The sequence below is a fragment of the Callorhinus ursinus genome, unplaced genomic scaffold (genome assembly GCF_003265705.2).
Source record: "Callorhinus ursinus isolate GAN/ISIS: 27379988/994484 unplaced genomic scaffold, GSC_fseal_2.0 scaffold10, whole genome shotgun sequence".
NCBI classification, from domain to species: domain Eukaryota; kingdom Metazoa; phylum Chordata; class Mammalia; order Carnivora; family Otariidae; genus Callorhinus; species Callorhinus ursinus.
Genome location: NW_027397072.1, coordinates 83,922,136 through 83,986,029, shown reverse-complemented (window position 1 = coordinate 83,986,029; position 63,894 = coordinate 83,922,136). Strand labels below are relative to the sequence as shown.

The 63,894-nt window shown below is 40.9% G+C and overlaps 1 long non-coding RNA gene across 1 annotated transcript; it reads right to left on the bottom strand.

Moving 5' to 3' along the window:
- Positions 1–21,213: 21,213 nt before the first annotated feature.
- LOC141373532 (uncharacterized) lies at positions 21,214–26,028 on the bottom strand. Its single transcript, XR_012379603.1, has 3 exons — positions 25,868–26,028; positions 22,847–23,085; positions 21,214–21,413 (listed from the first exon to the last, which is right to left on the bottom strand). It is a non-coding gene; the product is annotated as an uncharacterized lncRNA (long non-coding RNA).
- Positions 26,029–63,894: the final 37,866 nt, after the last annotated feature.

The following is a 63,894-nucleotide window of genomic DNA, read 5'->3' as shown; positions in this document are numbered from 1 at the left end:
ACTCCATGCTAGGTTCACCTCTGGGACTCCATGCTGGGCTCACCCCTAGGACTCCATGCTAGGTTCACCTCTGGGACTCCGTGTTAGGCTCACCGCTGGGACTCCATGCTAGGTTCACCTCTGGGACTCCATGCTGGGCTCACCCCTGGGACTCCATGCTAGGTTCACCTCTGGGACTCCATGCTGGGCTCACCCCTGGGACTCCATGCTAAGTTCACCTCTGGGACTCCATGCTGGGCTCACTCCTGGGGCTCCATACTAGGTTCATGCCTGGGGCTCCCAACTAGGTCATCCCTGGGCCCTCCAAGCTAGGTTCATGTTTTCTCACAGGCATTTTGTCCCATGGATGATGTTCCCATTCATCATCTTGGATCAGATACCACTTCACACACATGACCCCTCCATTGGCAGGCTCCCCTAAAATCCTCCACATTTAGTGTTTCATAACTGATTTTAGAATGTTGGTCTTGCATCTGTGGTCCTTATGCTTGTAAAGCAACAACTTTTATTCTATTCTTTGTGTCTGGAATTAAGTCAGACTTTTTCAGGACAGAAATCAAGAATACATTCTGGAATTTATATTTCTTAGTGTCTGATATGGTCAGATAGTGGCTCATTGACTCTCTTTTGTAGATTGGTTCCTTTTTAGTATTCTGGAAAATGATTTTTAATTGAAGATATAGTCGGGAGTCTCAAGATTATATGGCTTGGGGCTGGAAGGTACCTGATTATCTCTTAGGGTCCCAGAGTTTCATTGAGCGGCCCAGAGGCTGCACCTTGAGGGTCAGAGGGAGGCTGATTGGGTAGTTCTAGCAATTCCTCTGCATTTATTTTCTGTTTTAATATCATATACAATTTCATCAGAGGAGAGACTCTTGCCGGCAAGGGAACAAGTGAATTGCTAGAGCTACATGCTGACGAGCGGAGGGGCCAGGACTAGAGCTTTGATTCTTTTTTTTTTTTTTTAAAGATTTTATTTATTTATTTGAGAGAGAGAATGAGAGAGAGTACGAGAGGGAAGAGGGTCAGAGGGAGAAGCAGACTCCCCGCTGAGCAGGGAGCCCGATGCGGGACCCGATCCCAGGACTCCAGGATCATGACCTGAGCCGAAGGCAGTCGCTTAACCAACTGAGCCACCCAGGCGCCCCTAGAGCTTTGATTCTAATCCCAGGTTGTTCAAGTGGGGGCTTGAGAATAGCCCCGACTCTACATAGATTCATATATACATACATACATATGTACATACACACATGTACACACACACATACACATACATACACACATACAACTCTATAACTGAAATTCATTTTGAGTTTGGGACATTAAGCTTTCATTTCTCTCTTTAGCATTTCTAATTTTAAGGAACATGTATGCTTGGTCTCACAGGTTTGTAATGGCCTTCAAACAAACACGAAATCACTTGGGCACACTGGATCAGCATCGCGGCTCTTCAATGGGTATGGCATCTAGGGCCCCGGAACTTACACAAGGGTCAAGATAGTTCAAAATTCTTTTGCCAACAGTGGACCCGAGGGCTGAGATGATCTACTGTTCTACCAGAGGCTTGGCGGGTAAAGCCTAGGTGCTTTGAAAGGGACACGGCTATACTTACAGATCCTCAAATCTTTTGAAATGCTTTGTTGATCATCAGGACCACGTTCCCAAGAAATGTATTTCCTGAGTTTGTTTTCTGTTGAAGCAAAATTGCCTTCACATTTTCTAAAATCCAGAAGGTGAGGCAGTGCTGGTCAACAGGAAGACGTGGAAGTTGGACACAGACAGGAATCCTGACTTGGGGCATTTAGCTATGTCATTGGTCCGTGTTGCTTTATTTCTTCTGGAATATGCAGAATTGAATGCCCTTCATATGTTTATGCTATGAATGAACATATTCAAAAATATTAAGTGAAATACAAAGCATGATGGGTATGCAACAAATGGGAAATATACAAATATCAGTTTGTCAATGATCAAAAGATGAATATTTTTCTATCTCCCCACCCACATATATACTTATATAATTTTCCATATTATATCAGCTTGAGGGATGCTCACACTATTTGGCATAGACATTTTGAGAAAAAATAGTTTTAAATCATGATATAACTGTTTTTTTATTTATTTGTCTATTTATTTATTTATTCAATAAATATTGAGCGAGTATGTGGTCTACAGACACCATATTCAGCATACCAAGATAAATGAGTCTTTATACTTTGCTTCTAATCTAGTAACAACACAACAACACTTTTTTGTAGTCACACGACTTTTTTATTTATCCTGAAAATTTCAAATGTCAGAAGCAAATTTCGCAGCAAACTACAAGACAGTTTCTGATGAGTGTTCAAGCATTTTGTCTTGAATTCATATTATCAACTTGATATCTCTGCTGTGTTAAGAGATACTCATGAGATAGTGAAAGGGATAATATTAAAATAGATTAGGTGATTGTAATTCAGTGTCTATAAAAAGCTATAATCTAAAGGCCTAGAAAGTTTATTTCTATAACTACTAAAATGTAAATGGACATTCAAATGTAGCATTCATATTTTTAGCCAAACATAGCTTTTATCACATATAAACAAACAAGTAATCCAAGATTGTCAAAGAAGTTGTTAGAAGTATAAAATGACTAATTAAAATAAGAAATACCGGTCTTATTACCCTGCAGTGGTCTGGAACTGAATTGAATGCTGTTTGATTTAGGAATTATAGCAATTCATATCTTAAGGGCTCTGGAGTCTTCATCAAACCATGGAAAATATGGTACATTAACTCTGGAGACCATACACAGAGATGCTAAGCTAAGGAACATTCTAGCCAATGGAAATTTCTAGAGGGGGAGCCATGCTTTTCTTTCTGCATCCCACGTTTGATCTGCTTAGTTTTGGGTAACCATTGTTCAACAACCAACATTTTAGTCAAGTTTTTTTTTTTTTTCCTGAATTGGTAGCAAATTCTCCTATTTTAGAAAATCACCTGTTCAACAGGCATATTTCCTTGTTCCTCAATATGGGATTTTTGTGGGTCTAAAATGGACATGGTGAATAAAAACCTATAAAACTTAATAACAGGGCAACCTACGAAGCCCAACCCCACTTTTGGGAATTAGGAGTATCAAGGTACGAATTTTGTTAGAAAGCAAAGGTGAGTTAGGAAAAATACTTAGTCTGAAATCAACCAATGAAAACGTACTGGAGTGTACTTCTTCTGCAAATTCAAGATTTATAGTGGGGTCTTGGAAGTGATTTCTCTCTGCTAGTCCCCACTCTCGAATGTGATTTTTAAGGTGTAATTTCAATTTTAAGTGACCCATCTTGCATTGATAATGAAGTTCTGAGAGTCTTTTTGTGGACTTGAATTAACACCAGATGAAATTTTGCCATGTGTATTCCACTGAAGTGGGAAGACAAGTGAAAAATGAAAACAAAGTTCAGCACACATCGGCAAAATCAATGCTCTCATGAAACCTCCTTCCTTCTTTGCTGCTTCCCTGTCTCTGTTGCTACTCTGTCCCCCCCCCCACACCTTTTTAAAAAGATTTTATTTATTTATTTGAGAGACAGAGAGAGGGCGAACACAAATAGGGCGAGTGGCCGGCAGAGGGGGCAGGCAGAGGGAGAAGCAGGCTTCCCACCGAGCAGGGAGCCCGATGCGGGGCTCGATCCCAGGACCCTGAGATCATGACCTGAGCTGAAGGCAGATACTTAACTGACTGAGCCACCCAGGCAGCTCTCTGTTTCCCTTTTACATGCCTCCTTGTCTCCTTCCCTTCTTTCTTTCCTTCTTTCTTTTGTACTGACATTAATGAATGAATATTTCATTTGTAATATTCTTTTTAATTTTTAATTTTAATTTAAATTCAATTTCGTTAACATATAGTGTATTATTAGTTTCAGATGTAAAGTTCAGTGATTCACCAGTTGCATATAACACCCAGGGCTCATTCCATCATGTGCCCTCCTTAATGCCTATCACCCAGTTACCCCATTCCCCCACCCACCACCCTCCAGCAACCCTCAGTTTGTTTCCTCATAGTTAATAGTCTCTTATGGTTTGCCTCCCTTTCTGTTTTTATCTTATTTTATTTTTCCTTCCCTTCCCCTATGTTCATCTGTTTTGTTACTTAAATTCCACATAGGAGTGAAATCGTATGGGATTTGTCTTTCTCTCACTGACTTATTTCGCTTAGCATAATACCCTCTAGGTCCATCAACGTCATTGCAAATGGCAAGATTTCATTCTTTTTAATGGCTGTGTAATATATTTTTTTTTTACCCCAAGCGAATGATCATTCTGCCTCTTCTTTCTGAAATCCAAATTTTGATTTTTTTGGTTAAATTGACCTCTTTAAAAATACATCATTACCTATAAGAAGTTCTCTCATGGGCTAAAAATCTAGGCTTGTGTTGCCAAAGTACACCTCCAAATTTCAATAAGTTGATATATCTGTAGCTATAAAATTAGTGACCAATAATAGATACCAATTTTGGAAAATAGAGGAAAGCAGAATAATCTGTGAGAAAGAAATTTAAAATCTACTTGAAATATGTGGATAATAATTCCTGTAGGAAATGTTTCTTTACCTGTATTTGACTTGGCATTTGTTTATCAAGTTAATACAATTTATCCAATATTTACTAAGTGCCAATTATGTGATATATGATGAAATGAAAAAACATGTATCCAAATGGAATTCTTTGGTACACCACTCCAGGAAATGGTAGACGTCTTAGTCCCGACATTAACCTAGTGTCACTGAAAAATATTAAACGCTAGGGGCGCCTGGGTGGCTCATTTGGTTAAGCAGCCAACTCTTGGTTTCAGCTCAGGTCGTGATCTCAGGCTCGTTGGATCGAGCCACGGGGCTCCATGTTCAGCCGGGAGTCTGCTGGAGATTCTCCCTCCCTCTTCCTTTGCGCCAACCCTTCCCCTCCCAGGCTGCATGCACGGGAGCACGTGCACATGCTCTCTCTCTCTTTCTCTCTCTCTCAAATAAATAAATTTTTTTTTAAAACACAAAAACATTAAAATCGAGTTTTAGAAATGGTATTTTTTTGAGAGAGTGCTACTGTGTTTTTATAGAGCATGGTATCACGTGTCACTCCAAGGAGCACATGAGAAGGCACCGAGACACCGCGCTGGGTTTGAAAGGCCATAGTTCAATGTCTTAGTCTTTCCTCTTTATACCTAGCAATATCACACCGTTTGGTGGCCAGCCATATGGCCCATTTATTACGGAATGAAACCAGAGGCCCAGAATCAATGTATCTTGAGTAGAGAGATAGCTGATCCCATTTGGTTAGTCATACTCTATGTCCATATTGAGGATTTTTGGGAATTTTACCTGTGATTTAAAATTTACCAGATAGGTTAATTTAAAAAAGATAATTTCACTTCTTCCTCAAAGTTTTTTCTTAATTGATTCACAGGCCAAGTTTTACATTTTTAATTCTCCCATTATTTTTAGAGTATCTGCATATGTTAAAATTTCCCTTACATCCAGGATTCAGTAAGGCATCCAAGATAGGCAGATATATGTGGACAACGACGGAGCTGTGAAAACGTTCAAGCTCTAGCATTCACCTGCTTGTGTCTGTACCTGGCCTCCATCCCTCAGCAGCTGGGCAGCACTGGGCAAGTTACTGTCCCTCTCTGTGCTTCAGTAAGATGAGGTTAGTAACAGCTCACTCAGGGTTGTGAGGATTAATACATGGAAAACATTTAAAGCAATTCCTGGGACGGAACAAGTGCTCAATAAATGCTTATTATTGTTACTGTTATCATTATTATATTAAAAGGTATAGATAAATTTAAATCTTAATGAGTATAGTCAAATTCAGTCTCACAGGGACACTTTCTTTTGAGTAAAGAGAATGTATTGCCTATGGGGAAAATAACACGGACTGAATTAATCATTACCAACAGCAATGATATCTAAATACAGACACTTCGCAGACAACAACAGATGGAAGGCAATAGTTCTGTCATGATTTGCCTATTTTGTTGGTAATTTTTCTCACTGCACAGTTACTTCATGACATTCTGAGGTCCTGCATCTTGAAAGAATCCTTCCTCTCCTTATCTGCAGCATATCTCCTTCCACCAACTTTGCATCTCCTTTGGGGTCGAGGGTGGTCTTCTCCTCACTTCCCCCTCCCTCTTGCAGACTTCTGTAGCACACCCGGGGCATGCACCCATGCTCCCCACGTTCTGCGTGGAGGTCAGGGTCCAGCCCAGACTGCACTCCCGGGCGGAGTTTGGAGACGCGGAGCTGCAGGTGCTCAGCAAAAGGAAACCGGTGTGCAGAGCATCTGACTTGCTTCTGATTACCATCCATGGCTAAGCACTAGTTCTTACACCTAAACTTGTATTGAACTGTTGAGACAAAGGATTGAGACAAACCATGTGGAAAATGGGGCCAGACAAGTACCCGATCCCACTTTTCTGAATTCCAACTCAGAGATTTCTGCGTCAGCTCTCTAGCCCTTGGGAGTGGGCCTGAATGTTCGTTTGTGCCTTCTCTCAAAATTGCTTAGTGGCAAACACCAGGTACCTATGGCAACCACAGAAAAACGAAGGAGGCTGGAGGATGGCATACGGCCATAAATCCCAAGTGAAGCCTTGTTTGTCCCTCCAGAACCACTCAGTTAAATCTCAGCCCTAACATTAGCTGTGTCTCTGTTTGCCTTTACAAGATTGGTACCTTGGTAAGGGAGTACCATTTTGTTCTTTATTTGATGAATTTCCTAAATGCAAGAATTTTATCTCTTAACAACGTTTGTGTTCTATACCCAAGCTGCTTTACAAACATGAACAATTTTCAACAATGTAGTAAGCACAGTATTAAAAATCATATTTTAATGGACTCCATAGACCTAAAGATATATATATATATACACATATATATATGTGTATATATATTAACTTAGAGTGTTAACTGAAGACCTCAGCGAAGAGTCTATGGAGCTAATGCTTACGGAGTCTGTTGTTCTTGTCCTAAAGTGTAGAGAACCATGTTCAAAACCTCATTTATGCTCAATGTGATTCGGTGCAATGACATGAATGCCATGCGGACAATGATTCAAATTCTTCCCACCACAGGGGCAGGGTAAACCACTGCTAAGATGTATTTGGAAAGAGAACGAGGCCACACGAAATTTCCAAAGCCCATACCCGAAGACTGAAAGTTGATCTGCCCCCGTAAATCAACTGAGTGCTGAAATATACAGATCTCCAAGTGGTGAACACATGTCCAGAACTGTTCATATGCACTCTCTAAAAACAAAACAAAACAAAAAACCAAAAAACCAAAAACAAAACCCCCAAACCCCCAAACCGAAAAAAATCCCCAAAAGTGCTGTGAAAGATTGGGTGCCCAAAGCAAAAGACCAAAACCTAACCAAAAATCAAACCCTTAGACTACATCCATATTGAGAGACTGGAACTGCTAGATGTTGAGCCATAAATACTGTGCCGGAAAAAGCTGATTTAAATGATATTAACGGAGCCTTATATTTTTCAAGATACCTGTCCTCTGTAAACTGAGCAGTTTGAGTGGGTGCCTGGGTGAAACTAGGCTCAGTGACAATTCTATCAAGATCAGAAATGAAAAGACCAATAGATGGCAACTGGTAATTAGCAAACTAAAACCTAAATTGGAACACTCAGACACAGAAGTACATTTGAATGATTCTGAACTTTTGAGAAAGGAAATCCATTGCGATAAAAAGGCCCTTCAATTGGCAGCAAGAATTCCCTCAGTTTTCTGGGTACAAATGCAATCACGTCACATCAAATTATGCAACTGGTTAATGAAAACAAATTCCTTTGAAGTTGCTTATTATTTAAGTGGCCCAAATTAACGGCAGTCACCTCAACCTGAGTTTGGTGGTTCCCAGTGACAATGGAGTCATCGACGAAGCTGCTCTCCTCGCAGGTGGCTGGGTGCTAGCTGGCTCAAGGGGAGCCAGTGGCTTCGGTAACTTGCCTTCACGAATGGCTCGGACTCTTCCTCCTTCAAAACGATGAATTTCTGGCAAGGCCAACATGGGATATCCTTTACAGTTAGAGCTTCTGCGAATTTGTCTCACCCGCAAGCCCAGAGGTAGCCAAGTTCAGATATTTCCCTTAGTCTCTCGATGTTCCTCCATCTAATCTGTGATTGGCCTTGAGCCAGAGTTTTTGTCTACAGCCTCAACCTCAAAACACAAAGAGTGCAGGGCTATTTGCTGGTCCTTGCTGTGGAAACCCTTTACTTTCCTTCCTGCTTTGTACTATGTAGGGAAGCCGCCAAAAATGTGTTTTTTGTTTATTGGTAATGGATCTTGTTGGAATTAAATTACTTAAGAATGTGTCTATTGCAATTAAAAGAGGTATAATGTTTATATTAACATTTTGAAGTTTGGTTACTCTTGGAGCGTCAGTTTACATGAGTATAAATAGGCGATAATGAACATGATGAAGTATTCCATAGTAAAACTGTAGCTTTCTAGGAAAATGTGAGTGTGGTTAGTCTCCCCAGTACCAGCTGCAGGACAATGTAAGATATTACTTTTAGGCTTAGTTTCTGTTTGCCTTAAATAGTAGGTGAAGAAAATTGCTCCATGAAATTTTCCCACTTGAAATCTCAGCGAACGCATTGACGACAGGTTGTTTAAGATCTGATTGTGAAGAAACCAACTTGGAAATGGTTGTGGGAAAATAAAACTAAGTATTTGGATTTGAATTCTTTGCCAGAAATTTTGATTGAAATCATACTGGTTAGGAGAGGAGCATTTTGGATCCAATAATGCATTCCATCCTGTGTCCTGGGGGTCCCACTCGATGCACTGTTATACGTGCATATGTTGACTTAGGGCTCTGTGTCCACAGCACTTACTTCTCCTTCTTCTCAATGACTTGGTCATCCCCTAAAACTCTGCAGGGACCTCTCCTTTCTACCTCTCACTCATTTTCATTCCATCTGTCTTATTGTCAAGTGGCATGTCTCACTGCCCCCAGCCACAACCCTTGGTCTGTTTTCTGGGATCTCTGTGTCCACAGTGGGCAGAGCCTATATATTGGAAACACAATTTGCATCTCTTCTTTCAAATTCTTCACATGACTGGGCCCTTTATTTCCCACTCATCCCGTGGCGGTCACACCTTCCACACCCAATAGCACAAGGGCCAAGCTGAGAGAAAGAAATCAAACTTCTCACATCCCAGGGAATACTTTCAAATCAATTCAATAAATCTTTGTGGTGTGCTTATTATATTCCAAATACTAGGTGCCATGGGCTGGGGTGGGCAGGGAGAGTAGTTCCAGAAATAGAAATAAGAAAGTTCCAGCCATTGACAAGGGTTGGTGGAGGAAAGCAACCTGCACACAAATCACTGCATAAGACAGAATGCAGGGGGTGCCTGGGTGGTCGAGTCGGTTAAGAGTCTGACTCTTGATTTTGGCTCAGGTTGTGATCAGGTTTGTGAGATTGATCCCTGCATCTGGCTCCCCGCTGGGTGTGGAGCCTGCTGAAGTTTCTCTCCCCTCTGCCCCTCCCCACCGTGTGCTTGTTCTCTCTCTCGTTCTCTCTCTCTTGCACTGTCTTAAAAAAAAAAAAAGATAGAATGCAAAATAGAAAGGAGATGTTAAGTGTTATAGTTACTGAATAGGTAGCTACAGCTTCTCAGTGGAAGGGTAGAGGAAAGCTTGACAGAGAAGTTTGCCCTGCTGATGGGCCTTGAAATGGGGCTGGGGTCTTGGTGTCAGGGGAAGATGCCAGAGGCACAAAGACCAGGAATCAGAAATGAGTAGGATGAGAAATGTCCTGATTTCATGTGCACAGGAGGGGCGGGGGAGGGCGGGGAGGGATGGGCTGGTGTGGTGGGTGGGGACCACTGTGGAGGACCTGCACAGAGTTTATGATCCCATTCTGAGCCATCAAAGGATTTTCCAAATATCTCATTTTCTAGAAACTACATAAAAGCATAAGGAAGAAAAATATAGTTCGTATCTTTCCTGCCTAGAGGGAAACTACACTGATATTTGGAGGGGTTTCCTGCTCATGTCTTTGCTATGAATTTTAGAAAAACAATTAACATCATATAAATGTTCCCAGTTATTTTTATAAAACTTTGTATAAACACCCTTGTATTTGTTTTAAAAATTCAATCTGATATAATTTTAGTGGCTATATAATATCCCCAATTAACATACGCTTTTCCCTGTCTGCAGGGTGACCTATTGGGTTGGTGCTCGCAGTCGGCGCAAAAATTGTGAAAAGGGATTGCAGAGTGTACATACGAAACCTTTGTTTTCATAAGACATCGTAATTAAACCTCTCTTTCGTCCTTTTCATTATTAGAAATTCATGCCACTTGATTAAAACTCAAGGCAACTCAGGGCCCCCGGTGCCTCCTGGACCACAGCCAGCTTCCTGGAGGATTCCAGAAACTGCACTACCCGCCCTCTTCCTCTTCCCGGTGGGATGATTTCCCCGTGAGCCATGCAGGGGCCCTTCCACACACTTCTCTCGGAGGTGTCTGAGTGGCACTCCTCCTCCGCCACCACGCCCCCTGCCCAGCACAGTCTCTTCCTCTCGGAGGGCTCGGGAGGGGCCCCTCTTGGACACACACCGCCCCTCCACTTGCCATGGTACCTGTGGCCCAAAACACGCTGTTGCCTGGAGGATGCTCCGATGAAGAAACCTATCAACCTTCGGCCGGCTCCGCATCTTCCAACGCAACAGACCCACACTCGCACAGCCCCGCTCCCGCTCCTTAGGCGTCAAGGCTCGGGCACCTGAAATCGAGGTGACTCACTGGAGCAGCAGCTTATGCTCCTGCTGGTGGCCTGTCCCTGCCTACCTGGAGATCCTGGGGACAGTGGTCTGATTTCAGGTGCCCAGACTCAGCAGAGCCTTCTTTCTCCCTGTTCACTTATCCTTTGTCATCCTTATTACCAGCAATGATATTTCATCCTTATTTACTTCGAATTGGCTCCGACCACAGCAAATTATTCCATATTTTCACTCTCTTAAATGCCAGTTTTCACCTCTGCCCAACTCACTCAGAGCAGCTTACTTCACCTTCTATTAAGAAGACCGAAAACACCTAGAAAGATCGCTTTTTGCATTTTTTACTCACCCTTGAACATAGCCCTGGATCAGTGCCTCTCTCCTGCTTCAGAAAGCACTCCACGAAACACAGACGTGCCAAAATATATGAAAGGTGAGAAACAAATGGTTCATTTTCAAAATTGAAATAATGAATGAATCGGTAAAAAAACCAAACCAAAACAAAAAGCTGCCTTCTGCTTTTGGCAAATAAGAAATGCCCACTTTGTTTCAGCAAGAACATGATGTTGAATTTCAATCATTATGGCAATTACTCTCATTTTGCACACTATCGAAAACCTTTTAGAATCTGGTTGCAAAAGTGAAATATGTGTTGTGAAAATTTGGAAAATGACAAAAATAATGTGAAGGAAAAAAATAACCTACGGAAATACAGTGGACAGTGTTAAGTAGGACCAAGATTGTCTGGGATTAAACACTGGCTACTTACTAGCTGAATGATTTCAGGCAATTGAATCTCTCTTTGCTCTGGTTGCATCATTGTTACAATAGGGATCAAAATGATGCGTTCTGTGAATTATTTCGGTGACTAAATAAAATAATTAATTAAAAATTTAATCACAGTCCTTGGCATTTAGGAAACCTTGATCAATGTAGATTTTTATCCTTTCTTCCAATGTTTATATATAATACACATATTACATATTACATATCACACATGTACACGTATTTATGAAACTGGGGTCACATTGCATTTAACGTGCTATGGCTTACTTTTTAACTTGACAATATCTTGTCAGCATTTCCCTGAGCTATTTCGCATTCTTTGAACACATGGCTTTTAATGGCTGAATAGCATTCTGTTCTATGGATTTACTATAATTTTACTTAACTAAATCTCTATTGTTGGTTAATTAGGCAGCGGCAATTTTTTGCTATTATAAATAGCATTGCAGTGAACATCCTTGTACATAATCCTTTGTTTGTTTCTCTGATAATTTCCTTGGGATAAATTCCAAGAAGTGTAATTATTAGGTCAAAGGACCAGAACATTTCTAAGAATCTTGATCCATGTGGCCAATCTGCTCTCCAGGAAGTTTGCCCTAATTCGTATTCTCTGTAGCAATATGTAGGAGTTTTTATTTCAATCACACCTTGACCAGTGATGGGTAATGCACAATATCCATTTTGGAGACTGCTGGCCTCTTAGTAACAGGAAACCTTAGAGCACTATTCATTTGTCAGCTTCGGTTTTAGGAGTGAGTCTTTGGTGAGGTTAGGAGAACAGACCTTTAGGGGAATTACTTTTAGGCAATTCCTCCCAGAGTGCTAAAGTGAACTTCGAAGAGTTATAAATATGCAAAATTAAGTGCAATTTAATTAACAATGATCAACCCTGAGTTAATCAATTACCAACAGTTATTTTGCAGATGAATATTATACTTTTTAAATGCCTATAAAACTAATGTTATTTATTTGAGAGTTAATCTGTAGTATTTGACCTCAGCAGTTTTACTGTCCCTATAACTTGTGGGATGACAGCGTGTCCCCAGGAACTGAAAGTGAGCCTTGTGGCTTCTCCCACAGCAAGATCAAGTCTGGGTACATGCCACTGGGTATGGGCTTGCTCTTGACATTTAAAAAGGGACCAAAGGGAAGTCTTTTTTATTCATAATACACTGCTTCGCGAGGGAATCGGTGGAGAAGCAAGTTGGTGATGGGATTAAGTGGGGGTAAATGAGTTCAGCAAAGCGGACCCCCTCGGCAGACGCTGGAGTTATTACTCTTGAGTCCCTTTTCTCACTCTCTCTGTAACTAGTAAGGTCAATACTCTAAGTTACATCCACCATGTGAATGTGAATTGTGTGTGTGCATGTGTGTGCGTGTGTGTGTGTGTGTGTGTGTGTGTGTGTGGTGTTTAAGCTATGGATTTTGTTTGTTTGGAGGAACATGCGTGCACCGTTTAGAAAGGTGGGGACGGATACTTGCCTCCGGGAGATGGGGGTTGTAGTATGTGTTGCGTCTTGGCCTGTGTACTGAGTTGGGCAAAAGAGAAAGTCTTTCATTGTGCCTGTGAGTGTGGTGGCAACCAGCATGTTTGTCTGAACAAACGAGAAGCAGTTTCTCTGTGCTATGGGGAGCTGATTGGAGCAAGGCATGCTCCGAGTGGAAAGCGGGTAGGGGATGGGAAGTGGGTGTGAGTGAGTACTGCCAGCCGTTGAGTTGGGTCAGACAGCTGAGGCAAGGCTGGAACAGAAAGCCAACCATTCAGAATGGTGAAAATCCAGGAGACAACTCATAGCCGAGATGCCCAGAAAAAGGCAGAACTTATGTAAATAGAGCTCAGTAATAGACCAGCTGCAACAAAATGGTGGTTTTTTTAGTTAGATTTAACTGGTTTTCTTCATAACTTGCTTAACTTTTTTTATCATGTTGTTTTGGTCACAGGTTTGAGTTTGTTTAGTATACATCTTTTTATTAAAAATATTTCAAGAGGCGCCTGGGGGGCGCAGTTGGTTAAGCGTCTGCCTTCGGCTCAGGTCATGTTCCCAGGGTCCTGGGATCAAGCCTCGCTTCCGGCTCCCTGCTCAGCGGGAAGTCTACTTTTCCCTCTCCCTCTGCCTCTCCCCCTGCTTGTGAACTCTCTCCCTCTCTGTCAAATAAATAAATAAATAAATAAATAAATAAATAAATAAATAAATAAATAATTTTTAGAAAGGCCCCAGTTAGATACTGTCTGTTATAGCAATAGGGATTAATTTTAATTTAGATGTTTTGGTGATAGGTGTGCTGTACCTGTAGAGCATAATAACGGGTGTTTCCACATCACACTGTCATCGCTGACTAGATTAACACTGTAATTTCTCTAAGTCTTTGGTAGCTTTGTTCAGCAAATCCCCTAGATGGGCTGCTTTGCCAAACACACGCTTTGGGTTTGATAGAGACCGCGCCTTGATTCCCGGAGCGCTTGGGGCAGTGGTCTCTGAGCACAGGGTGGCTGAGAGCGCACCGTTGAGTGGGTTCTGCAGCTAGAATTCCAGGGAGTCAGTCCAAGTTGGGACTTAGGACTCTGATTTCCTCTCTAAGCCTTGAGTTTGTGCTTTTGGCACATGAATCCTTCTTGATTCTTATCTTAGTCTGTAAATAGCACAGAAATTGCACATGGAAAAATGGAACAAATCATACTTTCTTTCAAAGGGCAAATTAAACATTCCATAGAATAAGGGAAGAGTTGTTAGCAGGGGGGAAAAATGCACCCTTGCTAGGGCCAGTGTGAAAAAAGAGTGGAGTCAACTGGACTCAAGCTCAACCTTAAAGAAAGTTTTGAGTATTTTCACTTTTTTCTTTAACCACCCTCTTAGCCTTCCTGCCAAATATCAAATCCTGAGTTTTCCGAAGGTTTGAAAATATTCCCATTAATTTTTTTCTCTCATAGCCCTGTATTTACCAGGGCTTAAAATGGAAATACTGAAACCCAGTAATAAAGGGCACTATGGTATTCCTGGTCTGTCTCAGGCCAAGCACTCCTGGCAAGACGCTTAGGGAGTCCCGGTCTTACCAGGCTCCAGGGGAATTTTCAGTTAGAGACAGTTTTGAAAATTCGGGTTAATTTAGAATAAGCAGTTTACTTCAAGAAACGGGGTGAGCTATTTCTTTGACTGAAGAAAAAAAAAAAGATAAATTTGTGGTCGGAACTCAGAAACAATCTTCCAAAAAGGGAAGAGGAGACGAACGAACCTTCCTCTGTGAGAATGACCTTGGAATTGCAGGCTCTTCTGGTTGGTGTGCAGGAGACCCTGGCAATGTCAACTATGAGTTGGTTGGGGTTCAGGAACACACAAGGATTGTTGTTCACCGGTGGATCTGAGAGCGTCACCTTTCTTCTTCTGTCCAGGGTGCCTTCGAGAAGCATCTGTTTAAGATACGGACGTGTTCTGACTCAGTGTGCACGCCCTGCCCCCGCCCCCGCACAGTTCACAGCAAATGCCTGGGTTGTTCAATGGGTGACTAGACAGATGTGAGTGAGTGAGAGAAGGCTGTGCTTGGAAAGGGACTGCCTGGCTCTAGGTTCTTCTGAAGAAGCTCTGCTGCAGGCAGGCCGGGTCTTGACCACGTGTGCACAGCGGGTCAGCAGCCCGGCTAGGCCCAGGGTCCGGAAGCCGCCCCCCGTTCCACATCCGTTCGCCAGCCCGGCCAGCTCATGCCTTTCCCAAAGACTGCTCATCTCATCCCAGCCTTCAATTTTAAAGCCAGCCCCTCTGCCGGGCCACTTTTTCACTTATAAGAGCGGCACCTCTCCGGTTGCCACCCTGATCCACGCCCCCTCCCCACCTCTCTTAGCTTAGGACGGACCTTTCTGCGGCTTCCTCACGCCCTGCCTGTAAGGAGAGTCCTCACCTAAGATGTCCTCTTTTTCTCCAGGAGGGGAAGCTCTATTCTTTTCTGGAGGACATACCTTCCACCAGGGTGTCAGGGCCATTTTCTCCCACCCTGCGAGGGTGTAGGCTCTCTCTCCTCCTCTCTCTTCCTCTCTCTCTCTCTTTCTCTCTAGTCTAACTGGGCCCCGAGGCATTCTCCGGATAGGCTGTACCCCAGCCTGTGGCTGGGGCTGCTCAGACCTCCCCTCCTCTGCATGGAGAGCTCTTCCCCTTTTGCTTGCCTATAACTGCTCAGGGACATTTGTTCTTAGTATGCCAATTAGGACATTAAGAAAAAATTCATTTCAGAAAATATGGGAAAATAAATCATGCAATAAAACAAAAATCACCATAGTTCTATATATCGTTTTGGCTAGTTTCATGTTTTTCTAGGTATTTTAAAAGCAAATTAATAATCCCATAGAATAAAAAAACCCAAGTGTATATGCTATTTATTTGATTTAAAAACATGTGTGCTTTTTGTAGAATATATGAAAAATGTAGAAAAGCCTGGAAGGAGGCAATGTCCTAGAATTTCACCCTGCATTTCAGTGTACTTCCTTAGAGACCTTTTATTCCATGCATATATAAAGAGCATACTGTATGCGCAAATTTTTGAGAATCACCTGGCACAGGAAGACTCACAGGAGTCTTGCCGAGATGAGTTTAACAACGGATTACAGTTACCCTGGGTGCCTCAGTACTCTTTACCAATTAAAAGAGAAAAAAAAAATCCCACGTGGTTTAGGTCATTCTTATAAAGATGCCACAAATCATGACTCAAGTTTTGGGAAATAAAAATGCTCACTATATTATTTTATTTACAGATATCATGGAAGGAAAAAATGCTTTTTTAATGTAATAGTTCTATGTCTCGATTGTATAATAAACTTAGCTGGAATGCAACCTGACCATTTATTAGACTGAAAGGCAGCATAGTTTAGTGGCTAACCATAGGATACCCCTGGCTTTATGGCCCAGCTCTGCGACTTATTAGCTGTAACATATTAGGTGGTGATAGTATGAATTCTTATCTTGTCCGTGTGCATAGTTGGCTTAGTGAGAAGCTGGGTAAATCAATGTTAACAGCCACTGCTGGCCAAAAATCTGGTGGTGTTTCCTCTTTCAGAATTCTCTCTGGCGTCCCGGATCTGCACCCCACTGCCGTAAAATTCATTTCTTTTTTGTGCTTTTATAGAATAGGTACTCAAGTTCTATCATAATACTTATTTCAATGAGCATTCTAGTTATTTGTTTAAGCGTCTGTCATCTCTCCTCCTCTATTTGCCGATACTGTGAGCATGTGAGCTTATTAAATTTGGGGTCTTTTTTTTTTTTTTTCAAATCTTTGTGCTATCAGAACCCTGCCGGGACTGAGTGGGTGCCTAATAAAAGTGCCTGTCAGATGTATAAACCCCCCACCTCTGGTACTGATTTTCAAACTGAAATGCGTGGCTTCATATTTATTCTTCCTGCATTTTACCTTTTGGGCCTCAACTTCTCAGTGGTGTTTACTGTTACTTTGTGGGAAGATATAGCCAGAAAGAAGTCAAAACAAAGCAAGAAAAAACTCTACATCAGTAGGGTGCAGTGACACGGCTTGCTTAAACAACAATTACATCAGCGAATGAGGTGCCGTGGAATCTACAAAGATAATAACAATGAAGATATTACTTATTATAATTTGTTCATGTTTTCCAAATGAGCCAACTGAGGCTCAGAGAGGTTTCACGATGAAGGACAGTGCAGAGAGTTAATGGCGGCACAAAGCCTATGACACGTTATGTGGTGGGAATAAATGAGTTTCTTGAGATACAGTGATGAGTAGAAAATGTTAGGTGAGAAACCTTATAGAAGTGGCATCAGGAGTTGTATCTGGTAGTGAACACACTAGAAAATAGAATTTCAGTGTGCAGAGCCATAGTAACTGAGAATGGCTACGCTCAAGCCTTGAAGGAGACTGAGAAATCTGAGGGTGACCAGATGTACGGCACAGAGCTGTTCTTCTTTTCTAATTTACACTTTATTTATTTTGAGAGAGTGGGGGTGGGCAGAAGGAGAGGGAGAGAAAGTCTCAAGCAGACTCCACGCTGAGCAGGGAGCCTAACACGGGGCTGGATCCCAAGACCCCGAGATCGTGACCTGAGCTGAAATCAAGAGTGGGGCGCTCCACCAACTGAGCCACCCAGGCACCCCCAGAGCTGTTTTTCTTACATAGCCTGAAATTCCTTCTTCCCCAGACCTCAGCAATCGGCTCATGTATCCGAGCAGCCCATGATTTTACAGTTTCTGAAATCCCTACTGCCATCCTTGCTCACCTGCAAATTCAGAGGTTCTAGAATGTAGCTGCAGGAGTTACAGAGGTGATAAAGGCAGTCAGCAGAGAAATCCGGTCGCCCATGGGTACTACGGTCTGAGTTTTAGCAATTCATAACTTCGTTAACATATATTGGTGCAGAAGCATGAGACATTGGTTAAACTCTTTTTACAAGATCTGAAAATAATTGTTTATAAATGTAATCATTTTAAGTTGTTCATTTTGAAGGTATTTAGTGTAGTTGACATGATAGAAACTTTTGACTTTTCAATGAGAGGGAATATGGAAAAATAAAGGTTTCATTAAGGATGCAAAAATACACATGATCAGAAAATTTTCCAAGTGAAGGTAACAAAAGGAATCTAAGAACTTTCAAACTTGCAGATGAAAAAAACCTTTAAGGTTTGGGTCAGAACTGGGCATGTGGTGGGTAAACTTTGAAGGTTTTTGCATCCCTAATGTGGTTTCTAAGTGCTATCAATTAATAAAATGTATGCCATAGCAAACATTTGGTAAATATTTACTATCATTGTTTAATTTTACTTACCTCAAGGTTTTTTTTTTTTCCTTTCACTTCTGGAAAAACATGATATAAATTGCAGGGGAAGTTGGCAGCCACACAGATGTCGAAGTGTAAATTTTGGATGTTTGCAGGTAGTGAATATGTGGAATTTTGATCTTGAATGGGAACCTAACATTGCAACCTTACATGGTTGAAGAAATTTTGCAATAGCAACAATTTCACATTTGCATAAACAGCTTTATTATAGTTGGAATAATATATAGGAAGAGCACAAAATTACTCTGACCAGAGTGAAACCTATAAAGCAATCACATTTGAATAAGGATTTTACTTAAAATCATAGACTCATCAACTTCAAAGTGCTTTTATCTTTCACAAGAGACAAATTTAGCCTGTTATGAATAAAATCCCTTAATATCGGCATTTTCTGGCTGGCATATGTGTATTACCTCAATGGAACTTTAAAATAAGACCACACATACCAAAAAAGTAAAAAGAGGGAAAGAACCAAAACATTTGATGAGAAAATTCCATTTTTTACTCTAAATAGTAAAATAATTGAGTCTAACGTGTTTATTTTAATTGAACTTTAAGCCTATGATCCCTTTCAATTCTTGATTTCCCTCGAAGGGTGCGGAGGGCACAGAAACAGCTAGAATCTTTTGAAATTTATCCTTCTCTTACCTTCTGTTGGTGTTGGCATCATCTTTTGCTCTTGGTTGGTGGAGGTACAGTTTGGGTGGTGCAAATTTACAAGTATTTTGTTAAAACATTCAGGGAGTTGGGTAGCTACATTCCACATGTAACAAATTACAAGGTGTTCTTCTTGATTAATCAGAACACTTTATAATACCTTTATAAGCCTAAGCTTGAAAACAATTTGTAGATCACCATCAAGGTATGATATTCATCTGAAGAATGAATGTAAGTTAGTTCAGCATTTTGGATAAATGTTGGATTAATTATTTGGCTCCTAGGAAATTTCACTCAGGCATGTCTTAGTGGCCTACGGTTTGAAAAGAAAAAGCAATTGAACTGAGAAATACAAACATACTATTGCACGATATTGCTATTTTTATTGTAACTCTAAGTCAGTTTTATACAGCAAAATTCCGAACTTCAGTTGAGGGAACCTATATAGTTTTTAATATGTTTCAACTCAACTTGTTATTAACTCCATCTCTTAAAAATACTAATTTGTAAATTTGAAGGGAATGAAACAAAATTGTGTAATCATTTGAAAACCGGTAAAGCCATTTGAAATGGAAGCACTCATCTACAGAATTTCATTTTTCTAGTCTCGTTCAAATTGATGTTAACTTGTCACAGCCATTCTAATTTTTATGTATTTTACTCACTCTTAAAACACTGAACGGTGCTTTGGTCCCTTAAATTCAGAAGTGGAGTACTAATTCAGGAGACAGAGATGCAAAAATGTGGAAGTCTTTGTATTTTCCCCCTGACAAGTCAGTGGCTTGTGCAGTTGTAGGGGGAAAGATGGCATTTCCAAACTGGAGATCTTTTAAGGGAAGGAATGAGCAAAGATGAAGGGAATTCTGCTAATGCTTCTCCAAATACCAGCTGCAGACCGGAGTATAGCTCGGCTGATTTTAGTCTTTGTTATAAATTTGAAAACTAAAATTTAGTAGCAGATTCTAGCTGGGTGTTCACTTCTTTACACATTTGGATTTTTGCTCACAACCCTCTGAAATAAATACAGATATCATCCCCATTTTACAGATGGATTAATGGAGGAAGAGAGTGGTTATGCAATCATGGTTGGCAATTTGAACCCAGGCAGCCTGCCTCTGGAGCACTCATTACGTTATCTTGTCTTGCTCTAGTTGAAATCAGCCTGGCTGCATTACTGCTTTGAGTCCTGAGCAAAGAGTATGACAAGGAATTTTGAATATCATTAGCTTTTTGAAGATGACCTGGCAATAGAAATAAGCAAAAAAGAACGTATTTGAAATCACACAGGATCCCATTAGCAAATGATGAAGAATATAGAGCTTTTGGAGTATGGAAATGGGTTTTCCAGTAAGTATGGACATATCCACACACAAACATACATTTGCTGACCCCTCAGCTTTCCTTAGGAGAACGGCGTCCAGGACTCAGCCCATCCTTGTTGCTTCTCAGTTTGGGGCATCCATACTGCACAGAATTGTGCAGTGAAGAACAGCTCAGTAGCAAATCCGCATATCATCTCTGCAAATGTCTGCCCTTGTGTGTGTGTTGACTTTTTTTTCTTCAAATCGTTGCTGGTCCTTTTTTCTTCTCTGCCTACAGTGTCTTAATATATGTAGCATTTTTCTCTCCATCAGGTGTTACAAGGCCATCACATAACTTTTTTAGTTGCTCTAGAGGCAGACTGGTTAGATCTTGAAGGCACTTCGAAGGGCTTCCAAGTAAATTTTCTTATAGTGAGTAGCCTGTATTTAGCACAGATGATCTCAAATGTACTCTTCAGAATTTGTGCATCCCCTCAAACTTTCTCTCTTTCTGTGGCACTTATTAGGACTACTCACCAAATATTTTCAATTTGCTGCCTTCTGGGTACATTGTAGGATTGTGTTCTCTGGCCTTCTTGTGATTGTGGGGGGTCATGTGACTGATTCTAGCCAATGAGGTGATTGAATTGATAGTTCAAGACACTCTAGAACACTGGAGCTCACATGAATGTAAGTCACATACATAATTTTAAATTTTTTAGTAGCCACATTAAAACAGTATAAGAAACAGGTGAAATGAATTTTCACAAGCTATTTTCTTTAACCTAAGCTATTCAAAATAGATTCAACATATACTCAACTAAGGTTAATGAGATATTTTATATTCTTTTATTATTATTATTTCTACAAGTTTTTTGAAATCAGGTGCATATATTAGACTTAGAACCATCTAAATTCACACAGGCCTCATTTCATGGACTCAAAGCTACATGTAGGTAGTGGCTACTGTTCTGGACAGTGGAGCTCTCTCCCTCTGCCACAGTGATCGGTTGGTGGTCGTCCATGTATCAGATGGTGGCCCCTTCACCCTGAGTCACAGAGTGAGGTCATGTGGGGCAGAATCTGTGGTTGCTGCAAGAGGAAACTGAAATGCAAGTGAGGATTAAACATTTATTGTTATAAGCCATTTAAATTCTTAAGTATTTGTAATATCACAACATAAACTAGCCCATCCAACCTGTTTCTTCTTTTCTCAAAGTACAATCATACCCTTAATGTTGTTTCTCACCCACTTTTGTATGTAGAGATCCTTCTACTCGGTATGAATTTGTAGCCACCACGACATCTTTTCTCTTGGTTATAGCATAATGCATTTTATGCACATACCAGAGTTTATTGAACTAGTTGTCCCATTGTTTTGGATTTAGAGTTGTTTGTAATTATTCACTGTAATGAACAATGCTATCATCATCATCCTTATAGTTAAGTCTCAGGGAACAATGATTTTTTTTTTTTTATCACAAACTTCTAGAAATGAAGTAGCTGGGAAAAAGGGCACAGCACTTTTTATAGTGTTTAATAATTACTTGTGGTTATTTCCTCAGGAAGTATTAGCGTATTCTCTACGACGACCCGAAGCATGGCACAGGGCATTTTAACTTTAATTTCTTACTGCAGTTAAACACCTCTTTGTGAGTTGGACAATTGTATCTATTATTTTGCTAATTGCTTGTTCGTATCAACTCTCCTTTTTTCCCTGAGTTGTTCATTTTTTTTATTGACTTGTGATAGTTCTGTCTGTATGCATGATATTAATCTTTTGTTACCATAAATATTCTATACGTTCCTCATTTGACATTTTTCTCCAGTTTTGAGATTTTATAAAAATAGAAGAATATGACTTTAAGTACGTTTTTAAATATAATTTGTCTTTAAATCTGCTAATTGTTGTTCTTCAGAAGCAAACCAAATAAAGCATTACTGAACATGTAGTTAATCATTACATATCTTCCCTCTCCTTACAAAGCCACATGTAAAACCCTCCTTCATCATGGAACAAGACACACGCTATAAATACTAAACCTCTGAGTTGTGTATAAATAAATAAATTCCCTCTTTAAGTTGTGTATCAATTTTCTACATGTAAAATACATAACATTTAATATTTCTACAACAATTTTAAGTTAACTATACTAAGCACAATTTCTGGTTTGTTAACGTCCAAATCACTTTTGACAAAATTCATATTAAAAAAATGAGAGTTGATTCTCCTTTCCTACTTCCCCATTTTGGTCCAGTGACTAATTGCGAATTCTTTCTAAAGAATTCTAATCTGCCCGGTGGTCGCTGTTATCATTCCATGCTTGCAATACCCGCCTGTTGTTCTTGGAAAAGTGTACTGTGAACTACAAGCTTATGCTATTTCTTAGCACTTGTATGTCATTCTTAACACACACAAGATGATTTGCATTCATTTGTAATCATTGTTCTTTGCAAAATACTGGTAAAGAGGGTTATTATAATAACCGCCATTTTGCCCACAGGGAAAGTGAGACCCAGAAAGGTTAAGTGACTTACCCAAAGGCATACAGTGAATTGATGACAGAGCCAGGATTGCAGGCGAGAATCCTTAGAGGTTGTCCATTGTTGAGAACACTCAGCAACAGGGCCTCTTGGCTGTGTTTTCTTTCTTATTATTCCTTCACCACATGAACAATTCTTCTAGGACACGTGACACGCTTATAATACAAGGTTGGAATAATAATATCTCTCATTCCATTTGGTCTTTCTCTTTTTAAATGTTTTATTTCAGCAACCTGGAAGCAGGTGGGAAATGGAGAAATCATTCAAGCTTTTTACGTGGAACAACGAAGTGGGACCATTGAAGAATCCAGAAGTGTATCTAGGTTTTTCCCTTAAGGGTTGGGAAATGCAGCCAGGTGTAAAAGATAACCACACACTTTCCTCTATCACATATGTTTCAATAATAAGAGGGGAAGAATAGATATTAGTAGTATCACAAATAAGTGCTGTGATTTCAAAGCTCTTTTTAATTGTCTCGAGTGATGAACAATGTACAATGGAAAGTCTGTAGGGATATTAATTTCAACTTATCCCTCAAGTTTATTTTCCATTCAAACTTTTTTTTTTTTAAACCACTCCAGGTAAATAGCAGCACTATTAAACTGTCAAAACAACAGGTTGTTAGTGGAAAAAGGTTTTTCAGCTTCAAGTCTCAGGGACAAGAACCCTTTGCAATGTCCTGCTAAAGTGTTGACCTAGTATTGTTTTCAACATAAGATTTTGGGAATATTTAGGGAATTCTTCACTTGGGTGTGCCTCTGAGGATCAGTGTTGTATTCATAAAGAAAAACAGGCTGTAACTTAGAAATGTTATAACTTAGAAATGAAATATCTCCCACTCTCCCATAGCCCCATTTCTATTTGAAAGAAAATTTGTGTTTGTCTTATTTGGAATACTGTTTGTGACTAGTTTTTCCTAGTTTGAAAGATATGTGTTTGGCTTCTCTTTCTAGATAAATTATGGGAAAATGTGATTTTTTTTTAATAGGAATCTTTAGAAAGCACCTGAAGAATGTAAACAAAACTGTTATCCAACTTAATTTGGAGCCCTAATTTAGAACATACACCTTGGTTTTTGCCTCCAAATGGTTTTTCAGTAACTCTCTGCCCCAAGAAGTTATCAATTATTACCCACCCTCAGGAAGCAAGCCGTGTATTCCAAGGTAATCAGATTAAGAGGGAAACTCAATCCGATTTACCTTACAAGTAAGTTTTCTTTTTCAAACTTTCAGGGATAACCCTTAAATACATATTTATCTAATTCTTTGGTTTGGTACAAAGAATGTTAGGTCACATTGCTTCCTGGAGAGGGTACTCGGACACATTTCCTTTTTCCTTATTCCACAGTGCTCCTCCTATACCAGGAAAAATGAGGTAAGAAGAATAACTCACCCTCTTTTAGGCAACTTTAGGCTTTAGGTTTCAGAGAACAATAAAGCAGAAAATCAATCAATCGAACCAAAGGTGGTTCATATCTTTTATATAAAAGCGTAACTACCTTCTCTCTTGTGATTTCCCCATCTCCTCCCTGCCTTTCCACCCACCAACTCCAGTTTGGTGTGGCCACACCCCCTGTGGACTCCACAAAGCCGGGAAGCTGAGAGATGGGATTACCAGTGGGCTTCCTCTGTCTGGATTCTGGGGTGCGAGGTGGGGGGTGGGGGCCTGGCAGGTGGATCAGATAACATCCTGCTTCTTCTCTGTGATTTCCTGTCTCCGTGGAAGGTGCCTGAAGCAGGGGGCAAGGGAGGCTTGGCCACTGCCCGGTCCGCACCGTGCCCTGGGGCAGTGGAAACCGGCGGGTCTTGGCTCCAGGGACACCAGGGAGGGCCATCTTTGCAAACCCATATATATATATTTTTTTGCAGCATAGCTTGGGCTTTGCACCGTTCCTTATGGGATGTGAGTTAGACTTTTAAAGAGAGAAGTTGGGAGCTGGGGCAGGCAGGGAGGTACACGAAGTGCACAGTGTTGGGCCGAGTCTGTTCTCACTCAGGATAACAGTAAACCCACAGGGTCATCCCCTGCCCAGTACTCCACTGACACTTTGTCCTCTATAGGGTCATAGTCTCATCTCCAAAAGAATTAAGAAAAAGAGGGAAACCCCGACAACCACAGCACATGCAAACGCAGTTTCGGCAGTAAATAGTGACCATGTCTAGCAATCAACTCTTTGGGCTCATTTAATTGAAATTCGTGAGTTTGGGGAGGTCATGATTGGTGGAGGATTTTGGCAGCCCCAAGTCTGCAACAGACCGAAACTCCGGAGTCATGCTATTAAAACCAGATATCTGGCCACATTTGTTGATGTGAGTTTGGCAAACATTTTTTTTTAATACAATTTTTTTTCCAGTTAAAAGCTCACCTAATCCTGCTCATATAAGCTTCCCTCTCTCTCCCCAGCTAGTTGCCCTTCTTTTTTTCTATCTGTTCCCTGGAGTGATAAAAAACAAAAAACAAACAAAAAAACCCCACCCCATATTGATGCTAAATGAAAACCAGAAAGAGCAACCCTCTGTCACTTTCTCTGGGATTGAACAAAAATTATTGTTTTTTCTTCCAAAACTGTTTTGGTTTACAGTAAAAAAAAAAAAAACACTTCAAAAGATACTTTTTGCATTATATGTATATCTTCCCGGACAAAAAAGTGCACACCTAGTGGTTTTCTTATCTTGTTCCTATCTGATAAGATCTGTGTAAATATCTTTCAAAAGAGAGAGCAGGAAGCAATAAAAAAAAGAAAGAAAGAAAGAAAGAAAAGAAAAAAGAAAATCCTTTGTGAGCAGCAGAAATCTCTTCTTCATTCTGGGCCACTCCTTTCTCTGGGGTGGAGAGGGGGAAGGGGGCTTTCTGGGCCAGGCTGGCCCTTGCGACCCTCCCACTCTGGGGCCCCTCTGGGCCCCCCGACTTCAGCTCCCACCCCATTCATACTGCTCGACCTGGGAGCCAGGGTTCAGCGCCCCCCCCTCCCCTGGAGTTCACCCTTGGACCCTGCTATTGTCCCTCCCGTCTGACCTCTGCTACTCTAAGTTCCAACAAGGTGATCTAGAAAAAACACCACTGGCTCCCTGGCGGGCTCCCGGACTCGTCTTTTCGCGCTCCCGGCGGCGGCTCTTTCCTCCGGGGGACCACCGAGCGCTCAGCTTTGCACCGCCAATTTATGGCGCTGTCAGGGGCTCGGGCGCCGCGCCCATTGTGCGGGGCGCCGGGCCTGACCCCGCCGGCAGCTCCGGGGAGCCCGATTGTTCCCTCATTAGGGCGGCCGGGAGCGGCGGAAAGACGGGCGGCCCTTTCCCACAATCGGCGACAATGTGCGGCCGCAGACGTGTCACTTTCGCAGGCGAGGAGAAATGGAGAGGATGTGCCTCCGAGTGGGCTCCGGGCACACGGCATTCCCACGCCGCCGGGACGGGGGGGACCCGAACCCGCGAGCCCCCCGGGGCCCTCGGGGCTGTAGTCCTTTTCACGGGGGTTTTGGTGGGGGCGGTCAATGCCCATAGGAAGTGTGCTACGGGAAGCAGCGAGAAAGCCTTCCAAAGAACTCAATCAAGAGTTACAAAGAACCAAAAGACAGTCGGTGAACCTGGGCACAGTGGGTCTTTGTGCACAGGCGCAAGGATTGCCCAGATGTAAACAGAAGGCTGAACCCTGCCCTGCCAGGAGCTGGGCCGGTGGCCACGGGGAGGAAGGCAGAAGCAGGGCTGAGCAGTGAACCAGTCGCTAGGAGATGAGCTCTTGCAAATGTTTCTTTATAACGAGGAGACATCCGCTGTGTGCAGCAAGCCCCTTTCTAGCAGGGCTTCCAGAGCCAGTTGCTTTTTCCTCTTTAGCGTTGTCTGTCCGGAATGTGTGTGTTGCTACTGCTCTTTCCGAGTGAAAGTGTCTCCCAGAGAGGTGAGGGAGCCTCAACTCCAGACGGTCACACTGTCACCTTCCCTCCTGGCCAGCAAAGTGAGGAACCCGAGCCCAAACCACCCTTCTCTCTCCCCCGCCCGCCTCTTTGGCCTGTTCCATTGAAAAGGCCTCCTCTAAAACTGCAAATAAAGAGCCTAGCTTCAGAGAAACCGGGCAAAGGCTCAAGGGGAAGGGACAAAAAAGAACCATCTCTGTCCTCCCCCTCTTAGATGTATACAAAAGGCTATGCTCCGATTCTTAGGTCTGTGAAATGCTATTTGAATCGAACACAATACCCGCCTCACAGGGCATGCCTGGAAAGCTATTTCAGGCAGCCATAACTTAGGGTAATTCTCTTCAGTTTATAAACATCATTAACTCATCCTATGAGATGATGCAAAAAAATATTGAACATTTTGCTTTTGTACTTTTCAAAAAAGGGGATTCTGGAGCTCGAGCTGTGACTCTGCCTCAGGAAGGAACCGTGTTGATTAGCAGGTGATTTAAAATCGCGCACCCGGAGGAAAGCTGAAGGCAAGAAGTTTCAGGAAGGCTGTGCGCAGAGTTGTCACTTTAAGACTCTCCTCAGCACAGTGCTTTCAAACTGCAATTGTGTTCATGTCTTTAGTAGAATATAGGGTTGAAAAGAAAGTTTACGTTCCAAGATGCGATTTGTGTAAAAATGTGTATTTGAAGATATCTATTGTCTGTATTGCAACGTTTAAAAATTCTAAGTCCTCCGGAATTTTAAATTACTCTTGTAGGGGAGCTGAAGATATTTTCATGATTGCAAAATCATGGGAGTGAAACTTTTTTTTTTTTTTTAAAGATGAAGTCTCATCTTTGAGGTGCATCTTGTTCTATGATTTTGTCTAAGCTACCAAAGCTTTTTTGACCACACAAAAAGGGCTCCAGGCTCTTGTTTTTAGTATTATAACAAGAACTGGGTGGGGGTGTTATCACAAGGCAATTTGTGTAGTTTATAAAATTCATCGCAAAGATTAATTTGGTTGTGGCACTTTTTCTTTTTTTTTTAGCAGATGGCTTTCTGTTCACTGTTAAGCTTAAACTCAAATGTGTAAAGTTTTTCTTTAAAAAAAAAGAGTGGTCTTAATTTGAGGCACGTTGTGTGTATTCTTGTAGTTTATGATGGTTGGTTTTTGGTGACGGGGGGGCGGGGGGGTGTTTCTTTTGAATTTCTAGTTTTCCCTAAGTCTGTTAAATTTCACTGTTCTCGTAGTTCTGAGCTAGTAAATCTGCACTTGATCTGGGCCCAAATATATTTTGATTGTAAATAAAAAGTCTTCTTTTATGAGGATGTTCACTTCACAGCTTGAGCAGTGTAATTTTTATACAGGTCTCAGCAATCAATAAAAAAGCCACAGGAGGAATGATTTATCTTGTTGGTTACAGAGACTGTCACCGAGAGAAATTGTAAAAGATCAATTTACACAACCTGGTGTGAGAATGTTATTGATATAACACGGTTGATCAGTTTCTGGTTCTCTGTGCACAGGTGCCGCGGAGGGAGTATGTCCTGTGATAGGCCCACTGGCCAAGGTCTTAATAGACTCGGCGCTCCAAGAAATGGACTGAGAGCCAATGGGGCTGAAGGTGTATGGACCGCACGGGGCTCAGCAGCAGAGGGGACCAGGCATTGGCTGGGCTCCCATTACTTGTTTAAGTGGTGTCATGCTTCCTCCTCTGTCTCTGTCTCTGTCTCTGTCTCTCTCTCTTTCTAATTTTTTTCCCTCCTACTGTGAGAACTGTTCACTTGGAGACTCCCCGACTTAATTACAAAGAGCCCTTTTAACCATAGGTCACAGGACTTGGCTCTCTTGACAGGAAATAAGGAAACAAGCTACCTTCCTGGAAAAAAAAAATCAAACTTCCACTTCTCAAATTAGTTAAATGAAGCTTATCAACGGTTGGGAGTTGAGACTTTGACAGTTGGCTAATTGCAGTTGGTACATTAACTATGTTTTAGCCAGAGCTGTTGAGGATGTAAGTAAATAAAAAAATAAAGCCTAGGCACTTCCAGGGGCAGGCAAAGTGCTGGCGAAATGAAGAAAACAATGTTAGAGGATTTAATTTCAGTCTTTCTGGCTGTAAGTATCACAATAGGGAATGGAGTCCAGGCCTTTAACATTTTAATTAAATAGATTTACAAGCATTAACATTTTTAAAAATGACATTGAAACCACTTTCCATCTGAAGAAGTTCTCTCTCTCTCTCCCTCTCTCTCTCTCTCTTGATTCTACCTTCAAAATATCCTCTGCCTATATGGTTTTGTATGAAATACGCTATGGAAAATCTACCTAGTAAATATCTGGTTCCCGGTCTGTGTACACCAGTCTCAAATACAGAACATTTTCAAATGAAGATAAATCTTAGTGGAATTGGTTTATTTTCCGATTTGCAATTCTTTAACATTATTACAGAAGATGGAATATCAGTTACGGTGAAGTGAAGAATAACAGCAAACCATGAAAGCCCACTCCAGTGGCTTCCTTATTGAAAGACTATTATAATAAGGCCAGCAGAGAGAAAAGCAACTTAGACTTAGGAAAATAGAACTGTGTTTTTGCATATTTAACTTATCATTTGCACTCACATGTAATGTCAAAATCATAATTATAATGTAGCTGGAGTTACAGGAATATAAAAGAATGAAAAGTCGAAGAAGACAAATGATTACATTCTTCCGGCTTAGATTTTAGCTATAATTTTAGTAATATTCTCTCATGTTATTTTGTTTCCTAACAGATTCCATGGCTCCTTATATCTACATGTGTGTATATTTATATGTGTATACTTGTTTATTGAGAATCTAAAGTCTGTCTTTGTTTTTTTCACGTCTTTGCAACACACACACACACACACACACACTCACACACACACACACACACATCTTTCACTTGGAAAATGGATGAATCTCAGGCTTTCTGAACACCTATTTAAAAGGTAAGAATCAACTAGTTTCTATGCATTCTATTAGATCAAATTTTAATTGCTGAATGTCCAATTAGTATTTACTTGCTTTTGTTTACAGAAGAGTGAATAAATGCGCTTTTGCTTTCATATTCCTGTATATTAAAATTCCCTAATAGCTCTCATTGTCTTTTCATTAGCTAAAATTCATCCTCACATTCATTATCAACTGAACACAAACAAAAGATTGCTCACAAAATCTGCCTTCCCTTCCCTTCCCCCTCCCCCCCCCCCCCCCAAGCTCTTTCACAGCATGTGGATATTCCTATCTCAGTATCAATGATGCCTGTAATCTGGCGTCATACAACTTTGCTGCTTCTTTCCTCTTCAGGGCTATAAATGAATCAGCGCTCATATTACGTAGCTGGTAAGGATGCGCCAACTCTACAGTGGGAGCAGTGTTCCCCTCTAGCTCACAAAAATCGTTCCTCGGTATCTTCACATCTGGAGAGGACATGCTTGCTCACATCTTCAACCCATGTCTTTTGTTTTCTTTCGTTCTGTTTTAATGCAGTTTCTGTTCCTGCCAAGCTCCTGATGGCCGCAGGCCCCGCAAAGGCCTGGTACTGACTGTTCTCTGCCCTAGCCCTCCTCCCACTTCCACCCTCCTAACCAGATCAACCCCTCCCCAGCAGGATCCCACAGATCCAAGTTAAAATGCAATTTCCTGCTTTTGATAAGTAGACACTATCCAGCCAGAACAAAACAGAACACTCTGATACAATTGTCTCATGGCCAAGGGGGAAGGCAACTCCCACCCTTCAAGTCTCCCCTCATTTAAGGCAAGCAGGAAATGCAATTTCTGATCTTTATTCATGCATTTTTCACCAGACTCTCCAGAAACATATTGACAGGGTCTCCACATGCAAATCATTCGGGGAGCTGGGACCAAGATCTCAATCACGGGGAAGTTGTAGACAATCCTCCCCACCCTATTAATTCAAACATTAATGGATATTTCCAATCTTGAATAGGCAAATAATCAGAAGAACCCCAGTTCAACAGCTCCAAAATGTATTTTCATACCAGACATAGTTGTCTACCAGAGTGTGCCTTATCTTGGGAGGGTGTCAAACTACCTAGAAATATGGCCTGACTTTTTTGCCAAATGACTTTCTGTAGGAGCTATCCAGCTGCATTATCTCTCCTGAAGACTTATCAGTTCTTATTCAATAATCATTAATACAATTGGCTCCCCCTGCTTTTCCTGGAGTAGCTAAAGGACATATGGTTATGAATAAAGTTTCCTAGTGCATACAGTGCATACAGTAGGACAAATGGAAGGGAACTAAGTAATTAATCAACCAACATATTTTCTCTACATGCGAAGCACTTTGGGCACCCTCAAAGGAGTTACAGGAGAATGTAAAACAGACGCTTGTCTGAATGAGCCTATCGGTTGGTTGGCAAGAAATTGTACTCAGTGACAAAGAATAACATGAAATTGGATTGAACTGACTAGGTGTTTTGCAGGGGAATGTGACATCAGTAACGTTCGGATTTATTAGGAAAGCTTTCCAAGATAGAAAGGATTTGGTCTGAAGGCAGGAAGAATAGAGAGGACTAGAGGTGGAGAAAGAACACGAGAGATGGGCGCCTGGGTGGCTCAGATGGTTAAGGTCTGCCTTCGGCTCAGGTCGTGATCCCAGGGTCCTGGGATCGAGTCCCGCGTCGGGCTCCCTGCTCCTTGGGAGCCTGCTTCTCCCTCTGCCTCTCTCTTTCTCTCTCTCTCTGTCTTTCATGAATAAAAAAAAAAAAAAAAACACGAGAGATGGTGTGGAGGCAGGAATGAGTCCAGCCGGATCTGGAGTCCATATTACGATGGAGACCATTAGACAGAGTCCATATTATCGACAGGGTGGTGATGGTAAGCAGGTTGGGAAGACAGGAAGCCAGGTTATGAAGAGTCTCCGGAGGTATTTCATTTAATAAATGTCCAATAATTAAGAAAATGAGCTTAGATTTGAGGTGGTATAATGTGCATCAGTGAGTGCTTCCGTGTAGTAGCATGACTTAAAGAAAGAGAGCCTTTCAAGATATTGCTTAGATATTGGTGGGCTTGATGTCTGTTGGTGTGTGTGTGTGTGGTGGTTGGTGGGAGGTGCCAGGAGCAGAAGGGACAACTACAGGTAAACTGCAGTCATCCAGGGGAGAGACGATGAGAACCTGAACCTGAACTAGGATGTCGGGAGGAATGAAGAGAAAGGGATAGTTTTGGAAACGTCAGAGAGAAAAGAGCCTGCACTTCCTCGGCAGTCAGTACAGAATTAATGACAGCATAATGTCATTGGGCTAATATTGAAGGTAAGGAATAAATCCAAGATGGTACCAGAAGGAGTCACTAGGATTATAGTCATACCCCAGGCAGGACTAGACTTCCTGATTTGCCTAGGGAAGAAATACATGGTTTGGGGCGTGTACAGGGAAGAAATTATAACCATTTCAAATAAAACACCCAGTGGGAGGTTAGACTAGACATTGGTTGAAAGAGTAGGTCCACATGTGCAATGATGAGGATTGCCTATGAAGCCATAGATCCAACAAACCGTGAATGTAGGCTTTATCTGTATGCTTCTAATGTGGATTTGAAGAGGAATGGGATTCCTTTCATCACATACTTTGCAGATTACAGTAGGATGGAAATAGTATACAAATACAATGTATGTCACTTAAGAGAAGTCAAAATCTTTTTTGATGGAACCATGTTCTTTTACTATATTTTTGAAAGTAAAGAACTCATTCTATTCTAGCTTTTTTTTTTTGATAAAACATAAAGATGTGTGCATAGAGAAACATGAAAAATGCATCCTCTCTTCCCGCTAAACAAAGTACCACCTAAATGGAAGCTCTCCACACTGAACTCATGTTTCACAACCAGGAGTTTGTGAACACAGAAAAAAAAAAATCTTTTGAAGGAAAAGGAGTTGTTGGTGAGTGAGTGATGTAATAAAAGCAGGACTCAGGGGTCAAATGATCAGGCAACAAATTTCAAGCATGTAACTAGGCACCAGGGCGCTCATCAAAGGCTGGCTTGTTTAGGAGAGCTATGAAGATTTTTCCCAAATAGTACCTTTCATCTGATCTTTGCCAGAGTTAGCTATAGAAAATAGAAAATAAATAAATTGCTTATGTAGCAAGCATCTGTGATGACCATGAATTTATTTTCTGGTCACATAAAGGATATTTTAATTTTAATTCACATTGACACCACGCAAGATAGACATCAGTGACGTTGGTTGGGCACAACTGAGACATACGAACAAACTAGTTATAAAATTTCACTTTGAAATCCTTTAAAAAAAAATGCATTGAGTCCTAAGTGCCAGTTCCCTCTTTTTCAGGTTTGATCTGTCCCTGGGCAACAGAACTTTAAATCATTAGTGAATTAATGCTAAGGAAACAAAGGTACAATATAAGCATGCTCTACTGAACATAGGTACAAGAATGAAGAGAAACAAGGAGAGAGAAATATATTTGTGCTAAATGCTTGGGCTCATTCAAAATTCTGACACCAGAGATGAGGACATTCAACCTGTGGAAATTAATCAGAAGAACTTTCCTATGACTAAACCTACAGCTCATTTTAAGTGCGAGAAAACTAGGTTATATGAGTATCCTAAAAACCTTTGTAATCAAATGAAACCAAACAACACTGATGTCCTTGAAGAGAAACAAATAAATTTGATTCATCAGTTTAGTAGAATAAACTCTTCATGTGTAATAAAAATTTTTAGTAAATTGAGAACAGATGAAAATGTCCCAAACATATGGAGGACTTATTAGAACCCAAGACCATGGACTTGGAGAGACATCTTTATAGTCAAGAAGAAGACCAGAAGCCCTCTCACATGGCTAGGTCTAGACAAGGCAACATGACAGATGTCACAGAAAAGAGAATCTGAAACAGATGAGTAGGCAGCAAAAATATTAAATAGGGCTTATCATTTTGGACATTTTTTTTAATTGGCTTGAACAGAAAGATCTGTTCGCATTTGATTTTTCTTGATTTTTATCAGGAGATTTCAGTGAATAGTGGCACTGGTCCTTTGCTGTGTGTTTTTTACCGTGATAAAATACGCATAAAAAAGTTTGGCATTTTAACCATTTTTAAGTGTGCAGTTCACATTGTTGTATAACCATCACACCATCCATCTCCAGAATCAATCCACCTTCCCAAACTGAAACCTTATCCCCATTAAACATTAACCACGCCCCTCCCCCCCTCCCCCGCCCACTAAACTCCTCACCTCAGCCTCTGGTAACCACCACTCTCCTTTCTGCCTCTGTGAATTTGACTACTGTAGGTACCTTATATAGGTAGAATCACACACTATTTGTCCTTTCGTGTCTGGCTTATTTTACTTAACATGATGTCTTAATGTCAGAATGTCTGCAAGGTCCATTCATGTTGTAGCACGTATCAGAATTTCTTTCCTTTTTAAGGCTGAATAATATTCCACTGTATGTATAGACCACATCTGTTTCATCATTCGTATGTTGACGGACAGTTGGGTTGTTTCCACCTTTTGGCTCTTGTCCATGATGTTAAGAAGAACATACAAACAGCTGTTTGAGTCTTTGATTTCAATTCCCTTGGGCATATACCCGGAAGTGGAATTGCTGGATTTTATGGTAATTCTGTTTAATTTTTTTTGAGGAAACACCATAGTATTTCCCACAGTGGCTGCACCCCTTTATGTGGCACAAAGTTTCCCATTTCTCCACATGCTCACCAATACTTATTTTCTGACTTTTTTTTTTTTTTTTATAATCACCATCCTAATCAGTGCGGGCACTGGTCCTTCAGAATCCTCCTTTCCATGTGAATTGGGACACACATCATTTAGTTTTAGCCAGCTGGTTCCTAAAGATAAACATCTAAATAAATATATGCTGAGGAAGCACGCATCCCAGATGATAAAGACAAAGCACGATTCTTTTCTTTCTAAGGGAGCGGGATGCAGTCATGCGACCATTATGTCATCATGTAATAGTGCATGGAGAAGAAGCCGATGGGGAGGGTTGTCCATTGCCTTGAAGGCACTGATGCACTAGGGTCTTATGGTCCTACTGAGTTTCAGAGCTTCTTGGAGTACCTTTTTTAAATCCAGGGAAACGAGGTTATTTATTTTTGTGAATGGTCCCATTGTCTGGCCCTTGTTGGACTCTCATTCCTCAGACACTGAGCTCTGTGCTCACCCTGATTCCTTCAGCCATTTCTCTTCCTTCCTCCTCTCAAATCTTCCACCTCTTCATACTCTCTTGAGAAATAAGAAAGTTGCTTCTTATTTATGTATATTTTTTCCTTGCGTCATTCCATATGAATTCCGGATACTCTTTCAGTCAGGTGGCTTCAAAGTCAAGCTGAAGGATGAGCTCTTTGTCGAAGGCCAGTGCATTTCAATCACCTATTGGGCAAAAAAAGGGCAAATTAGGTTCTTAAAGTACATAATAGAGATCAGATACAATCCTGGCCTTCACAAAGCCAGGGTGTAATAAAATAATGTCCAAACACCATTGCCGCTGTGCTTGGTGCATGCAGGTCCTAGAAACAATTCCGATGCACCTTCTTAAAATGTAGCATTTATAAAGATCTCATAAATATCCACTTACTTGCGCTATGTAATTTGAGCACGTCTTACATAAACACAACAGAGACGAATTCTTTACTTTCCTTGTTTCTTCATTATAGAGAAGGGTTGTGCTTTCAAATATGTATTAATGATATTGATAATAATGTTGTAAGATGTAAATCCTTTGCATTACCTGTGCATTTTTTCAACGTGGAAAGCCACGTCAGAGAGCATTCACTAAGGTATGCTGGATCGTAAAAGAGAAATAGCCAATAACATTATTTGTTAAATAAGTGTATTTGAACAAAAAAAACGTTGCAGTTAGAAATCACTTTAAATAGTCTCTTGCCATTTTCTCTACAAAACAGAGTTGCTCTAAATACGGCCAATAAGAGCTACGGCTCTTATCTAAAAAAGAATGTCTTACATTAATAGGAAGTGATTCTCTTTTTCTTTATTTTAATAGCACAAACATTGAAGCCTTCTTTCCAGAGAAAAGGGAGAAAAAGAGAGTTTGGGGGTGGGAGGTAGTCAGAAGGGGCTCCCCCAAAAACCCATCTTTCACTTCCAATAGGTCTTAATGTTTAAATCTCTGAAGTTTTCTTGTGTGTGATGAAAAGCAACAAATTTATCTTTTTCCATTTTCCCAAAGGAGGTTGACCCAAATCCAACGGCAGCAGTTGAAAAATTTCTCTAAGCTTTATCAAATGGCCCCTACAGAGCCCAGCTTAAAATTAAAAGCTCCCCCTACCAGAGGGAATATATGTGACTTTAATAACTGAAATGTGTTTTTACTTTCTATTACAGAGGTCAAAAGGTTTCTAAACAAACCAAATTTATCAATTATTTAGAGCTGATTTCTTCTGAAGTGGTATTTCTAAGATATTATTTGGTGGATAAATTCAATGTTCTAAAGCCAACAGCAGCATTTTATTCATAACAAATTCCCACTAAACTGAATTTGCTGGGGCAACTTAATTTCCACTATCGTGTTTGCACTGTAGAAATATCAACTGAAGTGCTATAGTGCCTAACTAGTGGGCTTTTCAAAGAAAAATTCCATATAAGCATGCTTATTCAGCACCCCTCCCCCGGCTTTCTGTTTATTGCTTAAGAAATGAACTGCCTTTTCAATCTACTGGGATTTAAAAAGAAATTTTTTTAAAGCTCCTGAAACATTCTTCAAAACCACAGAGACTCCTTTAAAGTTAAAAACAATATCTTAAACTACATTGTCATCCTAGCCACCAAAGAAAAATGAGATTGTTGTCAAGGTTTTGATTAAGGAGCTTTTTTTTTTTTAATGAAGGAGACATAGGTTTGCGTGTCCCTACACGTGTGCCAACAAACACACACACACACGTGTGTGTGCACTTGGAGTAGGTCAGGGTCTCTTCCCCCAAATTCTTCTGGAATCTTGATGGACTACTTGGTTAGGGCTCTATGTTAGAGAATTCAATAACAGTTTATAGAGCAACTGCTCTTGATTCTTAACACAGTGCATAGCCCATGTAAATATTATGTTTATTATATACTAACTAAACATATATTGGGTTTCTGCCTAAAGTCTGCCATTTGGTGTATGCAGAAAACATTATAGAACAGTTCATAAATTCATTTGAAGCTGTGTTAAATGAAAGCAGCCATCCAGAAGCTGAAATTTTTTCATCTTTAAAATAGCAGGGCTTCCCGGCTCGAAAGCAGGAGGTTTATTTATGCTGGTGAATGCAACACACCAAAGTAATCAAGGAGCTACACTGCAGATTCTGTTTTAATGAAAGCAAATTTCGTTAAAGCGAAAGACCCGGTTATATTTCCCTTATCAATACAGGCCTTTATTTTATTGCTTTAGTATCATCATTATTATTATTATTATTTTTGTAAATTCAGAAAAAAAAGGGGGAAGAAAGCCTTTCCCTCACTGATACCTATTAGCCTGTTCAAGATAGAAATAACAGCAATTAGGTTTTCCAGACATCCACTGATAAAGATAAATGGAAATGAAGGTGGAAAAAAGAAATGTGAGCACAGGCAAGCCATTCTACATCTTAGGGAACAGGGTGGCTGGGGGCGGGGGGGGGGGCGTTGGTCAGAGGCTAGCCTGCTTTCATTTCTGAATGGCTGGCTGACATCCAACCACATCCCAAAAAGACCCCCAAAGGCTCATTTCCATCCCCGTGTGGGCATGGTCTGTGGAGGGGAGTTGGTGGTCTCAAGTCGAATACCAGGAGGGATGGAACGGGTACCAATGTGAAGACCGACAGAAGAGATTTTGACTCTCACGTGTGCCCTTGGTTCCTGGAACTGGTTCATGGTAGGTTTGGCTGAACTAAACTCCAAACATAACATTTGGGATTTTCACTAGTTCACTGAGTTGACAATTTCAGCCCTGCAGAAACAGAAGACCAGTGTGCTAGGTCACTGCCGCCATTTTTTACCACCACTTCCAAGTGCGTATTAAAGTGCTTTTGATGGTAAGCAAAGCTTGGAAACTAACATGGCAGGAGAAAAGGAAGAAGGTTGTCTTGGTAACAATCTTCCTGAGGTCCAAAGGTCAGGGATGTTGTTATCAAATCAATTAACCAATATATATGTATATATATATATATTTTTTTTTTTTTCCCCATGAGGGCAGGGGATTTTTGTCTGTTTCATTCGCTGACATATTTCAAGCACCTGGAACAGTGGCCGGCATATAGTAGGTACTCAGCAAAGATCTGTTGACTGAAGGCACCCATCATTTGTTTGAAATGGTGATTTTCAACCTCAAAGCTATGAGCATTGCTTTTCCCAAGTATTCACATTGCACTGGAACTTTAAGGCTTCTGGTTTAATATTTTAGAGTAGTTGAGGCTCTACTTCTTGCTCATAAAAGGAAACTTGACCCTAGGTAGGCAGATCCTATTTTGACCCTGTTTATATAAAATATTCTCTTGAGAGGAGCAGGTTCCATCAGTTGCTGGAGTATCAGGTCAATATTTGATAAATTCTGCCTTGTGGAGAATCAAGTGGCAACAAGGGGAAGACTTCTTTCTGGTTGTTAACATTTTAGGAATTGGTATTCGCAACTGCTCAGATATTCAACGTGGATTCCTACGGTGGTGCAACCACCTTCATAAAAATATCACTGCAACTCAGAGAGTCCAGAATTTTTACTTCCTTCACTGATGACCTTCTCACACATCGTCTGAATGCTTTGGTTAGAATAAAAATTTGTCCCAAGAACTGTAGACTTCAGGTCCCAGATGAGGTAATTAGAGAGTAAAGAATTCACCCTCTCAAAACCAGAAGGAGTGGCCAGGGGCTGGATCCTGATGTTCTTAAAATATCAGGTAACCTTGAGTGGCTCCTTTCCCCAATCTAAGGGTTTGCCATGCCTATCCTATGCAGATGTTTGATTTTGAGATAAAAACGAAGATCATGAATACAATAATTTTTTTAAAAAATCCTAAGCTGTTCTTGCATAGTTGATGATCACGTGTGGGGTAGGCACCCTATCAGTGCTTTGGAGATCTCGGTAGAAGGGCAAGATGTCTGATCTGCCTTTTCTGCACATAGCAGGAAATGTACAACTCAAACAGGGACACAGGACTCACCCTGGTTCCTGAAACTACCAGGAAGGCTCTCCTGCACAGCATGTGATTGGCAGAGAGGCAGAAGAGGAAATTGCAGCTGCCAGGTATGATTCTACCCTAGCGCTCCTACGAGGAAAGGAAAGGTGGACCGGAAGTAGTTTTGAATCTTGTTATCCCCTCAGACTGTAGCAGCTTTGGGTGCTTCTCACGAGCTCTGGTACCTCTGATGTAAATCCCCCGTGTCTTCCTGCTTCCATACCCTATAAGCTCAAACAGAGGAACCTGAAAACTGGAGGTTTTCCTAAGTTCTTGCCTGGTTGTCCACTTAATTCTCAGTTTTAGGGTTGATTCTAGGTAAGGAGAGGATGGAGCCCTTAAGGCTTTGGCTAAACCATGTTATTTTCCAAGCTGGAAAACCATGAAACTTCATACGATCATTTTTTTAAGGAATGTGACAGTAATAGGACATGGCACTATGCGAAGACAAAATTGAGATATCAGCTTTTAGAAAATGATGCTAATTATTTTTATTATTACTGTTAATATAATTTTCCACTCAACAGTTTTCTAAGCACTGGGAAAAAAATAATTTGTGGCCAATTGGGCTTTAAAAATCATCTTTAGTTTCCTAATCAGTAAATAATTAGCCAGTTAGTATACTTGTGCCCCAGCATCGATAGTAGATACTCCTTTGCCCCCCTCCCCCAACCCCACACACACCTACTGTCAGGACAAATAGGTTGTCACACCAGCATATATAAAGAGGTTCACAGAAACATTTAGAACCTGTGAATGTGTAAGGCGTTGACAGGACAGCTTTTGACAATGTGAATTCTTAGCTCCTATTTTTGTTCTCAGACCTAGTTTACCAATCTAGGCTCCAATATTTATAACATAGGAAGATACTACCTTGAATGTAGGTCTTATGCCTAATTCCTACTGGCTTGTAAACGTTGCTCAGTGGGTGTTTTAGTGTATTTGGATTCAATTTTCTATTGATAAATATTTTACGCAGTTGTCATGATTATCTTAACATGGAGACAAGTAGATACTAGGTTAATCCAAGTGTTTTTAGAGACAAGCTGATAAATTATAGAGAGAAGTGTTGATTTTATTTGCAACACAGAACTAGGAAGCCATTCAGTTTTCTAAAACTTAGTAGAAACAATAAGTACTTGTCTTTCCACATAAATATAAGCCATTTGATGTTTTACATATTCCTAAAAAGAATGGTAGAAGTTCTGGAATGGTGTAAATTTATCTTTCATTATTCCAATTAGAAAACAAAACACCCCAGTTTGAATGCAATGGAGTGAATGTTTGTGGCCTCATTCCGACTCCCCAGGAAAAAAAAAAATTATATGTTGAAACCTAATCCTCAACGTGATGGTTTCTGGAGGTGGGGCCTTTGATGGGTAATTAGCTCATAAGGGATTAGTGCCCCTATAAGAAGACAGGGGCACTATCCTCCCTAACGTGGGAGGATACAATAAGAGGAGGGATGGCAGCAAACAGGAGCCAAATTTGTCACCACCTTGGTTTTGGACTCTTCCAGCTTCCAGAACTGTGAGAAATAAGTTTGCTGTTTAAGCCACCCTGTCTGTTGTAGTTTGTTATAGCAGCCCAAGCTGACTAAGACATGGACTAACCCTGCTATGTAGAAATCCCGAAGGTGGCTCTCATTTTGGTCACTCAAAAGAAGAGAATTCTCTTTAGTGCATTTTATTTGGAAAATGTTCTGTTATGGATCATCATGATCTTGTTTACTGTCCGGTCCTGAGTACCCAGTAGGTGTCAGGTGCTTGAAACCTCGGTGTGGGTGGTCAGGTGTTCACTACCCACTTCAGCTGCCAGCTTCCCTGCCCCTGACTCATCAACTTCCAAGAACTGCTGCTATTTGTTGATCATATGGCAGAATGCAATTTTTCCAGCAGGCGCGGCCACTGCAAGTTTAAATTCAGACCCACGGATTTGCTTCTGTCTGGTATGCTCTGTTCTTTCTTTCCTGTTGGCTGCAGAAGGGGAAATCAGGCTGCTTATCTACCTTTCTCTCTTCTAACAACCCTGCTTCCATCCATCTCACACACACACACACACACACACACACACACACACACGGAGGGAGGGAGAGACCTGGTTCAACTTCCTCCCTCCCTCTATTGTATCCACTACTCTACTTGGAGGCAGGTTACACAGATTGGTTTTGGGCCTGGATTGCTCTGGCCTCACAAGAGAAGGGTTACCCTAACTTTACTTCCTGCTACCACAAGGATGTATCCCTCAGGGACTTGGTGTGGAAGAGCTGCGGTGTTTTGGGCAGGGGTTCAGGCATTCTGGGGGGCCCTTAGGCTAGTACTGTGGAAGTCTCATTGTAGCTTTTATCGGATTCTTTATCTTCATTGTCTCCAAATGGCCCCGAAAGGTGTTAGTGTCACCATTTGACCGGCGAGGAAACTGAGGTTCAAGACTTGTTCAAAGTCCTCTAAATGGAGAAATAGGATATAAAAAAGTAAACAAACACCAAAGCAGAATTCCAGTATTGACTAATACTCTACAGATAAGGTTTGCCAGGGCAGAGTCAGTGATAGGGTTGGGGCTATGTACTTTGGATTGTTGGGGAAGGTTTAGAACACATAAAAGATCGTCCGGGCTTGCAGTTGAACACGTCCTGTGTTGGGGTCATGTCAGACAGATCCAACTCTCAACTGGGGAGTTCAGTCAGGGAATATTTCTGGAAAGTTTGATCCACTCCCTGTATAAGCTATGTTTTCCCTTTGAGAACTTTCTTTCCCCCTGCACATTTATATTCTTGTGAATTAAAAATTAAGGCTATGTTTTCATGGGCTAAATAAATGTTAAAAAACATGTTCTTTAGCCAAGATGTGAATTTACAAGACATTATAGCTTGATGTCAAAGGCCAATGTCAAATGTAATAGAAGCAAGTGAAAACCCAAGTACTTCCGGTTTAGGAAATGCTCAGTGATGGAATGGGTCCAAGAGCTGTTTTGACATACATTGCACACTTGCACACATGGTTGCTAGCCTCGTTTGGTGCATTTGTGCAAATTAGGAAAATGTCTCCCATTCTCCATTATAGACCCAGCCCCACGTCCAACCACATGGCTTGGTGCCCCAAGAGTGGGCTGTGTTTCAGCTTGCCTTTCTTGGCTCTACCAGATGCCCTTGGGCAGGACATGGTGTTCATGACTTTATGACAGTTCCTGACCTCTTAGACAATAGTAATAATTGCCTACATTCTTAGACAGCCCATCAATGCAATTGCACACATACCATCTCATTACTTCTCCAAATTGGCTTGGGTGATGAATGAGGCAAAGATATTTATCCTCACTTTATAGTTATGAGATCGACGTACAGAGAAGTTAAGTGACTTCCTCAAAGCCACATGGATCCTAGCTGGCTCTGACTAAAGGGGAGATAACTGACCTTTGGCCTTATTCCTTCAGATTTATTGAGCATCATCCAAGCCAGAGACACCCATCCATTCATTCATTTAGTCATTATTCATTCAAGATTGCAAGTTCGACGGAGAAGGGCTCTACCTCATTTGTCTGTGTGTTCTGCAAACCCATCATAGTGTTTGACATGTAATAAGTATGCAATGAATGTTTGCTACATGAGTGACAGAAGCACTCGTTCTTCTGGTCATGACATTACAGGTGTGTGCTGCTGATACACTTGGCTGCAAATGGCGATTCAGAAGCTCCTCCATCTTTTTTTGCTGCCCAAACTGTAAGCGTGGTCAGCATCACACAGGCCCATTTTGCAAAAGCCAGTTCACAGCTGTGCTGGTCAAAGCTCTGTGGAAAAGGGAAGAAGGCATTTGAATGCTCACCCTGCTAAATAGACAGATGCAGGTCTGAGAGGCTGCTCGGGAGGTAATGGATCTACACCTTCTGCTGCCTTCTGAAAACTGGTGTTCCTGAAGGAATGAAACTGCAGAGGCAGGTATCTGAGAACTAGGGCTCCTCTTCTAGAAGATGTATGATCACTGAGGTTTGCAGCAGCATTTCCGCCTATATAGTTTATAGCCTGATAGTTTACCGATCACATCTGTCAGGTCCCTAGGAAAATGGAAAAATCATGTTGGAAGGCTCAGAATAAACCAGCTCAGACCCCCTCTTCCTGCCATTTGTTGGGTTATTAATAACATGCTGTTAGAATCTTCAGAGCCTCAAAGAGGAGGAGACTTGGCTTCTTCTAGGGTCCTCCGCACCATGAATTCCCCTTCTGAAGATGCTCACAAGATTACGGGTGAAGCGTGGGACAGTCGCTCCTCATAAACATGAAGGGCCTTTTGTGAATAACTCCCAGTCAAAATAATGAAAATCACACCCACGGTTATTTTCCATAGGTCTAAAAATATGGAGAACCAGTGAGTTACTCTTACGCAGCTCCTAATAATGTCATAATTGAACGATCTATAAACGGCATTTTGCAAAGGAACACTGAACAAATGCAGCTGAACGCTCTTCTATTGGGATCTTTTCTTTCTCACAATTAAATGTCATTATGAGGGATTCTACTCTATTTTATATGTAATCAGGACTTGTAAAGTCTCCACATAAACAACATTTTTATTTGATCAGAGTTCATTATGAGAAACAACTACTGTATAGAAAAATGTCTGAAATTATACTCTGGACTAGGAGTCAGGATTTACTAAGCGGAAGGGTAAAAATGGCTGCGTTGCCAACCAGGCATACCTTTGCAATCTGGCGCATTTCCTTATGTGGCCTTGCTCAGGCTTATAAACCACTGGAATCAATTTCTTTTAAAAACACGTTTTTCAGAAACTTATTACGCACTTTAGAGATATATTATATACCTTCAGCAGCAAAAGAAGAAAAATTACAGGTGCAAAAGCAGCCCATTTTTCTAGCAGCTGAAAATGATGCTGTGTACTAGTCACAAGGGAACGGTAAAAATTATACTCCGACAGCAACAGGGCAGAAGCCCACAAAGGCTCAGCCGAGCGAGTGGCACGGCCAGGGAGTGCGCTAATAAATCAAGATAATTCTCTGCCTGCCTTGAACTTAGACCCGGCTACAATTCACTGGTACAGCCGGAAAAAAAAAAAATTCTGTTAGTGGAATTCAGCTTTACTGGGGGGACGTGATTAGTCACTGGGCAGATTGAGCCTCGATTGCATCTAAATGGTCCACTTTATGAACCATTTATCTTCTGCTCAGACCATTTTCATTACACCAAAAACTGATGCTGAGCCACCAGCTGTAAGATACAGCCTGGTGAAAATTAATAACCTTTTTTCCCCCCCTTCTGCAAGACTCCTGCATATGTGAGTAGGAGCATTTATCCCTGTTTTGTTGCTATTTGCATCCCAGCATCCCTGGCAGTCTTTCAATTTTCTCAAGTCTCTTAGCCTTTGGCCCCTGTTTCGCTTTTGCAACACAAACAATCCATCCTGTGCATTTAAAATTCTCTTAGCGCCCTGACATCACACTATAGCCTTAGAGCAGGGAGCAGTTTACACAGAAAGGGCTCTTATTAATTCCTCTGTCCTGCTTTCCTGCTAAAATATAGGGATCTTGAGATTACTGCTGGGTCCCTTAAAGACCATTTAGAGCTATGCAATTTAAAAAAGGAGACCTTTATTAATACCTGCTTAGGCTACTGACTGTGGGGAGGGCAAAGGAGGTCTGGCTGTGATGGAAGATAGTCTCTTACTGAAGCAGAGTCACATGACCCGTAATTCACGGCAGCCTATTGAGTCTCGCGTAGCCACTGAGATATAAGCTGATATGATTACAATAACATACAATGAAATTATGGAGTATTAATGGTGCTTAACCACTGTCAGGCATTAAGCAGAATTAACAGGAGTCTTTTTCTGAACAGACACAGTTTTGATAGGGCTGATTAAGGATTTGGCTATCTAAGGAAGCTCATTATGGTATTAATTGGGCTACAATGAGCCAAACTGTGTTGTTTTGGCATATTTCTGCATGGGGCCACATGTTTGGTGAGAAGCTTGGAGCTCATCACCTCAGCCCCATCATTGTTGGATGCCATACAACTTTCGTTTCCTCAAGCAGATTTTGTGGCATCTTCTGTCTTTCTGGTTTGTCCTTTGAAGTGCGCCGGAACTATTTTGATAACCGGTTTTCTTTCATCATCACAAAGGCTAGCCTCTCGCTGGAATTTGCTAATAAGTTTACAGAGAAATATCTTATGTCTGAGGGAGGATTTTGTGGTGATTTTTGAAATTCTTCAAAAAAGATAAAAAAAAGATCGTAAAATTTAGGTTGAAAATGGAATGGTCAGTTCAATGACATTTTATTTTTGTGACTATATTATGCTTTGCAATTTCTTTCTTCAACAGATGTCGTGTGATGGCAGCTAGAGAAAAATCTCACTGCTTCCTTAATTTTTTAAATATTCTTTTCTTGACTTTGGAGCACTGAGTTAGTTTCTTCTGCTCGACAGAACACTCAGCAAAGTGATTTTAGAAACCACTTCTTGAGATGGACGGCTTGGTAGTGAGACTCGAGATTAGAATGAGCCACTGACTGCAATGAACTTGGACAACGGTTGTGGAGCAGGTCCGTCCCCTTTGGCAGCACCGTGTATGGAGCTCACCCTGGGCAGCCAGGACCACTGCATGACTATCTGCTCCACCCCGATGAGCTCCACGCTCCCACGCTCAGCTCTGCAGTTGCAATGAGCCCCGGGGCTGATCTGCATCAATTGCTAGGATGGCCAAATGGAACTGATGAGCTGTGTCCATTCATTTTGTCTAGACGTGGCCTCAATTGGCCAGCTGGGTTTGCACGGCCTGTCCGCTTGACAGCTGCTAACTGTCAATGGGCCATATGTAGCCATGGAAAGTTGCAGACTTTGGAATGCTCAAGGGCAGGGACCAAATTCCTTGGGGAGAGAGGTTTTCCACAAGGATGTCTGGGGGCTCTGATGAGCCTATTCTCCCCAGTGCCCTTTCTCACAGACTTCTGGCCAGAAGGACAGTGGCTAGCCCCAATCAAAAACTTTGGCCAAGCAACCATTTCAAAACTCTGTTAAGTATTAAAGTTTCAGAGAGAGGGGAGAGCTCAAGAGATTGCATGGATATTAATAAAATCTTTGGTGCCACTTGCCTCAGATGTCTCTCTTCAAAAGTTTGGATCTGACTTTCAGTTTAGAAATTGAAAAGAAGACAACTTCTTGGCCTCTCAATGTAATAAACTAGCCAACGTTGTCTCTAATGAGAGAGTGAAAATGGCTATATATATATATATTTAAGATTTATTTACTTATTTTAGAGAAAGAGAGAGTGCATACATGAGCAGGGGGAGGGACAGAGGAAGAGAGAGAGAAGCAGGCTCTGCACTGAGCGGGGAGCCCGATCGGGGGCTCCATCCTAGGACCCTGAGATCATGACCTGAGCTGAAATCAAGAGTTGGTCGCTCAACTGACTGAGCCACCCAGGCACCCCCCGAAAATGGGTATATTTTTAAAACAAATAATTAGAGCATTAAATTTAAGGATGTGAAGAAAAAATTAGCATTGATCTTGCTTTTTATGGGCTAAGACTTTTCTTTTGATACAGTTGACAAAACATGAAGGGCACTTTCAAAGAATATCTTTATATCACAAAATATGACAATTGAGGTGTGGGCTATTTTTTTATTATTTTATATTTTTACTAAAATAGGGTATAATCTTGATGTGGCATTTATAAACCTATATAGCAGTAATATTAGAAGTCTCAGGAAATAGTGATTTTTCTGGTAATGACTTTCTCTGTTACCATGGCCAAGAGAAGATTTCTGCCTCTACCAGGAGCAATCAGCTGGTAGCAATTTTGGTAGCCTGTGCCTCAAGGAGCACAACTTGGCAAGGAGACGAGAAGAAAAATTAAGGCAGGTGCAGTATAAGCACATACAAAAATGAACTGGCAATGGTTTACCCTGCGTGGAACACGTAGGTAACAAATACGAGGGTGGAAGACAGGGAAAGATCTCGTCTCCCTCTTCCAAATATTTATGCTCCGGTGTTCCAACTGTCCTGTCTCCAGCCTGTCCACAAAGGACTGTGCCCCCAGCAGAGTTCTAGGGCCACAATCATCAAGGACAGGATTAGGGACCTCATGGAAAATGACCAACAACCCCTCAGAGGCACGGCTGGTCTAATATAGAAGTTGCAAGGAAAACAAAGTTCTTCGCTGGAGGCTGCCAGGGGTGGCAAAGATCACTTAAAAGGAGCAGGAGAGGAAGAATTTCTTTTTCTTCTGGAAAGATGTAATTTTATCTCCTTCATACAGCTGTTAGGATGAGGCCCTAACAAACATTTATGGTATTTATGTATGTCAATTTGAAAACTAGATCGTTCCAATCATTTTTGGAAACTCTTTGTGAGTTTCCAGTGACTATGTCAGATGATGGATTATGTACAAAGCTTCCTTATGATAAGAACCAACTCAGTAGCTTGGCAGGCAAATACCACGTGGTTCAATGTGTACTGAGTGCTTGCTACATTTCAGGCAGAATGCTAGGGACTGAAGATAAAGAACAAAAGGAAAACCCAGTTGGTCTCAAAGTGATCAGTCCCATAGGGCAAGAGAACTCTGTAACACTAATCATGACACGATGCAGAAACTGCTAGAAGAGAGTGGAGTGGGTGTTAGAAGAGCATATTAGGCCAACAACAGGTCAGGCCATTGGTCAGGGCCTGCAGGAGGTCCTGTATGGGCTGACAGAGTCAGCTGTAGCAACCGAGGAGACAAGGTTACTGACAAAAGGACTAGCGTGTGCACAGGGGCATGGTGACTGAAGAGCAGCAGGTGCTTGGGCTGCATCAAGCAGTCCCCATGATCCTTTGAGTGGGAGAGGGAAACGAAGCCAAGACCAGTCATAATGATGAATTGGGGTATCTGCATTTTCTAAAGCTTCTTAGATGGTGTTGTTGTAAAGCCTTGGAAAGCGTTGAACTATTAACTGGATATCATCACTTGAATGCCTCATGTACATCTTATTGTGTCCTCATTATCTCTTCCCCCAAGCATGATAGTCTAATGTTGCCTAACTTGTTTAATGTTCCGCATTCCATTGGATCACTCCCAGTGAGAAAATTGGTGGTCATCTTAGATTCCTCCTTATTCACACCTTAAGTCTAGTGACTCTAACTTCTAAATATATTATTTTGTCTTCTTCTCTCCATCCCCAGTACCACTCAGTCCCACCTTCTTGCATGGGTTGTTACAATAGACTCCTTTTTGGCTCTACCTCCAGCCTACTTTCCCCCATCCATCCTCCCTGCTGCTGCAGAGAGCTCTCCGAAATTCCTGTCTGATCATGTAATCCTCCTGCCCAAACTTTTCAGTGGGTCTCCACAATTTACAGTCTCAGTGGATACTCATAGTCATCCATAATTTCACCCCTGTCAGACCTCTCCTCTCTTAGCTGCTTTCCCAGTGTTGCATGTCAAGATGCTAGAACTCTTGATCAGGTAAACGAAGGATCACTGATAAGGAGAGGGTTTCTATTGTATGCAGTCTGTGGCAGTAAACATATGAGTTAGTCATTTTAAAAAGAGATTTATTTATTTATTTATTTATTTATTTATTTATTTATTTATTTTTTTGAGAGAGAGGAGGGGGAGGGGCAGAGGGAGAGAATCTTCAGACAGACTCCCTGCTGAGCGCAGAGCCCATGTGGGGTTTGATCTCAAGACCCTGAGGTCACAACCTGAGCGGAAACTAAGAGTTGGACTTTAAACTAACTGAGCTACCCAGGTGCCCCTAGTCATTTGTTTTTTTATGAACACTCAAAATGTTCCTGAATCCAAATTATCTTCATCAAAATGTTAGCTACCCAGGCCTAGGAAACAGAAGGTCAACCGATTAAAAAGAAAATGAATAAAAGGGTGTGGGTGGCTCAGTCGGTTAAGCGTCTGCCTTCAGCTCAGGTCATGATCCCACATCGGGCTCCCTGCTCACGGGAAGTCTGCTTCTTCCTCTTCTTCTGCCCCTTCCCTTGCTTATACTCTCTCTTGCTATCTCTGCTCTCTCTCTCTTGCTCTCTCTTGCTCTCTCTCTCTCTCTCTCAAATAAATAAAATCTTAAAAAAAGAAAGAAGTAAATTTATATAAAAAAGAATAAATGATGGCAAGATTGCTGTTAAAAATATAAAATGGAAATGATGAATGAATGAGTGAATGAATGAGGGCATTAATGGCAGAGGAGAATCCAGCTGGGAGCTATTTAATAGTCTAAGAGAGAAAGAATGAGGACTGAGTTTAATTTGTGTCAATAAATTGACATTAAATTAAAGTGGGTCTTAATTAGGATTGGAAAATTTCTTGTTGATCAATCTGGGAATGGCTCTACCATTTGAAATTTGTCTTTACCCATCCATAATGCTGTTGGATTCGATAGGGTGGTGCTGTGGACTTACCGCTTTTACCGTTCTGCTATGAAATCAACTGAAAGATGTACTCCCTTTGTGAGGAGCATGCTGTTGCAGGCTAGGGAGGCTCTCATTAGCCAGTGGAACATGAAGGCAGTGATCTGGGGAGGTTAAGGTGAAATTTGCAGAAAGTCGATGGGACCGAAGAAGCAAAGGGCCCCGAAATTTTCAGTTGTCGTTAAATTTAAGCAGCATGTCTGAAAAAGCATAGATTATTCATCAGACTATAGTTCTAAAGATAAAATCATGTATATTTGGAGGTAATTTAAAAATAAAGCTTGGAAGTAGAACACACTAATGGGAGCTAGGAAGAGATGGTCGCATCCATGTTGACGATATCGGGAAATTAATTTTGGCTTTTAAAAGCCTGAGGAATCCTGGGAAACTCCTGGAGAGCAGGGACTGTTTTTCCACGTGTCCTTGTATCCTCAGCACACACTTGGTGTCTGCTGTCCTGTAGGTACTCTGTACATATTCTTTTAAAAACCACCAAAATATTAAGATATATAAAAATCTCAGAGAATCATACATTACTTAACTGGTGGGTATTTTTTCCAGCTGAGCATACAATTTTTTAAAAACTATTTTATTGTGGCAAGAACAGTTAACAGGAGATCTCTTAATAAATTTATTTAGACAGTATCATGGACTATAGGTACAATGTTGTAGAGCAGACCCTAGAGTCTATTCGTCTTGCTTCACTGAAATTTTATGCCTACTAATTGATAACTCCCTGTTTCCCTTTCTCTCCAGCCCCTGGTAATCACCATTCCACTCTTTGATTCTATGAATTGGATTATTTTAGATACCTCATATGAATGGAATCATGCAGTGTTTGTCTTTCTGGGGCTGGCGTATTTCACTTAGCACAGTGTCCTCCGGGTTCACTGGAGGGTTGTTCACCAGGTTTTCCTCCTTTTTTATAACTAACTAGTATTCTGTTGTATGTATACACCACATTTTCCTTAGCCATTTATCTGTTGATGGACATTTACATTGTTTCCACATCTTGGCTATTGTAAATAGCATTGAAATGAATATGGGGGAGCTAATATCTTTTTGAGATCCTGATTTCAATTCTTTTGGATAAATACCCAGAAGTGGAATTGCTGGATTGTAGGGTAGTTCTATTTTTAATTTTTTGAGGAACCTCCATACTGCTTTCCAGAGTGGCTGTCCCAGTCTGCATTCCCACCGACAGTGTGCAAGGGCTCCAATTTCTCCGTACCTTCCCCAGAACTTGTCATCCTTTTCTTTAATAATAGCCATCTGAACAGGTATGCTGTGGTATCTTTTGTGGTTTTGAGTTGCATTTCCCTAATGATGAGTGATGTTGAGCATCTTTTCATGTACCTGTTGACCATTTGTATGTCTTCTTTGGAGAAACATCTCGTCAAGTCCTTAGCTCATGTTTTAATTGGGTTATTAGCTTTTTTGCTATTAAGCTGTAGGAGTGAACTTGTAGGTAATTTTAAGCCTTGTCTGACACAGTGCACACTCTATCATAAATTGGATAACATTGAATTTTAAGTTTATTCATTAATATAAGGAAAAGCAAAAATATTTGTGACAATTCACTTGTCAAAACTCGAAGTGCCAAGCAGTGGGTTGGATGCTAGGTAGAGAGAAAGTAAAGAAAAAGATCAGTAAAGGCCTGAGGTACATCCCTTGAAGACTCACCCTCTATTACATTTACTGGAAAGAACAGTGAATGCATAAAAGTAAATACCCTCATTCAAACCAAAGCAGAAAGTGTAGAAGTTAGGTTAACAAAGGAACACAACATATATTTTGCTTATTAAACTGGATGCTTCTTCATTAGGTTTTATAACTGAAACAGTCTTTCCTTGGAGATCATACCAGCATTTATTTCAAATCGATGTTGAAAATTAAATGGTAATCCTCAAGGGGAGGGAGACTCTTCCGTAACCACCACTTCCTATTGGAAATCATTCTTTCGTGTTTTTCTTAGTACTCAATCCAGGGTTTGAAATTAATTAAAAGATATTCTTTCTCTAATCTTTAGATAATTAGCTTCAAAGATTTTCTTCAAAATGTTGTAATAACTTTATCTTTTATGTGTAAATTCAGAACTATATCTATCTGGACAATAATAATTCAGTAGTAGTTAGTAATTGAGAGAAAGGAATTTTTTAGTTATTTGAGTGTTTGGAGTTCAGTCATCTAAAATAAGTATTCACCATAGCCACTTTTAGACTTTTTGTACGAATGGTGAGTACAGAGTCCCAGATAGCCTCCCAAGAATTGGAGTCAGAAAGTACCATATACATTTTAGCTACTCATTTTGCAGCTAGGGAAAATCCAGTTCCTGACAAGATATAAATTTCTTAATTATAGAAACTCAGGCTATCCAACAAGAGTTTTCTAGTCACCTGGTGACTAACTCCACAAAGACAGAATAAGGAAAGTGGCCTTAAATTATAACAAGAAAGGTTTTAATTAGGTGTGAGTCCTGTCCTTACATTTTTGTTTTCTTAGAGAAAAATGTGAAGGACTGAAAATGGGTAAAAACTCTTTAACATTCCTCCTACTGAGAGGAGCAGAGTCTAATTCCCTTCCCCTGCAATCCATGCTGGCCTGATTGACAAAAAGAACACAGCAGAAATGACATTCTCAAACTTCTGAGGCTGAGTCCTCAGAAGCCTTGTGGCTTCTCCCTGGACCTCTGAGAAGCATCATTTTGGAGCTTGGGTCTCCAAAATCTGATTATCCTGACGCCACCATGCTGTGAGGAAACCCAAGCCAGCCATGTGGAGATGGCGGTGGAGAGGTACCAGACTTGTGAGACGGGAAGATTTCTGATGATCCAGCCTCGGCCACGTCTACTTGTGGCAGTAGAAAGGACCCCAAGTGAGAAGTGCCTAGCTGAGCCCGTCACCCTTGACCTGATGTTTTGAGCCACTCAGATTTGTGGTGGTTTGTTATGTAACAATAGATGACTGAAATAGCAGGCATTTTTAAACTCAGGAAAAAATATCTTGGAAGGGGCATTGTGAAATATCCTTCCTTGAAGATTATGAAGATGAGTAACCACACATCTGACTTGAACAGTTAAAGCAAGTGTTTTTCTTATCTGGGGTAATTTGGATAAAACAATGACCTAAGATGACGGCCCGTCCTCCATTCCTGCTCTTCTGCCTTCTTTTCCCCTCGTCCATGAATACTCTACTCTGCCCTCAGGTCAGTAGTTTGTGTATGTGTATTTTCATTTCCCTGAAAACTGTATTTGAAGAAAGAATCTTTTTTTTTTAAAAAGATTTTATTTATGTACTTGACAGAGAGAAAGTATAAGCAGGGGGAGTGGCAAGCAGAGGGAGAGGGAGAAGCAGGCTCCCCGCTCAGCAGATGTGGGGCTCCATCCCAGGACTCTGAGATCATGACCTGAGCCAAAGGCAGGTGCTTAACCGACTGAGCCACCCAGGCATCCCCTTGAAGAAAGTATATTATAGACATACTCAAAATAAGTGAAAATAGCTGCTGAGATTTACTGTTTTGATCCCTATTGATTTGTCGATTCACTCAGAAAATACTTATAGGAAATAGCGATCTATAAGCTAGTTAAGGTTTCTGCCAGTCCTATGGGGACTTACAGCCTAGGGGGAACAGAGCTAACTAGCTAAGTGACTGGAGTTTGCTCAGGTCAGAGTCTAAAGCCAAAGGAATATGCTTGTGTAGCTGTGGAAATTAAGACTTTTGGGACTTAAGACGCTAGAAATTTTATTTTAGAGCCAGGCAGCCTTCTTAAAATCTGAACATCATACTTCTTCCTAGGACAGGCTCTGTAGAAAGACTACTTACCCTTCTTAATATTCCTTCCCAGACTGAGATGCTATGTTTTTGTTTCCAAAACCAGTTGTACAATCCCCAAGGCAGAGAGAGGCTAAAAGGCTTTGGCTTCATCCATCTCACCAAGTCCACCTGGCCCCTTGACTGTCACAGAGTCTAGAATTGCCACCAATTCATCAAAATCTACTTACCAGCTTCTGTGAACCAGGTACCATATTGGATCCAGAAAAAAAATTAGAAAGCTCATAACCTAGTAGAGGAGAGGAATGAGCAAAAGATTACAGTACAGAGTAATAAATGCTACAGTAAAATCAGATACAAATGATAAGGTAACAGATCTTATGTAACAAGTGTAGAATGACAAAATGACATCTACATGTGAGGCTTTGATAGAGAACAAAGATGGTTTTCCAAATCAATGGGGAAAGAAGGTTAAAAAAGATGCTGGGACAATTAGCTGTCTTTTGGAAGAAAAAGACATTGCCGTCCCAACTCCTTTAATATCTCTAAATTAATTCAGGAGGAATTAGAGTAAAACCTAAAAACCACTATAAAAATTGAATAAAACTATAATGAACACCTACTTGATCTTTGAATGGTTAAGGGCTTAAAAACATGAGAAGGATCACAAAGGAAAATATTAATAAATGCACTATGTAAAGTTGGAAATGTATGCCAAAAAAGATCTCAAGAAAAGACAACACACTAGGACATATTTGTAACATATATAAAGGGTAAAAATTTAACGCCTTGGATAGAAAAACAAAGACTTTAGTAGATAATTGGCTTAGGATATGAAAGATAACTTACAAAAGAGAAATATAAATAGCCAATAGCATGTGAAGAAATATTCAGCTTTGTTATGATCATGAACTCATGGTTTTAACCCTAGAACATTTGCAAGATTAGAGAATGTTAGATACACTGTCATAGAATGGCTTTGATATAATACATAACAAACAAGGCCACATACATAATGGTGCCTACAAAATGATCTAATGTCTAAATGATAATAGAAAAATATACAAAAAGTTAACTTTTTTCACTGATGGGTGGACGTGTTAATGATTTTTATTTATATCTTTATACACATTGTGTGATGCATTTTTGAAAATTTCTAAATCGGTTTGCTTTACTTGAATCACTAGAAAAATGCAAAATAAAAACATATTCACAAGTAATTTTTTAAAAAGACTTTATTTACTCATTTATTTTGAAAGAGAGAGAGAGAGTGAGCGAGAGCAGGGGGACGGGCAGAGGGAGAGAGAGAATCTGAAGCAGACTCCACGTTGAGCATGGAGCCCTGAGCTGGGCTCCATCTTACGACCCTGAGATCATGACCCGAGCTGAAATCAAGAGTCAGATGTGCAAATGACTGAGAGCCACCCAGGTGCCCCACAAATAATTTTTATAGATGGCCAAGTGCTTGGCACATTAATTCATTTATCCAACATTTATTGACTTATTATATATCAAGCATTGTTTCAGGTGCTTTGAGTATATCAGCCCAATGTGGGGCTTACACTTTAGCAGTGGGCAATAATAGTAAATATATCAAAAAAAGTGAGTCATATGGTATGTTGGCTGTTGGCAAGAGTGCTAGATGAAAATAAAAAGCAAAGTAGGATAAGAGGAATCAAGAATCAAAAATCAAAAAAGGCAGGGACATTGGAGGGCATGGGATAAGGGAGACAGGCAGGTTGAGGTATTAAATCAAGTGGTTGCATGAGGCCTCATTGGAAAGGAAGGTGACACAGGAGCACGGATTCGCAGACAAGGAAGTTCACCGTATAGATAGCAGGGAGAAAGTACCATTCCAAGCAGAGAGAACTACCAGCGTCAAAGTCCCTGGACAAGGAATTGCTCTGAAGGAAGAACAGGGAGCTGTTCCTGGGGGATGGAGAAAGTCATAGCTGAGATCAGAGAGATAATTGCCAAGCAGGCTAGGGGGGGCATTGGTAGGCATTGGAAGTACTCTGATTTTTACTGTGAGTGAAAAGGGGAGCCATGAAGGAGTTTTGAGAAGATGGATGATGGCTGCTTTTAAAGGCTTCCGCTAGCACTTGTGGGACTTTTGATGGTGCAAGGGCAGAAGCAGGGTGCCAACTGCGAGGCTGATGCAGTCATTTGGGCAAGAGGGTGGTGGTTCTGACCAGAGTGGTAGCCATGAGAGAGACGAGAATCTGCATTCTGGATCCATTTTGAAGGCAAAGCCAGCATAATCCCTAATGGGTTGGATGTGGGTGTAAGAGGAAGGAACCAGTCAAAGGTGACTAACACTTGAGCAGCTGGAAGGACTAAGTTGGCATCAACTGTGATGGGGACGGTTGCCAATGGGCAAGTCCCGACGGGATCACCATGGGAGTGGGTGTAGAGAGAGAAAAGGCCGAGGGCTGAACCTGGAGAGGTTCCTCATTGAGACGTCTGGGAGAAGAGATGAAGAGGCGACAGTAACTGAGAAAGAGTATCCAGGGAGGCAGGAGGAAACCCAAGGAAGCATGGTGTCCCAAAAGGCCCGGAAGTGCCTACATCAGGGAGAAGAGAGTGACCAATTGTGCTAAATGTGGCTTCATCAAGGAAGAGAACAGTTATTGGCCAATTGCGTTTAACTACCTAGAGAGTAGATGTGGAAGTTTCTGTCTGATTTAGTAGGAAGCAAGGTCATAGGCGAGAGTGACGATGAAGGAGGAGGGAAGCACAGGAACAGACTTTCTTCGCAAGTGCCCCAGTTAGAGCACCGTGAGAAAACTTCTTTTGTCTTCCTTCAAGGGAGGTGATACTTCTTAAGGGTTGTCCTGGGAGGGAATCACCCTGTTCACATAGAAGCACATCCTACAGGGGGTGAGCGTCATGGATAAGTTGGTTGGCAGCTCTGCAGAAGCTGCAGAGTAAATAAAATTGAAAGTTAATAACCCTAGCCTCTAAGTTTAAACTTGAGAGTTGTGCGCGCGCGCGCGCGCGTGTGTGTATGTGGGTGTCAGGGACCTGCTGTCATCCCTTTTTATCTCAATCCAAACTTGCTCTAACCTGAGCGGTAAGGTTGGTGTCTTCGTTATTAAGAAACAGGGAAGGAATAAAGAAGAGCGCGGGTCTCCTTTATCACTAATCTGACGTAGAGGGGTGAATGAGATCAACCACTCAGTATAAGCAAAAGCACGGTTGTCTTAGACTTAGTAAAACTGATAAGACTTTTATAGCGCATTAGTTTAAACCAATTTTACAAATCTGATTTGATAGAATGGAACTGTGTAAAAGATTAATATAATGGACTAGTGCCTCGAATATAATTGAAGAATCTTGGCTTTTCACGTCATATTAGTGACTTTCATGCTCTTTGTGCAATTCTCTGATGGAATCAGTGCCATCTGCAACACACCAACGGTTTCATGTAGCATGTTCTCTGAGGGACTTCCGCAACACACAGGCGGCTCCACATCTTTAGACATTGTTGCAGTGTGCTGTCAAGTGTTTTGTTTTCCTAAGTTAAAGAGGAAGTCACTCCACTAAAGGCAGTAATTCTGATTTTTTTTCTGCTACAAAATGGAGGCCAGCCCCTTGGTAATACATGCCATCTGAGCTTCCCGGCCACCCTCCACCAGCCACATCCACCTTCTCACACCCTTTTACTTCACCTCTGACAGTCAGACCTGGGCATTTGTTAGCTGGGTGGACAGGATTGTGCTAAAACTTTGGGTCTCTAAAAAAAAAAAAAATCAAGTTTGGGGGCGCCTGGGTGGCTTAGTCAGTTAAGCAACCGATTCTTGGTTTTGGCTCAGGCCATGATCTCAGGGTCATGGGATTGAGCCCCACACTGAGCCCCGAGCTCAGTGGGGAGTCTGCTTCTCCCACTCCTTCTGCTCTTCCTTACACCCTGCTCTCTCTCTCTCTCTCTCACATAAATAAATAAATAAATCTTTAAAAATCAAGTTTATTTATCCAAATAGACATGAAAATTGTATTTGCAGAATTCAATGAAATTTTTCGGTGGATGGTCTCCTGTTGTTAGCAGCAGTCTGAACTGCCTAGTATTGGTGCCTGTTACTGCCTGTTGGTGTCTCCTGGGCCAAGAGTGGCTTGTCACTCCCCTCCTGTCTTGTCATCCTTCTGCTCTGTCCCCTCTGCCCATGTCTTCCTGAGTGATCTCAGTTCCCCCCATTACATCCAGCCATTTCACGACCCTGTGACTGTGCCATGCTCCCCGACTTGGGCTTTTCAGCCTGGGAGAGCCCCGCCTTCCTCTGTCTCATGGTATCCCTTCTTTCCTGGTCCTGTACCTCCACATGCCTTCTTTACCCTGTCTTTGTCGTGGACTTAAGTTGTACTCTCTAGAATCCCCTCATTACTGTGACCTCAACATACCTCTACCTGCCCTGGATAATGATCACATGTGGGCATGTCTTTCTCCCCTTTCTTCCAGAGAGGGAGCTACTTGAAGACAGGGGTTACGCCTTTCATCCCTGAATCCTGTCTTAGTTTTTGACACAATGAATATTTAATGAATGAGTAAGTGTATGGGCAAATGACAAGGTCATTATGAGTAAACTCCATCAACTTGGAAATTCCTTTCTCATTGATAATAAGTCAGCCTTGATCTGTGCATATTTATTTATTTATTTATTTATTTATTTATTTATTTATTTATTTATTCTTAACTGTTCAGTTAAGAATAATGAGAGTTAGGGGTGCCTGGGTGGCTCAGTTGGTTAAGGGCCTGCCTTTGGCTCAGGTCATGATCTCAGGGTCCAGGGATTGAACCCCTGCTCAACGGGTAGTCTGCTTCTCCCTCTGCCTCTCCCCTCCCTGCTTGTGTTCTCTTTCCCTTAAATAAATAAATAAAATCTTAAAAAAAAAAGAATAATGAGAGTTCATTGGCTCATCTATTTCTTTTTTTTTTTAAAGATTTTATTTATTTGACAGAGAGAGCACAAGCAGAGGGAGAGAGAGGGAGAAGCAGGCTCCCTGCTGAGTAAGGAGCCCGATGTGGTGCTAGATCCCAGGACCCTGGGATCATGACCCGGGCCGAAGGCGGCCGCTTAACTGACTGAGCCACCCAAGCGTCCCAGCTCATCTATTTCTATCTGTCATCCATCTATCTATCATTGTCATCTACTTATCTATCTACCTGTCACCTATCTATGTATAAATTGTACGTCGATCTGGTAGTTATCTTGGCTTTTCTGCTGGTTGGAGATAAATGAAAACTACAATAAAATTATAGAAATGATTTTGCAGGCATGCTTCCCTGGTCTCTTTTTCTCTCCTCATCTTAGAAAAGCCATTGTAATTAACACCTGTATTAATGGGTGCTGCTAAGAAGGCACTGATAGGAAATCCTTCTAAACAGATAATGAGACTCTTTCACTCCATACTGATCTTTTGATAACTGTGTGATGAAAATAAAGTGGCTTAGCCCATCTTCAGCCCAAAGTAGCCTGCCCACGGCTGGCTGGGCTTTAAATTCTGTTGGATATCTGAAACAATGGTGTGGTTACTGTGAACTCCTACACCTAAGACTGAGACTGTGTTTAAGACCTTCTAAATAAATGGCAATGCACTGAGTGGTACACTGTAATATATTAGTGACTGTGTCAAGATCTCGCAGACGGATGGTTTATTTGACTCACTATTTTAGCAGACGCTGACTGGAGGGAATTGCATGCACATAGAATGTATGCCAATAAAGGCCCGGCATTCCTTGGAATAGATGGAAAAGATTCTAAAAGGTGATTTGTATTGCATCTTAGATCAATTTCCCATGAGTATTCAAATCTGAAATTATAATGGAAATCAAGGTGAAAATATATTTGTTTCTCTATATTTTGTTTTGCATATAATTGCCTCACTATTTTGACACCTTCAGCTGGATGGCACATAAGAATGGTTATCTCACTTTTGTTTCTGAAATAGAATCTTTTTTCCCTCCTGAGCAGGTCCACACAACTTTTAAATATGTAAAACTAAAAAAGGTATTACATAATTAAATAAAGCTGCCTTCTAGCTTCTCCTGAATTGGGCAAGGGAGGGAATCAAAAGAAATCAGAAACAAGGTTTTGATTTTGTGCTTTCCTCCCTCAGGCAGACCACTCTTCTTAGCGTGAAGTTCTAGCATGAATGAATGATGGAGTATTTGACTGTAATAATTTATGGTGCTCTATGTGACAGCCTATTTTAGAATGCTTGGGGTTTTTATAGTTTCTGGGACTAATCCTTGCTGCTGAAACAAGAGATCATTCTCCTTGGACAGATGGCTTGGGAACTGGCCACCTGCATTGTACCGCTCATTCTCGTCACCCTGTGATACAGAGAGAGGCAACATCCCCCGTTCAGGTAGGCACTGCGGATCTCGACTGCATTAGGACACATCAAAGCTGGCAAGAATCAAGTCTCCATGAAACACAACCAAGCTCCATGCCTACTTCTGCTTTCTGAACTACATTTGGGTGAGTCAAAGAGAAGGGCAGGTTTCATTTTATAAAACAGAAGTTACACTTTCAAAACTACACAAGTTGGAAGAAGAATTTGGTCTGTATAAAGTCACCTGTATATTTTTGCTGGGTTTGCAAAGTTCTTTCATATCATTTTAAGCATTCCTCACTGTCTTCCTGTGTGTGGGGCAATATTATTTCTACTTCAAAGACGGAGAAACAGGCTATAAGAAGGCAAAGACTTATTTAAGATGACATGTCATTAAGTATCAAAACTCAGAATTCAGACTTGGGGCTTTTGATTCCTGATTGATGGTCCTTCTTTCCCGAGCGTGTAAACATTCTAGGAAGACTTGCAGGTTTGGCCTTTAGTGCCATGGAGAAACCTCACTCTGAAGTAAGCCTGCCACCATGGAGGAAGTTTGTCCACTCTGAGATTACCAGGCTAGGAAGAAGCCCAGCTAATCAAGAGGCCAGATGCTGTTTCAGCCATCCTAGCCCAAGTATCAGAAATGGAAGTGAAGAAGCCTCTAGAAAACTCACCCTTGCCACCATGTGGCAGCAACCACATGAGAAAAGCTCTGGGCACCAATAGCCCAGTCGTGCCAAGAACCACGAGAGATAAGAACAAATTGTTTGATGTCACCAGGTTATGGGTTATGTGATTGGCAGTGATAGGGTAACTGGAAGAGTGATGTATAAACCTTTTCCCATTTTCCTTCAAAAATGCTATGAAATGTTTACTCTATATATTCTCAAGCCAACAAGCCCCAAAACCTAAGTGATCATTTTCCTGATCCATGTTTTTGGAAAACCATTATTTTTTTATCCATAGAAGGTAAGTGGAAAACTGCTATAATCCCAGGTCATGGTTTTCAGTAGATCAGTGTCAGGAGCCTGTTTCCTGTGAGCCTCTTGTATCTCTGGACGTCTTGTGACCAAAGGCACTGACTCATGGAGGCTGATAATTTAAAGAAGATAATGTTTTACACGGAGCAAAGGGCCGGGAGGCTCAGTGCCCAGGATAAAAGATTCATGTGCTCTAAGCAGAGGGCTCACTTCTTGTAACAAAGCCCCCAGTGCCTTATCCTCTTGGTGTCCCCTTGTGGGAGTTGGAGCTTGGAGAATTGGTGCAAATGTCGATATTACTGCTGGTGTTGGATGTACCACAATTTAGTTAACAATTTAGCTACTGGAAGATGTTTGGATTCTTTCCAATTTTTGGCTATTAGGGACATAGCCACTATAAACATCTTCTACAGGTTTTTGTGTGAACATAAATCTTCATTTCTCTGGCAAAAAGGCCCCAGAGTACCATTGCCGGATCTTATGGTGGTTTCTTGTTCAGTTTTTAAAGAAACAGAAAAACTAATTGCCAGAATGACTGTAGTATTTTACATTCCTAGAAGCAATGTATCTGTGATTCAGTTCTCTATATCGTGACCAAAATTTGGTGTTTTCACTGTTTTTTATTTTAACTGTTTTGTTAGATGTGCAGTAGTAACTCATTGGGATTTCAATTTTTCATTTCCCTAATGGCAAAGAATGTTGAGTAATTTTTTTCAGGATTTATTTATTTATTTGAGAGAGTGAGCGAGTGAGTGTGAGCACGAAGTGGAGGCGCAAAGGGAGAGGGAGAGGTAATCTTTTTTTTTATGTACAATGGCAAATTATATTTTTAATACTTGTCAACAAAATATTTTCAAGTTCTCTATTTAGAAGTAATTTAACTTTAATTATTAAGCATTGCTTTGTCAGACATAACAAGGAATTATTTATGTATGTTACTAGCTTAACTCCTCATCCTTGCAAAAATAGTTATCTTCTGCATAGGAGAAGAGGCTAAGCTCTGGACATCAGCAAGATGGCAAAATAGAAGCTTCTAACTCTCATACCTACACAGAAACACTGTAACAACGAGGGAGAGGTAATCTTAAGCAGACTCTGCACAGCACAGAGCACAACACGGGGCTCAATCCTACAACCATGAGATCATGACCTGAGCTGAAACTGAGAGCTGGGATGCTTAACTGACTGCACCACCCAGGCGCCCCATGTTGTGTAATTTTAATGTGTCTACCTGCCATCTGAATATCTTCTTTGGTAAAATATCTCTCCATGGTAAAATATCTCTTTTGCCCATGTTCTAATTGGATTTTTTTCTTTTTTGGGTTTTGAGTTATTTATCTATCATCTATCTATCTAAACACACACACATACACACACACACACACACATATTCTAGATACTAGTTTTCTGTGGGTATGTGGTTTGCAAATATTTTCTTCCACTCTATATTTTATCTTCCATCCTCTTAGAAAGTGTTTTACAAGCACAAGTTTTAAATTTTGATCAAGTCCAGTTTATCATTTTTTTTCTTTCATAGATTCTGCTTTTGGTGTCACATATAAGAACACTTTCCCTAGCCCTAGATCCTGAATATTTTTCTCCTATATTTTTCCTAAAGGTTTCATACTTTTACATGTTACATTTTAAGTAATTTTTGTATTCTTTTGTCTTATCTGTTTTATTTTCTCTGTTTACTTTTTGTTGTCTTCCTATGGATTACTTGAATATTTTTTTTGATTTCCACTTTTTTTTATAGTGTTTCTGAGTTTCTCTCTATCTGGTTTTTTTAGTGGTTGCTGTAGGCACTACATTGTACATACATAACTCATCGCTGATTGCTGATTTTTGTCATTTTACCAGTTCATGTGAACTATAGAAATCTTAACTCCCTTTGCATTTCTTTACTTTCCCCTTTTGTTATGTAATATTCTTAAACATTTTTAGAAAACTTACAAAGAGAAGAAAGGCCCATTATATTTACTCACATTTTGCAAATTTTACCTATTTGTATTTTGTTCCTTCATGACATTCCAAAGTCCCTTTTATTTCTTTTCTTCTGGTGAAGAATCTTCCTTTAGCCATTCTTTTAGGGAAGCTTGGCTGGTGACAAATATCTTACTTCTCCTTCATCTAATATTTTTGTTGGGTTTAGCATTCTGAGTTGACAGTTCTTTTCTTTCAGCCTTTGAAATATATTGCACTTCCTTTCGAGCTCCATGGTTTCTATGGAAAAATCTGCTCTCATCCTAATTGTTTTTCTCCTAAAAATGTTAAGAATCACTTTTCTCTGGCAGATTTCAATAATTTTTCTTTGTCTTTAGTTTTCAGAAATCTAATTATGATTTATCTTAGTGTAGATTTCTTTGATTTATCCCGCTTGTAGTTTACTTTGCTCCTTGAATCTGTAGGTTTGTGATTTTTGGCAAATTTGGAAAGTTTTCTATTGTTATTTCTTCAAAGATTTTTTCAGTCTCATCTTCTTTTGCTTTTCTTTCCAGAACTTTGGTGACAAAAATGTTAGGTATTTTGTGATACTCTCACAGATTCTTGAGATTCTGGTTTTTTTTTTTTTTTTTGTTATTGTTGTTGTTTGTTTTTTTCAGTTTGTTTTCTCACCATTGCCCAGACTGGATAATTTCTCTTGTTCTGTCTTCCAATTCACTGATTTTTTGCTCATTCCCTTTCATGCTGCTTTTGAGTACATTCACTGGGCTTTTATTTCAATTATTGTGTTTTTCAGTTCTAAAATTTCCATTTAGTTCTTCTTCCTTTTTTAAAAAAAGATTTATTTACTTTAGAGAGAGAAAGAGTGTGTGAGTGGGGAGAGGGGCAGGGGGAGATAGAGAGAGAGAATCCTGAAGCAGACTCCCTGCTGAGTGCAGAACCTCATGTGAGGCTTAATCCCGGGATCCCAAGATCATGACCTGAGCTGAGGTCAAGAGTTGGTTGTTTACCCAACTGAGCCACCCAGGTGCTCCTAAAATTTCCATTTAGTTGTTTTTTTATAACTTCTATTTCTTTCTGACATTTTCTATGTTTTTTATTTGTTTTAAATGTTTCCATATTCATCAAAGCATTTTAACGTGAAGGCTCTAAAATCATCTGCAGATAATTCTAACATCTCTGCTATTTTATTTTTGGCATCTATTGATTTTTTTTTCATTCATTTGAGATCTTCCTGGTTTCCAGTCATGTCATGGTATGAGACTCTGGATCTTATTTAAATATTCTGGTGTTCAGGTGGTGTTCTCTAACACTGCTCTGGGAAGGGAAGTGGGAACAGGGAGAGCTGCCTTGCTCTCCCAGGTGGAGGTAGAAATACAGGTCTCCCATTTGGGTGGCCTCCTTGTTACTGTTGGGCAGGGATGGGAGTTCCCACTTGCCATGTGGTCTCTCTTCAAACACTGCTGTGGGGGTGACCTCCTTACTGCTGTTGATCATGTCAGTCCTGACACCTCATTAAACCTTCTTTAATATCATTTTGG